General features: G+C 44.8%; 1 protein-coding gene and 1 pseudogene across 2 annotated transcripts; both read right to left on the bottom strand.

The window, feature by feature from the left end:
• Window positions 1-1,360: 1,360 nt before the first annotated feature.
• On the bottom strand, window positions 1,361-3,971 carry LOC308239781 (F-box/LRR-repeat protein 14-like; annotated as a pseudogene). The gene is made up of 2 exons: window positions 2,798-3,971; window positions 1,361-1,424 (listed from the first exon to the last, which is right to left on the bottom strand). The product of its transcript is annotated as an F-box/LRR-repeat protein 14-like (transcript).
• Window positions 3,972-30,528: 26,557 nt separating this feature from the next.
• Window positions 30,529-45,918, bottom strand: DIPK2B (divergent protein kinase domain 2B; the record flags this gene model as incomplete). Its single annotated transcript, XM_080652537.1, has 5 exons — window positions 30,529-31,709; window positions 33,030-33,318; window positions 34,622-34,795; window positions 40,942-41,206; window positions 45,704-45,918. The coding sequence occupies 5 exons, from the start codon at window positions 45,916-45,918 to the stop codon at window positions 31,369-31,371; spliced, it is 1,284 nt and encodes a 427-aa protein (XP_080508663.1). The 3' UTR covers window positions 30,529-31,368.
• Window positions 45,919-71,918: the final 26,000 nt, after the last annotated feature.

Raw genomic sequence — 71,918 nt, 5'->3', positions numbered from 1 at the left:
AATATGTCCATTTCCTAGAGGTTGTCCAGTTTGTTGGAATAGAGTTGTTCATAGTATTTTTTAACAATCCTTTGTATTTCGGTGGGGTCTGTTGTTATTTCACCTCTTTCATTTCTGATTTTGTTTATTTGGGTCCTCTATCTTTGCTTCTTGGTGAGCCTGGCTAGAGGTTCATCAATCTTGTTTATCCTTTCAAAGAACCAACTCTTGGTGTCATTGATCTTTTGTATTTTTTTTTTTGTCTCAATGTCATTTATCTCCACTCTGATCTTTATTATTTCCTTCCTTCTGCTTACACTGGGCTTTTCTTGTTGCTCTCTTTCTAACTCTTTGAGTTGTAGGGTTAGGTAATTTATTACCATTGTTTCTTGTTTTTTGCAGTAGGCTTGTAGAGCTATGAACTTCCCTCTCAAGACTACTTTCACTATGTCCCATAGATTTTGGATTGTTGTGTTTTCATTGTCATTTGTTGCCATGATGTTTTTTATTTCTTCCTTGATCTCTCTGGTAACCCAGTCATTGTTTAATAGCATGCTGTTTAGTCTCCATGTGTTTGATTTTTTTGGATTGTTTTTATTGTAGTTGATTTCCAGTTTTATTCCACTGTGATCTGAGAAGATGCTTGATATAATTTCTATCTTCTTGAATTTGAAGAGACTTTGCCTATGACCCAACATATGGTCTATCTTTGAAAATGACCCATGTGCACTTGAGAAGAATGTATATTCTGTTGCTATGGGGTGAAATGTTCTGAAGGTGTCAATTAATTCCATCTGGTCTAGTGAGTCATTTAGGATTGATGTTTCTTTGCTGATTTTTTGTTTAGAGGATTTGTCCAATGGTGATAGTGGGGTATTAAAGTCTCCTAATATGATTGTATTGCTGTCAATCTCTCCCTTGATATCCTCCAGGAGTTTTTTTTTAATGTATTTGGGTGCGTATATACCAGAGTTATTTCTTCTTGTTGGATTGCTCCATTTAGTATTATGACGTGGCCTTCCTTATCTCTTGTTATGTCCTTCACTTTGAGATCTAATTTGTCAGATATAAGTATTGCTACCCCAGCTTTTTTTTTCATTTCCGTTCGCCTGAAAAACTTTTTTCCATCCCTTCACCCTCAGTCTGTGTGCATCTTTTTTTCTGAGGTGGGTTTCTCATAGACAGCAGATATATGGGTCGTGTTTTCTTATCCAATCCGTTACCCTATGTCTTTTTTTTTTTTTTTTGGTGTTTTTTATTTTCAAAAACATACTTCATATTTCCTCTTTTATTATATAAATATCAGTTTAACCTTTTACTGTAAGAATATAAATGTTTTAAGAGGATCTTTGTTATTTATACAAATTCACAAACAGTACAATTAATTGATAAAGGTCTCTGGGTTTCTTTTAACTCCATGGTCTCGAATGTTGCTGTGGAGAATTCTAAAAAAAAAAAAAAAAAATCCAACAAAAATATACATCCTACTGAAAAGCGATTTTTTTAAAGCCACAAGTCCCAACCCCCAGCAAAATAAAGTCATCTACTCCTCCATTTAGAAACAATTTTTAAAACCCACAAACTCCCATTTTATTAACAGCACAGAGATAAGACATGAATTTCAGTCTCCTCCCCTTCACATTATAGCCCCAGGGGCTCTGTGGGCCAACTGTGCTCCTCTGCTTCCAACAGGAAGCCTCACTGTATGACCTTTTTTGTGAGGAAACCTGGAACAGGGTGAGGGTAGGGCAGAATTTGCATATATAATAATAATTTTCAAGACAATCTGCATCTAAACAAACAAAACAGTCGAACTCTCATTTCTCCCACACATTTGTGCTATAAATTAAGTCAAGATTTAGGAACGTTGTTGGGCTCTCAAATCCCAATGGACAAGGAGAAAAATAATTATAGCCAAAATGTGGAAGTGGGACATACTGGATGGATGGGGTGGGGAAGAAGCCAAAACAAAAAGACACAAATCCAATGGGCATCTTTCCAGTCTAGGCACAAAAAATGTTTTAGTCTCAAAATATCTCTCTTGTAGAATTCCAGGGCTTCAGAGAAAAAAGTAAACTAAAACGAGGTAGCCAGACATATATATAAAATTTATATATATATATACATATATATACATATATATATATATATATATATATATATATGATATATTCAGCAGAAAAAAAGGACCATAACTTCAAATCTCGTTAAAAAAGGAAAAAAAGGACAATAAAAAAATGAAATGAGCATGAATAGCAGAGTACTGTAAAAAGAGAAATGATGAGAAGAGACTGGGATTAGCTACAAAGTGGAAGAAGGGTGAAAAGGCCGTTGTAGTTGGGTTTGATTTCATACATTTCAAAATAAAAACCAGATCACAGTATTCAAATGAAAGCTTAAGTGAAGGCAGACATTTTCTTCAACTCCCCAGGGCCAAAGGACTAGTTACTCCCCACGCCCACCCCCATTTTGAAATGCAACGTAGTGGGGATACAGTAGCTCAGTCGGCCCCTCCATTCCCCAGTAGAGAGAAGTGGATAGGTAAGTAGCTGAGTCTCTTCATCCTCAGGGAAAAAGAGAGGGCAGTACGGTAGGGGTAGCAGAGGAACCCCCAAAAGCAATGAATGGACATGTAAGCGGGCAGGGATGCTGGAGGACGGAGGAGAAAATGAGCCTGAGGCTTCGTGTCACTGTCCCATCTCATCCACTGCAATGATCTACGAATAAGTGTGCATGTGGAGTTGAGAGTGCAGGGAGGGTGGTGGTGACAGGATGATGAAGAGAGCGGGACAAGGGGAGTTGATGCTGCCACCCTCACCTGACCTTCTCACTGTCCGTCATCTGCCAGAGTCCCAGGTTGAGTACCTTGAGGCAGGGCAGCTGTGTGATGCGCTCCAGGCCGCGCTTGGTGGTTCGGGTACAGCCATACAGGTCTATGCCAGTGAGCTGGCTCAGGTGCTCAGCAATCAGCTCCAGGCCCTTGTCGGTGATGCGCACACACTGCCCTATGTTGAGCGTGCGCAGCCCGTGCATCTGCCGCACCATGCAGTTGATGCCATCGTCACTGATATGGCAGGAGCAGAGGGAGAGAGACTTGAGGCCGTCCAGCCCCTGCGCTATGTAAGCCAGACTCTGGTCCCCCACCTTGTCACGGAACGACACATCCAGTCCCGAGAGGCGCAGGCTGCCCATGGCCAGATGCATGATGCCCGTGTCACTGATGTTATCGCAGGAGCGCAGGTTAAGGCTGCGAATGCTGCCCATGTGCGACAGGTGCAGGAGGAAGCTGAGGTTGAGGAGCCTCAGGCCCGTCAGACCCCGGGAGATGTGCTTTAGAGAAAGATCGGTGAGCTTCTGGCAGTCCTGCAGCGTGAGCTGCTCCAGGCCCAGGCAGCCCTCCCCCGCGCTGCGCATCATGCCGGCCAGGTGCCCGATGCCCACATCCGAGAGGTGGCGGCAGCTGCGAAGATTAAGGCTCTTGAGGCGCTGCAGGCCCCAGGCGATGAGCAGCAGGCCGGTGCTGGTGTTGTTGCTGCAGCCCCCCAGCTCCAGCACCTCCAGGCCCTTGAGGTACTGGGCTATGTGGCCCAGGCTGCTGTCGGTGATCTGCTTGCAGAGGCTCAGGTTCAGGGCGCGCAGGGAGCTGCTCTCCTGCACAAACCCGTGGCCCAGTCCGTTGTCGGTGAGGTTGTAGCAGCCACTCAGGTTGAGGCTCTCGATGTTGGCCATGCCCTGGATCACGTAGCTGAGGCTGCGGCGGAGGCTCAGGATCTGCACCCGGCGGATGACCTGGGCCTGCAGGCTGGGGAACAGCGACAGGTTGGCCCAGCGCAGGTGCAGCTTGGCCTCCTCCCCCCGCCACACCTACTTGTGATAGGCGGCTTCCCGCCAGGCCTTGCACACCTGCGCCACGCGCCCCTTGTCCCGGACGTCCAGGTAGCCAAGATCATGGCCAGCAGCTGGGGGAACAAGCATGAGATGTGGGTCTCCATCTCCCTCCTCCCCCCTCCGCGGAGCCGGGGGGAGGAGGCGACGAGAGCGGTCCAACCTACCCTATGTCTTTTGATTGGGGCATTTAATCCATTTACATTTAAAGTTATTATTGATAGGTACTTATTTGTCACCATTTTTATTCTTTATCCCTGTGTTCTTGCTTCGCTTCCTATTTTTTTTTTTTTTTTTTTTTACAGCAGACCCTTTAGCATTTCTTGCATTGCTGGTTTGGTGGTAATAAATTCCCTTAGTCCTTTTTTTGTCTGTGAAGCTCCTGATTTCACCTTCAATTTTGATTGATAGCCTTGCTGGGTACAGTATTCTTGGATTCAGACCCTTCCTTTGCATGACTTTGTATATTTCATTCCATTCCCTTCTGGCCTGATGAGTTTCTGTTGAGAAATCAGTCACTAGTCTGATGGAGATTCCTTTGTAGGTAACTTTCTGTCTCTCTCTGGCCGCTTTTAAGATTCTTACTTTGTCGTTGGTGTTTGCCAAATTAATTATAATGTGCCTTGGCGTTGGTCTTTTGGGGTTCATTTTGCTTGGGACTCTGTGAGCTTCTTGGATTTGTGTGGGGTTTTTCTTCCCTATATCAGGGAAGTTTTCTGTCATTATTTCTTCAAACAGGTTTTCTATTCCTTGCTCAGCTTCCTTTCCTTCTGGAACCCCTATTATGCGGATGTTGTTTTGTTTCATGTCCCAAAGTTCCCTTAGGCTCTCCTCCTGCTTTTTAATTTTTTTTTTTTTAGAAGCTGCTCTACTTGGGTATTTTTTCCCACCTTGTCTTCTAGCTCACTGATGCGGTCCTCTGCTTCTTCTAGTCTACTCTTGATGCTTTCTATTGAGTTCTTTACAGCAGCGATGTCATTTTTCATTTCTTCTTGGTTCTTCTTCATTTCCTCTTGGTTCTTACACATATTGTTGAATTTGTCTTCCATTCTTTCAGCCACCTTATGACCATTTCTCTGAATTCTTTCTCTGGAAGGTTGCTTGCCTCCATTTCGTTTACTTCCTTTTCTGGTGATGCCTGCTTTTCTTTCATATGCGGGCTGTTTCTTTGTCTCCCCATGATCTCTCTTCTCTGGTTGTCTGGTTATGTAGTTCTCTCTCTCCTGCATTGATTTAAAGGCACAAAATACAGCACTACTAGGTACAACACACAAGGCGCTGAACAGAAATGTATTCACGATATTAATAACCTCCAATAAAGGTGACCACCAGAGAAAGGCAAATTAGGGCATAGGAGAGAAAGAAGAAGAGGAAAAAGAAAGAAAGGGAAAAAAAAAAAAGGCGTGTCAAAATGAAATTGGGAAAAGGAAAAAAAAAGTAAGAGAGACAAGAAAGAGACTAAGAGAGAAAGGGGAACAAACTACATGGGGAGAAAACTCCAATAGAACAGCCACTAATCCCAGCAAATGCCAGCAACAAGTACCTGGAGATGAATACAAACTACAAACAACAACTAATTTCAAGTGAGGTGAGGGAAAACAGAAGCAAAAAACAAACAAAAACAAAACAAACAAAAAGAATAAGCAAAACAATATCACAAACAAGCATAAAAAATCAATATAATCAACATTCAAGCAAACAACAACAAAAGGACAGAGAGAAAAACAATTTTTTTTGGTCTAGTGAAGACAGAGAAGAGAGGTGTGTATGGACTTGGAGCAGGGGATTGGAAATTAGATATATAAGTAGGGTGAAATTTTAACAGGTGGTAAAAAGAAAGAATAGGGAAAATCTAAAGCAGGAAAAGGGTAAGAGGAACAGGACAACAAAAGGGGAAAAGTTAGGAAGAGAGTGACGGCATAAAGGTAAAGTTGAGATAGAGTAAAATGATGCTAAAGGAAAGATGAAAATAGAATGTAGAACACTAATCCCAAAGTAAAATAAAGAGAAAATAAAATGACACTTTTTTTTAAAAAAAAAGGTAAAATAGTAGTAGTAATAATACTGACTGAAAATAAAAATGTAATAATTAAAAAGGTAAAATCGAGTGAGGAAAAAAGAAAAATTGGTTTCTTAAGTAAAAGATGAAAAAAATAAAAATAAAAATGTGCAGTAGTGAAGGTCATTCACTTCCTCTACTGTTCTGTTTGACACGCCTGTTTCCCAGTCAGGACAGTATTGCAGTTCCCTGCGTTCCACTGCTCCTCAGTGTTGTAAGCCAGTCCTGATTTTTAAGCAGGCGGTGTGTCTTACTCTCTTGTATTCCTTTATTTGTGATTACACAAGAGTCAATTTTTGATTTATCCCCTGGGTGGCAGTGTTTCTGGATTGACCTCCAGGTCTATAGGTCCTCTCTAGCCTGTGCTTAGATCCTGCTTTCCCTGTGGCACTCAATACCAGTTTGTGGGAGTGGGCTGCCCCAGAGCTGGTTCTCTGATGGTCACTCCCTGCTCTGATCCCCAGGTTCCAGAAACACAACTTTCCCCTGCAGTCTCCTAGGGTGTCTCCAACTGGGTGATCCTATGTATTGGGCTCAGTAATCAGAAGCAAGGATTTAAAGAGGAGAAAGAAAAAAGAAAAAAAGAGCTAGCTTAAGTGTGCAAACTCCGGGGATGCACACAAGTCTGTGCAGTCTTTTTTTCCCCCTTGGGTCTAAGCAGCCGGCACACTTTTAAAATTTTTAGGCTGTCCTTTTGCGTCACATCAAAATGGGTTGCTTTTTAGAGATCCCTTCTGTTAGCAGCTCTGAGGACCCCCTTCCACATTCATGGATCACGCCAGCCCCAACAGCCACGGATTTTTCTAGGCGCAGATTTCCCCTGGTCCTCCAGCTCCCACAGTGCACACGTTTCTCTGTCCTGTTGGGACCAGAGACCTCACCTTATCCCAGGTGAAATCTGACCTTTCCATGGTGGAGTGTAGAGCTCCTCTGAATCTGCGTGTTTGCGCCAATTGGGGACCGGTGCTCTGGGGTTCGCAGCTGTTCAGTGGGTGCCGCAGTTATAGATTTTCAGGCTTCCGATAACATCCACTTTCCCCTTCAAGATGGTGTGGTCTCTGCATCCGAGTTGGTCGCTCTGGGAGGGAACCCAGCAGCAGTGGGGGCTGCCTGGTCAGGGGAGCCCCGTCCAGCAGTCTCCCACCGTCTCCTGGAATATAGCTGTCCCTCAACTCACCAACAAATGCTCCCCATGCAACCCTCAGCTGTTCTTTCTATCTGCTCCGGGACAAGGCTCAGGACACGTCTGTCTATTCCACCGCCATTTTTTTTTGTCCTCTCTTCTAGGATTTTTATAGTTTTATGACTTACATTTAAGTCTGTTATCTATTTTGAGTTTACTCTTGTGTATGGTATAAGTTGGTGGTCTAGTTTCATTTTTTTGCATGTATCTGTCCAATTTCCCCAACACCATTTATTGAAGAGACTGTCTTGACTCCATTGTGTGCTCTTGCCTCCTTTGTCAAATATTAATTGAGCGTAATGGCTTGGGTCAATTTCTGGATCTCTGTTCTTTTCCACTGGTCTATATGTCTGTTCTTGTGCCAGTACCAGGCTGTTTTGAGAACAGGGCTTTGTAATACAGCTTGAAATCTGGTATTGAGATCCCTCCAACTTTGTTCTTTTTTCTCAGGATTGCTGTGGCTATTCAGGGTCTTTTTGGTTCCATATACATTTTTGGAGCGTCTGTTCTAGATCTGTGAAATATGCCATTGGTATTTTATTTTATTTTGTTTTTAATTTTCTTTATTGATTAAGGTATTACATACATATGTGTCCTTATCCCCCATGTGCCATTGGTATTTTAATAGGGATTGCATTCCCATGGTAGCGGGGCAGACGGCCCCTCCCCTAATCCAGTCTCTGAGGGCTCCTTAAAACTGTTCAAACTCTTAAATCAGCCTCTTCTTTTGTTTCCTCTGAAAAGCTCAAAATGCAGGGTGTGACAGGCTGTATCAGCTAGGGTAGGGGGAGTAGGGGATTCCTTTACCTGCCCCTCTGTCTGCTGGGAGTGGCTGTTACTCTCGGGAAAAATGGTCATTTAGGTTTGGGGGCCTACGACCAGATGCTCCTGGCTGCTGCTCCACCCAGTCTCCCTCCCTGCACCACAGCCTCGGGTGAGTAGTTACAAAGGAAAACTCCTGGGCTCTGGGTTTAGAAGGGGAAAACACAGAGAGGAGAAACACACACACACGCACACACACACGAAACTGCCACTTTTGCTCCTAAGGGTCCCCAGGTGTTTCTGTCCTTCCTTGATATAAGTCTCCTCCTCAGCTGGACCTCAGTTGGTAATTCCAGGTGAATTTAGTTGTGTTTCCAGTCTGGCCCTGGGAGGAGGTGCACGACAGGTCTGCCCATTCGGCCCCCATTTTGCTGGCTCCTCTGTGAAGTCTTTCGATCAGGTAGTGTAAGTTTTCCAACTTTGTTATTTATTCTTTTTCAAAGTTGTCTTGACTTTTCTAGGTCCTTTGCATTTCTAGATGAAGTTTACAATTAGCTTGCCAATTTCTGCAAGAAAGATCCTGTTGAAATTTTTCTGTAGCTTCCTTGGGATTGTCTACATAAATAATTATGTTATCTCTGAATAAAAACTATTTTACTGCTTCTTTCCTATCTGGATGCTTTTTCTTTCTTTTTCTTGACTCTTGGCATTGAACCTTCAGTGCAATGTTGAATGGAACAAAGCAGTCAGAACACACATCCTTGCCTGTTTCTATTTTAGGGGAAAGTAAGTATGATGTTAACTGAAGGTTTTTTTCATTGATTCCCTCTCTCAGATTGAGGATGTCCCCGTTCTATTGCTAGTGTCCTGAGGGTTTATGTTTTTTTAGGAATGTATGTTGAATTTTATAAATGATTTTTCTGCATTGATTGAGACAATTATATGGTTTTTCTATTTTAGTCTACTAATAAGATGAATTACATAGATTGATTTTTAAATGTAAAACTAATCATGTACTCCTGGGGAAAAGCCCACTTGCTGATAATATTTTATTATTTTATATATTGTTGCCAAATTTTTGTTGAGAATTTTTGCATCTGTGTTTGTGATGGATATTGGTTTTTGTCTGGTTTTGTTAAAGGATTATTGGCTTCAGAGAATGAGTTGGGAAGTATTCTCTCATCAGTTTTCTAGAAGAGTTTGCATAGAATTTGTATTATTTCTGCTTAAAATGTTTGATAAAATTCATCAGTAAAGTCACCAGGGCCTGGAATTTTCTTTGTGAAAAAGATTTTTTAAAATATTTTTATTGGTTTCAGAGAGGAAGCGAGAGGGAGAGAGAGATGGTAGAAATATCAATGATGAGAGAGCATCATTGATCAGCTGCCTCCTGCACATCCCCTACTGGGGATTGAGCCCACAACCCAGGCATATGCCCCTGACCAGAATCGAACCTGGGACCCCTCAGTCCGCAGGCCGACACTCTATCCACTGAGCCAAACCAGCTAGGGCTGTGAAAAAGATTTTTAACTATAAAATCCATTTCTTCAATATATATAGGCTGCACAAAATCTATTTCTTCTGGAGTGAGCTTTGGTAGTTTGTGTCTTCTAAGTAATTTATCCCTTTGAATATTTGTGGAATCTATAGTTCTCTGTCATTCCTGCTATTAGAAAATTGTGTCTCTCTCCCCACCCCCATCAGCCTGGCTAGAGGTTAACAAATTTTCTTGATCTTCTCAAAGAACCAACTTTTAACTTTATTGATTTTCCCCCTATTGTATTTCTGTTTTCTTTGTCATTGATTTTGTTTCATCTTTATTTTTCTTCCGTTTTCTTCCTTCTTCCTTAAGGTTTCTTTACTTGCTCTTATTCCAGTTTCTTTTCAGTGGTTGGCAAACTCATTAGTCAACAGAGCCAAATATCAACAGTACACGATTGAAATTTCTTTTGAGAGCCAAATTTTTAAACTTAAACTTCTTCTAATGCCACTTCTTCAAAATAGACTCGCCCAGGCCATGGTATTTTGTGGAAGAGCCACACTCAAGGGGCCAAAGAGCCGCATGTGGCTCGCAAGCCGCAGTTCGCCGACCACGGCTTTAGGTGGAAACTGGGGTCATTAATTTAAGACATTTTATGGTACCATTGACCCTTGAACAATGAGGGGGTTAGGAGAAACCGACCCCCTGTGCAGTTGAAAATGCTCATATAACTCTAGTCCAGCCGTGGGCAAACTACGGCCCGCAGGCCAGATCCGGCTGTTCTATCCGGTTCTCTTGCTCTCCCCTCCGCTCCTTTACTTTGAATTTATATTAGTTCACACAAACACTCCATCCATGCTTTTGTTCCGGCCCTCCGGTCCAGTTTAAGAACCCATTGTGGCCCTCGAGTCAAAAAGTTTGCCCACCCCTGCCTAGTCAGTGCTTTGCATATGCGGATTCCCAACCATGGAGTTGACCCTTGAACAATATGGGTTTGAACTGTGCAGGTCACTGAAAAAAACCCCATGTACAAGCGGACCCGTGCACTTCAAACCCCTGTGGTTTGAGGGTCAACTGTATAATCATTCAGTCCTATAAATTTCCATCGAATTAATGCTTTAGCTTGTGTCAGGGTCTCCCGAGACCAATTCCAGGCTTGCTGACTCGCTATGGAGTCCCAGGACTCAGAAGCTGTTTTATGCACATAGTTTATTTACAGTGAAAGCTGCATAATAAATCAGCCAAGGTCAGAGAAGGCAGATGGGGAGAAGCATTAGGGAAACCAGGCAAAATCCCCCAGTAGAGGTGCTCAGTAGATGTGCTTGGATCCTCCAGCAACAACCTGTGAAGTGTTACCACCAGGGAAGCGCCCTGATTTTTATTGGCGGTGGGCACCTGCATGACTGACCTCAGCTACTCAGACTCCAGACCCACAGAACAAATGCAGGTGTTCACTATAAATCACATTAGCGACATAAACTGGTTAAACTGGTAAGGCACAGCCCAAGACCTCAGATATAAAAAACACATTTTAAAAAAATATATTTTTATTGATTTCAGAGAGAGGAAGGGCAAGGGAGAGACAGAAACATCAAGGATGAGAGAGAATCATCTAGTGGCTGCATCCGGCACGCTCCCCACTGGGGATAGAGCCACAACCCGGACATGTGCCCTTGACCGGAATCAAACCTGGGACCCTTCAGTCCGCAGGCCAATGCCCTAGCCACTGAGCCACACCAGCTAGGGCATAAAAAACACTTTTAACCGAGAGAGCGCTCTAGGGTCTCAGGGTTTTAGTTCCCAGGAGCTGCCCAAGAGTTTTTCTTGGGAAAGTGCAGGATTTGAGCAACCTAGGCTAACTGAGTTCATCTTTTCCTGCACAAGTGCCCACCCAAACTTGGGTATAATGTATTTTCATTTCATTCCTTTCAAAAACACTTTATGATTTCTTCTTGCACACATGAATTTAGATAATGTGTGTTATTTCGCTTCCAGCTGTTTGGGGCTTTTCAGGATATTTTTCTTAGTGGTTTCTAATTTAATTTCCATTGTAATCAGAGAATATATTTTGTATGTCTTGAATCCTTTTAAATTTATTGAGACTGTTTAATGACCTGGAATATGGCCCTTGGTAAATATTCCATATGTGCTTGAAAAGGATATACATTCTGCTGTTGAATGGACTTTTCTGTAAGTGACAGTTAAGGCCAGTTGGTTGATAATGTTATTCAAGTCTATTTCTTTTCTTAAAATATATTTTTATTGATTTCAGAGAGGAAGGGAGAGGAAGAGAGACAGAAACATCAATGATGAGAGAGAATCATTGATCAGCTGCCTTCTGCATGCCCCACACTGGGGATGGAGCCCCCAACCCAGGCATGTGCCCTGAAGGGAATCGAACTGTGACCTCCTGGTTCATAGGTCAATGCCCAGCCACTGAGCCACACTGGCCGGGCTCAAGACTATTTCTTTTTTTAAAAATATATTTTATTGATTTTTTTAAAAATATATATTTTATTGATTTTTTTTTTTTTACAGAGAGGAAGGGAGAGAGATAGAGAGGTAGAAACATTGATGAGAGAGAAACATCGATCAGCTGCCTCCTGCACACTCCCTACTGGGTATGTGCCCACAACCAAGGTACATGCCCTTGACTGGAATCGAACCTGGGAACTTTGAGTTCACAGGCCAATGCTCTATCCAGTGAGCCAAACCCGTTTGGGCTATTTTATTGATTTTTTACAGAGAGGAAGGGAGAGGAATAGAGATTAGAAACATAGAGAGAGAAACATCGATCAGCTGCCTCCTGCACTATATTCTATACTGATGTTCTGTTGGTTTGTTCTATCAATTATTGAGAGATTTGTGGATTTCTCTATTTTCCCATAAGTCTCTCAGATTTTACTTCATATGTTTGGAGACTTAATTATTTAGGTGCAAAAGCATTTAGAATTGTTATGTTCTCTTGATGAACAGACCCCTTTATTATTATGAGGTGACCTTCTTTGTTCCTAGTAATATCATTTGCTCAAAAATCTATCTTGCTATTAATATAGCCACTCCAGCTTTTTAAAATTAGTTTTAGCATGCCACATGTTTTTTAAGCTTTAACTTTTAACCTTTAAAAACGTTTTAACTTTATTTAAATAACCTTTACATGTCTTTAAATAAAAAGAGGTTTTAAAATACAGCGCACAGTTAAAAAATCCAATTTGATTATCATTGTCTTTTCGTTAAAGTATTACTTTTCTATGGCAGCTGTAACCAATTACCCCAAACTTAGTGGCTTAAAGCAACATACATTTATTGTCTTATATTTCTTTTTTTTTTTTGGTATTATTGGTGATAAGTTTAATAGAAAGATTAATATTTGAAGAATATTTTACACTGTGTTACTACTAATATTTTGGAAATAATATTAAGTATAATCATATAACACATGAAATAATACTATGAATACATAAATTAATGATAATGCAAATATTCATTCTTCCGCAAAATATAGTTTGTAAAAAATATGTTCTCAATAACTTACAATTTTAAAAAAATCACTTTGGTCTTTATAGCTAGAAAGAGAATTACATGTAAACTATTTTGGTCCTGATTGTAATACCATTCTTTCATGATTCTGATTGTCACTTAATTTTGACAGCAAATAAATAGGCAAGCATTTAAAATGGAAAATACAAAGATTTCTCACAATTCTTTCTAAAAGCATCCTTTGGGTTTTTTAGTAAAATACATTTAACACAACTTTGGCTTTTTTATCATAGCAGAGAGACAAAGCAAAGCACATGGGTCAGTAAATGCCATGAATACCATTCATAAATGCATGAAGATAGAAAAACAAGATGTATGATCAATAGCTCCTGCCAAAAGGGAAATATTGTCTTATATTTCTGTATGTCTGGAGTTTTATCAGGTTAAATCAAGTTGTCAGCAGACTGCATTCCTTTCTGGAGGCTTTAGGAGAAAATTCCTTTCTTTCTCATTTGGGTTGTTAACAAAATTCAGTTCCTTGAGGTTGTAGGACTGAAGCTCCTGTTTCCTTGCTGGCTGTAAACTGAAAGCCATTTTCAGCTTTTAGAGGCTGTTGCATTTCTTGCCTCATGCTCCCCTTCTTCCACCTTCCCAAAGCTAGCAATGGCAGGTTGAATTCTTCTTATGTCACAGTTCTCATCTTTCTTCTTACATATATATATATTTTTTTATTGATTTCAGATACAAAGGGAGAGGAAGAGATAGAAACATCAATGATGAGAGAGAATCAGATCAGCTGCCTCCTGCACACCCCACACTGGGGATCAAGTCTGCAACCCAGACATATGCCCTTGACTGGGAATCGAACCGTGACCTCCTGGTTCATAGGTCAATGCTCAACCACCGAGCCATGCTGGCCAGGTCACACTGCTCATTTTTAAAATTTTTAATTATTTATTTAAAAATGCATTTGAAGAGTGCTGATCAGGTATTTTGTAGCATATCTCCCAATTTGAATTTCTCTGTTTTCTCATGGTTAAACTTGAATTATGGATTTTGAAGAACACTACATAAGTAAAGTGCTCTTCTCATCACATCATCTCAGGGGGTCCATGATATCACATAACATTATCACTGGTGATTTTGACCTTTATCATTTGGTTAAGGTTGTGTCCATATGTTTCTTCTACTATAAAGTTACTAGTCTCCCTTTCCATACTCTATTCTTTCTAGGTGAGTCGATAAATCCAGATCACACTCAGTAAGAGGGACTTAAGCTCCATGTTCCAGAGGGAGTAGTATCAATGTGTATATTACTTGGCATTCTTCTGCAAGGAATATGTTTTCCTTTCCCCCCATGTATTTATTTATTTATTCAATTATTTATTTATATCAGCATTGACTTGGATATTTATCTTCTATTTAGAGTTATAATCCAATACTATTGTTTTTTATTTTGTTGTTCAAACTGTTCCAGCTTTGGCCATTGGGAACTCCTTCAAGTTGGTCCTTGTGTACTTTCGACAAGCTCCCTTGCATTTAAAAAATCACTTCCAGATTTGCTGGTACCACAGAATGCTTTAGGTTCATCTTGTGTTTCCTCTGCCCCGGCCCTAAATTTAGTAATTTCTCTTATTTCCCTGGTTCCTTTTTGTTGAAGAATGGTATTAGAAACTAAGATCTGGATAGTTGGTGTGCTCACTGCTACTGGGATGTCACTGCTTCAGGACCCTCTAAAAGGACAGAACTAGGAAATATATGTCTGTGTACTATCCCATGTGTGAACATATATCCATGAATCTGCTTCTACCGTCATGCTTATGGAAATAAACATGAGTTTACCCACATGAAAAAAAGGTACAAGGGCTGAAACCGGTTTGGCTCAGTGGATAGAGCGTCAGCCTGCGGACTGAAGGGTGCCAGGTTCGATTCCGGTCAAGGGCATGTACCTTGGTTGCGGGCACATCCCCAGTGGGAGGTGTGCAGGAGGCAGCTGATCGATGTTGCTCTCTCATCGATGTTTCTGGCTCTCTATCCCTCTCCCTTCCTCTCTGTAAGATATCAATAAAAAATATATATTTTTAAAAAAAGGTACAAGGAAACTGATGCAAAAACATTAAAGTCATGCCTTGGCTTTTCCGTCTTTCATAATTGTTTCATCTATTAAAAAAATAAGTGATGTAATACATACATAGACATGAGTTCATACTGATAATCTGCGACTTGAATCCAGCACCACAGGGGAGTCGAGCCTTCTGCCTTCCCCTTTGTTTATTTGTAACTACGGACTCTGGTACCATGGCCCCTGGACCAGGGGATCCTCAGCCTCCAGGAACAGTTATGGCTCAGTCTCTCTGAGAAGGCACAATTTTGTAAAAATTTCAGGAGTCCTGCGAAAACCGGTTTGGCTCAGTGGATAGAGCATTGGCCTGCAGACTGAAAGGTCCCAGGTTCGATTCCGGTCAAGGGCATGTACCTTGGTTGCGGGCACATCCCCAGTGGGAGGTGTGCAGGAGGCAGCTGATCGATGTTTCTCTCTCATCGATGTTTCTAACTCTCTATCTCTCTCCCTTTCTCTCTGTAAAATATCAATAAAATATATTTTTTAAAAACATTTCAGGAGTCCTTGCCAACTCCATTCAGCCTCTTAACCTTTAGGCAGCTGCTTCAGAAGCATCACTGAGCCAGTTGAGACAGTTTCAAGCGCAACATTAATCTGGGCATTAATCCACAGATTGGCTGCCAAACAGGAAGAGAAATGGCAACTTTTTAAAAAGGCCCAGGAATAGTAGCTAATGGCCAAGACGCTTGCCTGAAGGGCCAGAGTGCCTCCCAAAGCCACAGCCAAGTTTTGTGCTGGACACAGTTGCCTCTTCTCACAGGGCTGGCTCTTCTGAATTCCCACACTGTAGAGGAGGAAGAAATGGTGGTGAACACAGCTCCCAGTCTTTCTCCCCTCCCCTGCCTCCACCCCGTCCACATTCCTCCCTCCCACCAACATTGTTGTGCCGCATGCTTGTTTCATCTACACTGAGGAGGCTGCATTCTCAACGAGCAGAGGTATTGTCCTCTGTCACTCAGCCTGGAGCAGGGGTGGGCAAACTTTTTGACCCGAGGGCCACAATGGGTTCTTAAACTGGACCGGAGGGCCGGAACAAAAGCATGGATGGAGTGTTTGTGTGAACTAATATAAATTCAAAGTAAAGGAGCGGAGGGGAGAGCAAGAGAACCGGATAGAACAGCCGGATCCGGCCCGCGGGCCGTAGTTTGCCCACGGCTGGCCTAGAGTCAGCCCTGCTTTCGTTTCTTTCCTGTTGTAGTTCCTAACTGTGAGAGCAAGCTGCATTTCTCTCTCTTCCTCCATCTTCCCCTCCTTCTCTCTCATTTTGTGCATTCAATGTATAATTTTCATGCATCGATGCATGAAAAGTTCTATTATGGACACTTGGGTAGACAGCTCTTTATATAACAGTAGCCAAAAATTATTTATGTATAAGTATTACTCTCCTTTCCTGTGAGTAAATGAAGGAGATATAAACTATGACTCACAGCTCATTACCCTAAGAAGCTGCGCACAACTCAAATGGAAACGGAGAGAAGGCAGGCCGCAGGTCTCGGACCGAAGCAAATAAAACAAAAGGAATGATAAATGTGAAAATTACCTGTTCTCTCACAGTTACCCAGTTTCTGAAACTCTGTTGGCTTGTTTTTAGTTCCTGGCACATAACTTGAAAATAAACATCAAAACTGGTTCAGATTTTTAAAAATAGGGTTTTAGCTCAGTTAAAAAAGAAAAAAAGCAATCTTGGTAACCCAGATGAAGTCTATCTCAAAGTCAAGGCCAAGACTCAGAAGCCTTGGTCAAGTCCCATTCAGGAAGACCATACTGTCGTGGGCATGGCTGTTCCCAGGCCCCTGGGCACACACAAGGGAGAAATCCTTGCTCTTTAAATATTCTGCATATTTCATATGCATTCTCATAATGAAAGCAATACATTCAATGGCCTATTTTCTTCTTGGTTCATGTTCATGTTTTCCATTTTTATAACAAAAACGTATTTAATATTATTATTACAATATTTTTACAAGTTCCCCCCAAACATTTCTTAAATACAAAAAAGTAGAAAAGCTTTGAAGAATTTAAAGTCCCTTATCTGAAGCCAACCACTGTTAACATTTTGTTATCTTTACTTCCAGTCTTATTTCTATGTAAAACTTTATGTGTGAAAAAAAAGCCAAGAAACAGAACCACAAAAACAGGAAAAGCGTAGCATGGATAGAACATTTTGTGGCATTTAGTGTTGGGTCAATAGGCATTTTCTCATGGCATTATAACTTCTCTGTAAATAGTATTTTAATTTAGTTCCATTTATAATTGTGTGGGTGTAAACCAAATTACTTAGCCATTTCTCCACTCTAGGGAATTTAAATTATATACAATGCTCTGCTATCTATACTAATAAAAGGGTAATATGCTAATTAGACTGGGAGACCTTCTGGACATTTTTCTGGACAAAGCCATGGTGGCGGGGCTGAGGCAGAGGCGGTTAGGGGAGATCAGGCCAGGAAGGGAGGGCAGTTTGAGGTGATCAGGCCAGTGGGAGGAGCAGTTTGGGGTGAGCAGGCTGGCAGGGGGGGCCAGTTGGGACAGCAGGCTGGCAGTGGGGGGCAGTTGGGGGCAATCAGGCTGTTGGGGGGGCTGTTGGGGGTGAGCAGGCTGGCAGGGGGGCAGTTGGGGGCGAGCAAGCCAGTGGGGGGGTAGTTGGGGGCAAGCAGGCCAGCAGGCAGAGTGGTAAGGGGTGATCAGGCAGGCAGGCAGGTGAGTGGTTAGGAGCCAGCAGTCCCAGATTGCGAGAGGAATGTCCGACTGCCAGTTTAGGCCCGATCCTGAAGTTGGACATCCCCTGAGGGGTCCTAGATTGGAGAGGGTGCAGGCTGGGCTGAGTGACACTCCCCCCCACCTGTGCACGAATTTTGTGCACCGGGCCACTAGTTTAAAATAATGGTGTGATTATAATTTCAATGCATAGATATTCTGTTTCTTTTATTTAAATATTTTGGCAAAGTTTTATATAGAGTTTGGAAAATCATCTAGTGGTGCTGGGTTTGTACAAAGCCCAGCTGTCCCCCACATCTTCCCCTCCATTTGCCTTGCCACGTGGCCAACCACATCCTTTAGGTAATCCTTTTGTCTATTGACTACCACTTCGCTAAATAGTAGGTTTGAATGGAGACTATTTTTTTTCCATATTTTTATTGACTTCGAAGAGGAAGGGAGAGAGAGAGAGACAGAAACATCAATGATGAGAGAGAATCATCAACTGGCTGCCTCCTGCATGCCCCAACACTGGGGATCAAGCCTGCAACCCAGACATGTGCCCTGACCAGGAATCAAACTGTGACCTCCTGGTTCATAGGTCAATGTTCAACCACTGAGCCACACTGGTTGGGCTGGGTCAGAAATTTTTTGATATGAAGGATCTTATTGGAGAAATTGGCAAAATTTGAATAAGTGCTGTAGTTAGATAGTAGCATATCAATGTTAACCTCCTGAATTTTGAGAATTGTATTGTGGTTATGTAAGCCTTTATTTTTTAGGAATGAACACTGAAGTCTTTGGGCACATCTGCAACTTCCTCTACAAGGTTCAGAAAAAATGGGTTGGGGGAGAGGGGAGAGGAAGAAAGAGGAGAAGAGACAGGGAGGGAGACAGATGAAGAGAGAGAATATAAAGCAAACATGAGGAAAAGGAAATAATTATGAATATGGATACAGGCTATATAGAAGTTATTTGTACTTTTCTTTAAACTTTTCTGAAAGTATGAAATTATTTCAAAATAACATTAGAAAAAAGAAAAAGAGTGGGTAACTAAAAAGATGACTGGGTGTTGTGGGCAGCCAGGGGGCTTTCCAGCTGCGACCTTCACTGTGGAGACCTGACTGGGTGAGATGGTTGAGGAGTTCCTGGTGTGGGAACTTTTGGTTTCTTTCCTGGAGGCTCATTGGTCAGTTCTATTGCGGGGAGGGCCAGGCACTAATGTGGGGGAGTGACAGCCACTATGCTTACATGCCCTTGATTGCCCAGTTTTTTTTGGTGACCTGCTGACCTAATTTCCATGCTGTTTCTGAAGACCCTTTGATTCTCTCCAGAGCCTCCAATTTTGTTGTTGAGTCTTAGAGGGCCATCACCCGGCCTTTACCTGGCTGTGAAGGGCGGCAGCTGGGATACAATTGCTTCTTAAAAGGACCTTTTAAGACTCAGCCTATAGCCCTAGCCAGGTTGGCTCAGTGGATAGAGTGTTGGCCTGCTGACTGAAGGGTCCTGGGATAGATTCTAGTCAAGGGCATGCACCTCGGTGGCAGGCTCGATCCCTGGCTCCAGTCCTAGTGTGTGTGGGAGGCAACCAATCGATGTGTTTCTCTCACATTCATGTTTTTCTGTCTTTCCCCTTCCACTCTCTCTGAAAATCAATGGAAAAAAATATCCCCCAGTGAGGATTAACAACAACAACAACAACAAAAAAGACTCATCCTTTGTTTGTTTATTTAAATTTAGTAAATCTTTATTGTTCAGATTATTATAATTGTTCCTCTTTTTTCTCTCCATAGCTTCCCTCAACCCGGTTCCCACCCCACCCTCTGCCCTTACCTCCCCCGCACTGTCCTCATCCATAGGTGTATGCTTTTTGTCCAGTCTCTTCCCACACCCCGCACACCCCTTTCCCCCAAAGAATTGTCAGTCCACTCCCTTTCTATGCCCCTGATTCTATTATATTCACCAGTTTATTCTGTCCATCAGATTTTTTATTCACTTGATTTTTAGATTCACTTGTTGATAGACATGTATTTGTTGTTCATAATTTTTATCTTTACCTTTTTCTTCTTCTTCCTCTTCTTAAACAATACCTTTCAGCATTTCATATAATACTGGTTTGGCGGTGATGAACTCCTTTAGCTTTTTCTTATCTGTGAAGCTCTTTATCTGACCTTCCATTCTGAATGATAGCTTTGCTGGGTAGAGTAATCTTGGTTGTAGGTTCTTGCTATTCATCACTTTGAATATTTCTTGCCACTCCCATCTGGCCTGCATAGTTTCTGTTGAGAAATCAGCTGACAATCGTATGGGTGCTCCCTTGTAGGTAATTAACTGTTTTTCTCTTGCTGCTTTTAATATTCTCTCTTTGTCTTTTGCTCTTGGCATTTTAATTATGATGTGTCTTGGTGTGGTTCTCTTTGGATTCCTTTTGTTTGGGGTTCTGTGCGCTTCCTGGACTTGTAAGTCTATTTCTTTCACCAGGTGGGGGAAGTTTTTGGTCATTATTTCTTCAAATAGGTTTTCAGTATCTTGCTCTCTCTCTTCTTCTGGCACCCCCATAATTCGGATGTTGGTACCCTTGAGGTTGTCCCAGAGGCTCCTTACACTATCTTCAAGTTTTTGGATTCTTTTTTCTTTTTGCTTTCCCGGCTGAGTATTTTTTGCTTCTTTGTATTTCAAATCTTTGACTTGATTCTTGTGGTCCTCTAGTCTGCTGTTAGGTCTCTGTATATTATTTTTTATTTCAGTCAGTGTATGTTTAATTTCTAGTTGGTCCTTTTTCATATCCTTGAGGGTCTTGCTAAATTTATCGGCCTTTTCTAGAAAATTCTTGAAAAGCCTTATAAGCGTGGTTTTGAACTCTATATCCAGTCGTTTGTTTTCCTCCATTTCTTTCATTTGTGATCTGTTTCTTTGTCTCTGCATTTTGGCTGCTTCCCTGAGTTGGTAGAGTAGCTTTGTGTTGTAGGTGTCCTCTAGGGCACAGAGGCTCAGCCTCCCCAGTTACCTGAGGTGGACACTCTTGGTGCACCCCTTTGTGGGCTGTGTGCACAGCCTTGTTGTAGTTAAGTCTTGATTGTTGTTGGTATCACTGGGAGGAATTGACCTCCAGGCCAATTGGCTGTGAGGATCAGCTGTGTCTATGCTGGGAGAACTTCTGTGCTGGAGACACTCTTATGAGATAAGACTTGCAAAATTGCAAAAGCCTCTGTGCTCAACTTGGATGGGGCAGAGTGTCAGGATGGAGCAGACAGCCTTGGTTTCCCATCAGCTCTGCCCTATGAGGCCCCTGGGTCTCAGTGTCCCTCGGTAATCACTGCAAGCACCTCTGAGAGAAAGCCGCCCTCGAGTTTTGCCCGCTGCCAGACAGTCCAGTTTCTCCCCGAATGACTCTGGGTTCCCAGAGTCTCTCCCGGGACTGGAATTCAGCATAGTCGGGAGCTTCCGTCTCCCTCCCGCTTGGGAAAGCCAGCCACGCACTCAGCCGCCCGTGCACTCAGCCGCCCGTGCACTCAGCCATCCGTCCTCTCCACGTGCACGTCTCTGTACCTCAGCCTTTTGCAGCTCCTCTGAGTCTCAATGTGCTTTCCTCTTTCCTTCTAGTTGTAGAATTTCCACTCAGCCAGCTTTCCTGTGGTTCCGGATGGTGTCCGTTTTGTCTTTTAGTTGTAGTTTTGATATTGTTGTGCAAGGCAGCAGTTTAGGTGTTTACCTATGCCGCCATCTTGGTTTCTCCCAAGAGTCATCCTTTGGGTATGTGCACTACATAGGCACTTAAAGAGTTGTGTGACTAATAGTACAACCACTCTGGCAGATAAGGTTAAACTAAGGATTTTTGTTATGGAAAAAATTGCTAGTAAACTGTAGATTTATAAATGTTTGTAATAATCTTGCAAATAAATGTCTTTCTATATTCAAGAAGACCCTCATCTATCCAAGGTGCCCATCACCCAAGGGACCTGCCAGAAGCCAATCTGCATTCTTTAACCCAGTCAACCTTAAGTTTCATTCCCCCCTCAGCTTATATTTTTGCTCTGGAATCTCCATTTTACCCCTTGAAATACTCTGAGCCAATTCATTCTGTTGAGCAGAACACCATGCACTGTTTCCCAACACCAGGAGAGAACTCCAACTACATGGAGGATAGCAAAGACCATAACAATACTAATTAGCAGGAATAGAAATCCAAAGACTTCTGCCCTCTGCATCGTGGTATCACAGTCACCAAGGAAAACGCATCACAGTCAAATAGTGGATAGACAATGAATGCTTTTATTCCCATAGAAAGGAGACAGAGCCCGGCCAGTGTGGCTCAGTGGTTGAGCATTGACCTATGACCTAGGAGGTCATGGTTAAATTCCCGGTCAGGGCACAGGCCTGGGTTGCGGGCTCCATCCTCAGTCGGGGGCGTGCAGGAGGCAGCCCATCAATGATTCTCTCTCATCATTGATGTTTCTCTCTCTCTCCTTCTCCCTTCCTCTCTGAAATCAATAAAAATCTATTTAAAAAGAAAAAGAAAAAAGACAGAGCAAGTTCAGCTCCAGTGATGGGCGTCTGTCCCCCATGCCTAGTGAGTGCAATTGGCCTGCATGCCCTCCTCTTGTGCCACAGCAGAAGGACCCTGATCCCTTCCTCCTGGAGTCTGAAATGCTCAGATCTGGGGTTTTGCCTCAGGGCTGTGGACACACACACGTAGCAGAACAAAGGCGTACCTGTTGATCCTGGAGCCGGGAAAGAGGTTCCCACTCAAGGCAATAAGCCCTGCACAGGCTGTGTGGGCTTTTATCTCTTGGTAAGAGTGTTTCAGGCCCATTCTTAAGTGGCAAGCAGAGATTGAACAACTGTACACGTGAGATTGCTTTTCCCTACACATGCCATGAAGAATTTCCTGCCTCCCGGGTTGTGTAGTGGTTGCTGTCTTTCTTTCTGCTCCTAGGTCTTTGACTATGTTTAAATACAGTTGTTTTTTTAAATAAATATATTTTCTTCATTTAAAAAACTATTTTTTTATTGATTTCAGAGAAGAAGGGGAGAGAGAGAGAGATAGAAACATCAATGATGAGAGAGAATCATTGTTTGACTGCCTCCTACAGGCCCCACACTGGGGATCAACCTGGGCATGTGCCCTGACCAGGAACTGAACCATGATCTCCTGGTTCATAGGTCGACCCTCAACCACTGATCCACGCCGGCTGGGCAATACAGTTGTATTTTTTATTTTTTTAAAGGACTCATCCTTATTTCAGCCACCTTTTCTGTCACTTCCTGAGGGACCAAGTGCCATGAACTCCTCAAATTTTTGAGACACTTTGTGGTGTAAATTAGGATGGTTTCTAGCATCCTTTGCTGTCAGCTCAGGATTCAATTCTTTTGGTCCTGGAGTTACTTGCTTTCCAGCTTTCAAAATTTTGTTTCTATTTTTCTCCTCTCTCATTTCCCCCTGGGTGGTAGTTTAAGCCTATTAAAAATTCCTCTGACTCTCTCTTTAGTAGGGGTTACAAGTGTTCAATCCGTGGTTTGTAACAGTCAGACTGTGAATAAATCTCTCTGCATTCTTGATTACTTCCTTTGGATAGCATCCCAGAAGTGAAATTATTGGGTAGAGTGTGCAGTCCTTTTTGAGGCTCTTGATAAACCTTGCCAATTTTTTTTCAGTGGGATTATAGTCTCACCAAGTTTCCATGACTTGTCTCTCTTCCTTTTTTCTTTTTCTTTCTTTTTTCTTTTCTTTTCTTTTTTTTTTTTTTTTGCTTGCCTGCCTTGGGGAGAATCATTAAAAAAAAAAAAACCACACACACACACACACACTAAAATATGTGTTATTTTGACAAGGGGAAATATTCACTTTTGGCACAATTCCCCCTAAATAATGATTTTTCAGAGAGAAGCCCCAGGTAAGGGCCTGAGGCAGAAAGTAGGTCCCATACCTACTCCCCTTGGTTGTCGAAGTCCAGGGAGACCTCAGTAAACCCCAAGAACACTCTATGCTGAGGTTAAGGGACTCAGTATTCTCAGGCACCAGGGGCCAGCTTTGTGGTCATGCAACGCATGCCTGTGCTTAGTTTAATGTAATTCTTAATAACAGGAGGCCCTGCATTTTCATATTGTATTGAACCCACAAATTATGTAGCCAGTCCTGGAGGCAAAAAGGCAGTGGCTGGCAAAACTCAAAAACAAAACAACCAAAAAACATAGGGTGGGGCAAAAGTAGGTTTACAGTTGTTTGCGGATTTTTTTCACTAGATGGAGTTTCACATATGTTGATGTATATGCAATTTGATATGTGTATGCTATTTTGTTGTATTGACAGCAAGCTTCAAAACTTCATATGTCAAATTTCCTGAAGGTGTTATATTTGTATTCTTAAAAATGTCGAATTTCCAGAAAAAGAGCATTTGCAAGAAGTTTTAATTCATTACTTTATTTTGAAGAAAAGTGCTGCTGAGAGGAGAAACCAAGATGGCGGCATAGGTAAACACCTAAACTGCTGCCTCGCACAACAATATCAAAACTACAACTAAAAGACAAAACGGACACAATCCAGAACCACAGGAAAGCTGGCTGAGTGGAAATTCTACAACTAGAAGAAAAGAGGAAAGCACATTGAGACTCAGAGGAGCTGCAAATGGCTGAGGTACGGAGACTTGCATGTGGAGAGGACAGGCAGCGGTGTGCATGGGTGGCTGAGTGCACGGCTGGCTTTCTAAAGCGGGAGGGAGAAGGAAGCTCCTGACTACACTGAACTCCAGTCCCGAGCGAGACACTGGGAAACCAGACTCATTCGGGGGGAATCTGCACTGTCAGGAAAAGAGAAAGCACACTGAGACTCAGGGGAGCTGCGGAAGGCAGAGGTCCGGGGGCGTGCGTGCACAGGGAGGACTGACTGCTGAATGCACGGGCTGCTGAGTGCGCGGCTGGCTTTCTAAAGCAGGAGGGAGACGGAAGCTCCCAACTGTGCTGAACTCCAGTTCTGGGCAAGTTTCTGGGAACCCCGACTCATTCGGGGAGAAACTGGACTGTCTGGCAGCGGGCAAAACTCGAGGGCGGCTTTCTCTCAGAGGTGCTTGCAGCGATAACCGAGGGACACTGAGACCCAGGGGTCTCATAGGGCAGGGCTGACGGGAAACCAAGGCTGTCTGCTCCTCCCCGAGACTCTGCCCCATCCAAGTTGAGCACAGAGGCTTTTGCAATTTTGCAAGTCTTATAAGAGTGTCTCCAGCACAGAAGTTCTCCCAGCATAGACACAGCTGATCCTCACAGCCAATTGGCCTGGAGGTCAATTCCTCCCAGTGATACCAACAACAATCAAGACTTAACTACAACAAGGCTGTGCACACAGCCCACAAAGGGGTGCACCAAGAGTGTCCACCTCAGGTAACTGGGGAGGCTGAGCCTCTGTGCCCTAGAGGACACCTACAACACAAAGCTACTCTACCAACTCAGGGAAGCAGCCAAAATGCAGAGACAAAGAAACAGATCACAAATGAAAGAAATGGAGGAAAACAAATGACTGGATATAGAGTTCAAAACCACGGTTATAAGGTTTTTCAAGAATTTTCTAGAAAAGGCCAATAAATTTAGCGAGACCCTCGAGGATATGAAAAAAGGACCAACTAGAAATTAAACATACACTGACCGAAATAAAAAATATTATAGAGAGACCCAACAGCAGACTAGAGGACCACAAGAATCAAGTCAAAGATTTGAAATACAAAGAAGCAAAAAACACTCAGCCGGGAAAGCAAAAAGAAAAAAGAATCCAATAACTTGAAGATAGTGTAAGGAGCCTCTGGGACAACTTCAAGGGTACCAACATCCGAATTATGGGGGTGCCAGAAGAAGAGAGAGAGCAAGATACTGAAAACCTATTTGAAGAAATAATGACCAAAAACTTCCCCCACCTAGTGAAAGAAATAGACTTACAAGTCCAGGAAGCGCACAGAACCCCAAACAAAAGGAATCCAAAGAGGACCACACCAAGACACATCATAATTAAAATGCCAAGAGCAAAAGACAAAGAGAGAATATTAAAAGCAGCAAGAGAAAAACAGTTAATTACCTACAAGGGAGCACCCATACGATTGTCAGCTGATTTCTCAACAGAAACTATGCAGGCCAGATGGGAGTGGCAAGAAATATTCAAAGTGATGAATAGCAAGAACCTACAACCAAGATTACTCTACCCAGCAAAGCTATCATTCAGAATGGAAGGTCAGATAAAGAGCTTCACAGATAAGAAAAAGCTAAAGGAGTTCATCACCGCCAAACCAGTATTATATGAAATGCTGAAAGGTATTGTTTAAGAAGAGGAAGAAGAAGAAAAAGGTAAAGATAAAAATTATGAAAACAAATACATGTTTATCAACAAGTGAATCTAAAAATCAAGTGAATAAAAAATCTGATGAACAGAATAAACTGGTGAATATAATAGAATCAGGGGCATAGAAAGGGAGTGGACTGACAATTCTCGGGGGGAAAGCGGTATGGGGGGTGCGGGAAGAGCCTGGACAAAAAGCGTACACCTATGGATGAGGACAGCGGGGGGGGGAGGGGAGGTAAGGGCAGAGGGTGCGGTGGGAACCGGGCGGAGGGGAGCTATGGGGGGAAAAAAGAGGAACAATTGTAATAATCTGAACAATAAATATTTTTAAATTAAAAAAAAGTGCTGCTGAAAGATATCATATACTTTGAGAAGCTTATGGTGAACACGCTCCATCTCAAGATACTTGTGAACGCTGGTTTAAACACTTTAAACGTGATGATTTTGATGTGAAAGACAAAGATTGTCCAAGTCAACTGAAAAAGTTTGAAGACCAACAATTGCAAGCATTATTGGGTGAAGATGCATGTCAAACTCAAAAACAACTTGCAGAAAGAATAAATGTTGCTCAGCAAACAATTTTGGATCGTTTATAAGCAATGGGAAAGATTTTAAAGGAAGGAAAATAGGTGCCACATCAACTGAAAGAAAGACAAATGGAAAAGCAAAAAGTCACCAGTAAAATGTTGCTTCAATGGCATGAAAGAAAGTCTTTTTTGCATCGAAATTGTGATTGGTGATGGAAAGTGGATTTATTTTGAGACTCCCAAATGCACAAAATCATGGGTTGATCCAGGTCAACCACCAACATCAACTGCAAGGCCAAATCACTTCAGAAAGAAGACAATGCTCTGCGTTTGGTGGGATCAGGAAGGTGTGGTGTATTATGAGCTTCTAAAACCAGGTGAAACCATTAATACTGATCGCTACAGACAACAAATAATCAATTTGAACCACGCTTTGATTATGAAATGACCAGAAGGGGCTAGAAGACACGGCAAAGTAATTTTGCTTCATGGTGACACACCATCACATACTTCAAAACCAGTTAAAGACACGTTAAAAGATCTTGCCTGGGAAGTATTAACCTGCCTGCCGTGTTCACCAGACCTTGCTCCTTCAGATGACCAATTGTTCCAATCGATGGCACATGCACTTTCTCAGCAGCTCTTCAACATGTACGAAGAAGTGGAACATTGGGTCTCTGAATGGTTTGCCTCAAAACAAGAGAAGTTCTATTGGGACAGTATCCACAAATTACCTGAAAGATGGGGAAATGTGTAGCTAGTGATGGGCATTACTTTGAATAAAGCACTTTTGAGGTTTCTCTTGGAATTATTGTGTTTTCTTGGATTACAAAATCCACATTATTAACTGGTACACCTGGTAATACAATCAATAATAATAATAATAATAATAATAATAATAATACAAGTATAAACTGTGTGTCACGTACTCACAACTGTAAACCTACTTTGCCCCACCTTGTATATGGTGTCTTAGTCCATTGGGGCTGCTATAACATAATACCATAGACTGGATGGCTTATAAGCAACACACATTTCTTTCTCACAGTTATGGAGGCTGAAAGTCCAAGGTCAAGGCATTGGCAGATTCAGAGCCTTGTGAGGACCCACTTCCTGGTTCATAGCCTGTACCTTCTCAATGTGTCCGCATAGGGAAGAAGGGGCCAGGGAGCTTTCTGAGGTTTCTTTTATTTATTTTTAAAATATGTCTTTATATTGATTTTATGGAAAGGAAAGGAGAGGGAGAGAGAGAAACATGGATGAGAGAGACTCATGGATCGGCTGCCTCCCACACACTCCCTACTGGGGATTGAGCCCACAACCCGGGCATGTGCCCTGACCAGGAATTGAACTGGGGACCTCCTGGTTCATGGGTCGATGCTCAACTACCTCCCAAAGGCTCCACCTCCTAATACCTTCACCTTAAGGGTTAGGATTTCAATATATGACAATTGGGGAGTCATAAACATTCAGTCTATAGGCGATGGTGTGTGAAAAACAGCAAGCAAGAGCGCCTGAGGAACACAGACATTGTCCTCAGAAAGAACACTTTCCCAGCACCTGCTCTGTGGCCAGCCCTGTGCCGGTTGCTATGGGAACTCAGAGGCACCCCCTATGCCACTGCCATCCTCAGGGATCCCCCAGCTCGTTGGGAAGTCGGGACACAGATGTCTCTGGAATACCCCACGGGATTAGCCTCAAATGGGGCACGGACCTGTGGCTCAGTGGGATTCTGAAAGGGCTCATGGGAGCTTGAGCTGTCAGGAAGAGCTTCTGGTCAGGGTAGGACCTCAGATGGAGTCTTAAATGATGCACAGGAAGAATGGAAGCAGCCCTAGCTGGTGTGGCTCAGTGGATAGACCGTTGGCCTGCCGACCAAAGGGTCCCTGGGATCGATTCCGGTCAAGGGCAAGTACTGTGGTTGCAGGCTCCTCCCTGGCCCAGGCCCTGGTCGGGGCACGTGCAGGAGGCAACCAATCGATGTGTTTCTCTCACATCAGTGTTTCTCTGTCTTTCCCTCTCCCTTCCACTCTTTCTAAAAATCAATGGAAAATATCCTCATGTGAGGATTTAAAAAGAATTGAACCATTCAGGCCTCAGCGCTGGATACAGACACTAGCAAACTCCTTCATGTCGGGTCTGGCTTTTGAATCCATTGCCACAGACTGCAGTAGGGGGTATGGCGGGTTGGGCTCTCTGGGAGCAGACACTAAGATGGAGTTCAGGGTGTGTTTCCTGACGCTGCTATCACAAATGGCTACAGAGTGGGTGGCCTGAAGCAATAGGCATTCATCCTCTCACAGTTCGGAAGGCCAGAATCTAGGATCAGTTTCACTGGACTGAAAGCGAGGTGTTGGGAAGGGTGGTGACTCCTTATCCTCCAGACCAGGCCAGAAGGCAACTGTCTCAGACTCTCAGGCAGCCCGAGCCGGCCCTCCCAGGGGATCCTCCTGTCATCCTCACCGTCGGGGCTGCCCCTGAGACAGAGCCTGGAGCAGTAGAAAAGTGAGCCCCACAGGCAACTTAGCGGGCCATAAAATAGGACTTTTCTTGGCCCTGTTTTTTAAAAATATTTTTTTATTGATGTCAGAGAGGAAGGGAGAGGGAGAGAGAGAAGCATCAATGATGAGAGGGAATCATGGATCGGCTACCTCCTGCACTTCCCACACTGGGATGGAGCCCGCAACCTGGGCATGTACCCTTGACCGGAATGGAACCTGGGACCCTTCAGTTCACAGGCCGATGCTCTATCCACTGAGCCAAACTGGCTAGGGCAGCCTAGTTTTAAACGTGAGTGAAGGGACCAGAATTGGGTAGGCCATGGCGAGAGTCAGAGAAGAGCATGGACTGGTAGCCAGGGTTCTGGAACTATCCCAGCAAGTCACTCACTCTTCCTCCCTGGGCCTCGGTTGCGCTGTCTGCACCATGACGCCCGTGAAGCCAGGCATCTAACCCCAAGGTGGTGATTTAGAAAAGAGGCCGAGGAGGCCCCAGGGGTGGAGCGCTGTCAGGGAGGCTGGGCAAAGGTCCAAAGAGCTCCCCGCTAATGGTTGAGGAGATGTGGCAAGAATATACATGGGGACCCATGTACCATGTAGATATTTAAAAGCTATAAAGCAAACTAACAAATATTTGATAAAATAATCCTTCGTTGGCTGACCTTGAAAAAACATTTTTTAGGTCAAGTTTGAATGAAAATTCTCCGACTTCTTTGAGTCCTGCGTTGGAGGCCACAGTGTGGAGAGAGCTGGCCTGGGTCCAGCTGTGGCTACAGCGAGAATGTTCTACTCACAGACCTCTTGTTCCAGAGGGTGGAACTGGCTAGGTGCCCCGCTTTGAGCTTGAAAATGCATCTTCGTGGTTGGGCCGAGGCCACGCCCCCCCGTGGGCTGTTCCCTGCTGCAGGGTTATAAGGGCCGCTCATTATTGGAGACGTGGGACTCAGGTGATGGCTAACTTTGGCTCAGGGCCACCCTGAAAGCCTTGCTGAAGCATCCTTCCACGTGTAAAGGACAGTCAGGGTACTCCCGCCCAACCTTCGGGCTCAGACTTGCAGCCCGGCCTGCTAGCTGTCCTCCCTTCCTCCCGCACAGGCATCTTTCTTAATAGGACCCTTGACTGTTCCATTGTGTCTTGGCACTTGCTTCTCAGAGGATCTGCATGAACACATCAGTCTCCAGCCCATGGCCCACTTCTTACCTCTGGATCCTTCCCACGCTCTGAGGTGCTTCACTTGCACCTGTTTGGGGCCCCAGGCACCCAGGCGTGGTCTTATCCATGTGTGCCTTGGGACTGCAGTCTTCTTTTTTTAAAAAATTCTTTATTGTTGAAAGTGTTACATGTTTCCTTTTTCTCCCATTGACCTCTCCCCGCCTGCTCCCCGCCCCCCCCCCCCCAGCACATGCCCTCACCCCCGCGGTGTCTGTGCCCATTGGTTATGCTTATATGCATGCATACAAGTCCTTCAGTTGATCTTTTACTCCCCTCACCCCCTGCCACCCTCCCCTGCCTCCCCTCTGAGGTTTGTCGGTCTGTTCGATGCTTCTGTGTCTCTGGATCAATTTTTGTTCATCAGTTTATGTTGTTCATTATATTCTGCCTGTAGTCTTCTTACCCTGAGGTGGTGTGTGTGTGTGTGTGTGGGGGGGGGGGGGGTGACAGAAGGGCTAGCTCAGGGCCATGGGGAGCAGGAACGGGCCCCTTTTGTCTGAGTGTAACCTAACATGCTCCTGGCCAGGGGCCTCTCTCTCCACACCAGCCTCTGGACCTCACTGTCTGTGTCATTCTCCCGTCTGTGTGGCTTCTGAACACGCTTTATAGCCACCTGGGCCGAGGGAGGGAGCGCAGAGGAAACAGGTTCAGAGGTTGAATGGGTGGCCACCCCTGGATCTTTTGCTTTTTTGTTACTCCTCACCCGAGGATATTTTCCCATTGCCTTTTAGGGAGCGTGGAAGAGAGAGGGAGAGGCAGAGAGAAACATCGATGTGAGAGAAACACATCCACTGGTTGCCTCCTGCACGTGCCCTGACCAGGCCCGGGCTGGGGAGGAGGCTGCAACCAAGGTACATGCCTTGGACCGGAATCGAACCCAGGACCCTTCGGTCCACAGGCCGACGCTCTATCCAACGAGCCAAACTGGCGAGGGCCACACCTGCATCTTCTGATGCCCAACCCTGGCTCTTCTGTGATGTTCCAGCCAACGAGGCCAGTGCCGCACAACTGCCCTCCGGTTGTCGGAATGTCCCTCAGTGCCTGGGAACTGAATGTGCATTTCTCTTCATGTCTCAAACAGCTTTTCCTTTCAAACTTGCAACAATCCAACCGGGGACTGGAGAGCGGAGGATGTGGTCCCTGGAGGCCAGCCAGGCTCCAGCCCCTCAGAACTTGTCATTGTACCTGCAGTCTGGGTAGCGGTAGGCAAATCTGGGGTCACATGTTCTCAGGGGCCTCAAGATGCTCTTCAGCTGCCTAGCGGCCTCCAGGACTTCAGGGTCTGGGCGGGCGCCCTCCCCACACTTAGCCAGGAGGACATCTATCTGCTCCTGCACAGGAGAGGGAAACTTCCCCTGGAGAAGCTGAGGCAGGACCTGCCGACACACCAGCACCACGCTCTGCTTCTCAGAGACCGAGTCACAGGGGGGCAGCTCGGCCTGGCAGCCGGTCACCAGGCAGCTGAAGATGTCTTTATTCTCTGCTGCCCTGGCGGCTGCTGGGCTGCCTGGAAGAGAAGCAGGAAATGTTACACCTCCTACAACCTGTTCTCCTTGGGGGAGATGCCGCTAATTAGGATTGCTGGGCGAAGTGGTTTAGTCGCCCAGCATCTCCTGTCACCAGGAGATTTAGGGCTCAGGGACACAAAGGCCCCACAGGGAACAACATGGAAGGAGCTCTCTTTGCTACAATCGGTCGAGGCCAGGGCATGGGCACACACTTATCCCTACCAGCAGTTGGGCTTACAACGCTAGGGCTCACCCCCACCTTGCGATTCTCCCATTCTTCCTATCGGATTAGGGAACTCAGGAAATACAAAGTCAGCAGAAAGAACAGGTAAACCAGAACATGTATTCCATGGGGCTGACATCAGTCGTTTACGTATCCCGAATATTCTGGAAGCAGCCTCATTTCTTCTCATAAAAGCAAACGAGGAAATGAGTTAGTGTGGCTTAATTGGTCTGTCTTTGTAGGCCTTCTCATTAAAAAGTCCTCTGTCGCCCGGCCCATGTGGCTCAGTGATTGAGCATCAACCTATGAACCAGGAGGCCACGGTTCGATTCCCGGTCAGGGTTGTGGGCTCGATCCCCAGTGTGGGGCATGTAGGAGGCAGCCGGTCCATGATTCCTTCTCATCATGGATGTTTCTCTCTCTCTCTCCATCTCCCTTCCTCTCTGAAATCAATACAAATGTATTAAGAAATTAAAATAAAAAGTCCTCTGTCCTATCATTGGGCTCACAAACACTCGGTTACCGTTAGAGACTGGGATGCTCCAAGGCCTGCAGGACCCTGACGAGCCTGGGCACACGGTGGAAAACATGAGTCACTCACAGACCTCATGCGGTGCCATGCTATTTAATTGGAAACTTTATAAAAAGCAAAGGCGCCAAAATGGATTGCAACATGCACAAGTGGATCAGCCAGATAATTACGTTTCAGATAAAGGCTGAAAGCATCAGATGAGAAAGGTACTGAGAGGGGGATGGATCCAGGGGTGGTGTGTGTGAGGAAGGGCAGGGCAGGGCAGATCCCCGACCACACACACTGAATTGGACCACAGCATTGCCCCTGGGGCCGTGCCATGATGCAAAGCGCCCCCACCGCCCCGCCCCCTTGGACAAGGTCAAGGCCAGTTCCCCTTTGGAGCTGGACTTGGAGCAGGGATTCTAAAGGGGGAGAGGGACATCTGACATGAACTTGGGGTGTTCTCACTGTGACATACGGAGACTGGAAAGGCCCAATGGCACCACCCCCGGGCACCCCTCCAAGCTCCTGTCACTCTGACTTCCCCTCTGACAGCTGCTCAGCCGGGCCCCTGCTGAGTACCTTCCTGCCTGTCGATGACGCCCAGGGCACTGGCATCCCGGATGAACAGATGCCCGTTGTTAAAGATGCCAAACATGGAGGCATCCACACGGGTGAAGTAGAGGAAGTAGTTCAGATCGTTGTTCCGCAGGGACTCCAGGATCCTGAGGAGCTGATGGGCCAGGTCGGCTGCCTGGTCTGGGGGCGCAGTGTAGAATTCCTGCAGCGGGCTGGTGCTGGTGCTGACCAGGAATCGGCCGCAGGAGCCCAGGTACTTGGGCAGCGGCCATCCCTCAGCTCCAGGGAAGATCTGCCAAGGCAGGAGGAGGAGGGAGCATTAGAGGGTTGGAGAGAGAACATTCACAGACACAGCATGTCCTCTCTCTCTCTCTCTCTCTCTCTCTCTCTCTCTTCCTCTCTCCAGAGTCTCTTAGAACAACCCAACACCCCCACCCCATCCCTGCCCCCCCTTTTTTTTCTTGTTTCAGATGAATAGATTTGGAAGAAGAAGCTCTATTGCCATGCGGTAGATTGCATCTTAACAGTGTCCCCAAGTAAGATACGAGAATGCTGAGGCACTTGCCAGGATTTTAGATGGGTTTCAGATTCAGGGGACTATATTTATTTTAAGAGTTATACAGTTGAAAAAATATGACTACTATTTGAGATTTCACAAATAGCACTGCTTAGGAAGAGGCCGTGGGGGGAGGGAAGAGGGTCAACTTAGGATGATTTAAAGAAAAATATTTTTAAAAAATTACAATGCAGCACTCGGCCAGCATGGCTCAGGGGTTGAGTGTTGACCTATGAACCAGGAGGTCACGGTTTGATTCCTGGTCAGGGTACATGCCTGGGTTTCAGGCTCGGTCCCCAGTGTGGGGCGTGCAGGTGGTAGCCAATCCATGGTTCTCTCTCATCATGGATGTTTCTCTCTCCCTCTCTGAAATCAATAACAATATATTTAAAAAATAAAAATGCTAGTGCAGGCACCAGAGTCTGTGATAGACCAAAAATCCTGAAGGCTCTCCTGGGTGACACAAGTTTGGGGAACCCCTGCTCTAGAACCTTATTGATGTCATCAGCCCCATATTAGCAGACATTTAGATTACTTCCTTTTTCTTGGTCCTTTTCAACTGTAGCTGCAGGGCACTTTGGGGTCATTTTTTGGCTATTTCCCCACCTCCTAGGCTTGCCCAGATCTTACTGATTTCTGGCCTAGCCAGTGTGGCTCAGTGGTTGAGCATCGACCTATGAACCAGGAGGTCATGGTTCAATGCCTGGTCAAGGCACATGCCTGGGTTGTGGGCTTGATCCCCAGTGTGGGGCGTGCAGAAGGCAGCCGATCCATGATTCTCTCTCATCACTGATGTTTCTGTCTCTCTCCCTCTTCCTTCCTCTCTGAAATCAATACAAATATATTTTAAAAAATCTTCCTGATTTTGGAGGCACTGTCAGAGCTGCCTCCTTCACAGAGCCTTCGGGGCAACCTCTCCCCACCCATCCAGCTCCCACAGACACTAACATGGCTTGGTTGCCCCAAGGCAGACTGTAAAGGGGGAGCGAGCTCAACCCAGGGTGGCCCTCCTCAGAGTCCCTGGGGGGTGCCTGCGTACCTGTAGGAGGATGGGGTGCGCGTTGACAGCCAGTGTGTAGAGCAGGCGCAGCTTGTCGCGGTCCGTGAAGTGGTCCATGAAGATGCTGCCCGCGTCGGCCACCTCGGCGTAGCGCCGGACCACGCGGTCCAGGAGGCGCTGTGATGGGCAGCGCAGGAGAGGGCTGGGCAGGCCCTGCGGGGCGGGGGGTGAGCGGGTCAGGGCATTGGCAGGCCCTGCTGGTAGGGGACATCCTGGGGTTGGGGGGGCCAAGTGGGCCCTGGGAGGAGACAGACTCAGGAAGGGGGACCGTGTCCTTGTTCAACACATGCTTCTGCCCCCAGATGAGGAGCAGAATAGACTGGCAGAGGCCGGGGGGGATGCTTGCTGATCTACCACAACCGGGCACTTAGCAGGGCCTTCTGTACAGGGTGGGACTGAGAGTGATGGGCACACTTCTTTTTTTTTTTTAAAATATATTTTATTGATTTTTTACAGAGAGGAAGGAAGAGGGATAGAGAGTTAGAAACATCGATGAGAGAGAAACATCGATCAGCTGCCTCTTGCACACCTCCCACTGGGGATGTGCCCGCAACCAAGTTAAGTGCCCTTGACCGGAATCGAACCTGGGACCTTTCAGTCCGCAGGCCGACGCTCTATCCACTGAGCCAAACCGGTTTTGGCTGGGCACACTTCTTCACCACAATCTATAAAGACACTCACTCAGAAGAATTAATGATACAACTAATAGCTATACTGATTATGTTCTAAAAACTGTTTATTAGATCACAAAACCTCTCAAATTTAAAATTTTTAAAAAATGCTGAGGTCATAAAGTCTCAGTGCTTTTAACCCTAAACAAATCCCATGAGTCAAAGTTTAGTTGTTTTCAACTCTCTACGATTCCATGATTAGAAGTGGGCTGTGGGGGGGGGGAGGGGGGGCTGGCATCCAGGCCATAATCTTTCTCTGGTTGGCACCGAAAATGCCCATCCATGGGCAGCAAAAAAAGTAATCGCCATGACTACTTCCCAAGGGTCACGGGGAGCAAAATCTCATGATCTCATGGTCACAATGCATCTGTGAAGGGGCTGTACTTTCTAGAAGACTGTTCAGCCAGAGGGTGTGTGTTGATGTCCTGCGCATATCGCCCTGTGTGAGAGGGGCAAGACATTTTACTTGTTTAAATTTCCATTCATAGTCATTTCATCTTTAACTTCCATGTTAGATGAGTATGAAATGCTACAGCCATCAGTCAGCTATTTTTCTTCCCCCCCCCATCAATATAATCATGCTATTTTTATTATTTAAAAAATACTTTTTATTGATTACAGAGAGGAAGGGAGAGGGAGAGATAGAAACATCCATGATGAGAGAGAATCATGGATGGGCTGCCTTCTGCACACTCCCCACTGGGGATAGAGTCCACAACCCCGAGCATGTGCCTGACTGGGAATGGAACCGCGACCTCCTGGTTCATAGGTCGGTGCTCAAGCATTGAGCCATGCTGGCTGGGATATAGCCATGTTATTTTTAAAGAATAAATGCATGCCCTCACCGGTGTTGCTCAGTGGGTAGAGCGTCGGCCTGCGGACTGAAAGGTCCCAGGTTCGATTCCGGTCAAGGGCATGTACCTTGGTTGCGGGCACATCCCCAGTAGCGGGTGTGCAGGAGGCAGCTGATCGATGTTTCTCTCTCATCGATGTTTCTAACTCTCTCTCCCTCTCCCTTCCTCTCTGTAAAAAATAAATAAAATATATTTTTTAAAAAAAGAATAAATGCAATATTTAGTCCTTGACCTGGTAGCCTGTGATAGATGAAAATATTTATAGTCTGAAAACTAACTGTGGCTCCAGTATGAAATGTCCATTGTCATTTGAACACTTTATCCTAACCTGCCTTGTAGCTGAACCAGTTGAATATGGCCTCTCTCTCCCATTAGGGAGTCACTTCTCATGGAGCAGGGGACCTGTCTTGACACTTACATGCCTTCCTGGGCCTGTAAAGACCCCTTAAGTATTTTTTAATTAAATTTAAACAAAAGCAAATTTTATTTGTTTCCTATTTACCTCTAAACCCGTATTCTGATTAAACTGTTAATGTGCATTTTGGTTAATATGCTTATTTCCCTTATTCTATTTAAACCAATAATTGAGATCAAGGAAATAAAATTGTCAGTCATTCTTGTTTAAACAAAGCTTCCTGAACACTCTATACCACCATCTAGTGGGAGCAAAGCCTTCACGTCAATCAAGTCCCTTCCCACTTGAGGAAGAAGCAGGGTTTGTGTTTGGAACAATGTGGGAAGTAGCTGGTAGTTGAGGGATGGGAAGGGGACACAATGGAGGGTCTGTGTTTTCCCCTGATTAGCCGCGTGCTGCTGAGGGTAGTTGGAAGGTAGTTGCCTCTGCGCCTGGCTTAATAGCAGAGGAAGCCTTCTTTGTGGTGGTTTTTTGAACAAGCACATCATGATAACCTGGGCGGGGTTCTTGGCTGAGTTTCTGTTTGTGGACTAGGAATTTAGGCCGTGAAACACTCCCATCTGAACAATGCAGCTTTTAGAGGATAAAAGTCACAGTTTTATTAGCATAAGTGCCACACACACACACACACACACACACACACACACACAGGGACACACACACACATACATTGTGTTGCTTCACCCTCTTGCTAATTCCTGATCCTGGTTCCTTGGCAGCCCCTGGCTGCAGCGCACTGCCTGCAGCTCAGGAGAATGCACGTGGCCCTGTGGGAGGGGAACCCCAGGCTCCCTGGCTCAGTCTCTGATGGTGGCAACTGGGGCTTTTTATCCAAGTTGATTTTATTTATAAGGAGAACTGACAGTCAAAGTTCTGAGGTTCCTGCATCCGTCAGATCCATCCTGCCTTCAATGTTCTTTTCCTTTTTTAAAAATAGATTTTTATTGATTTCAGAGAGAAAGGGAGAGGGAGAGAGATAGAAACATCAATGATGAGAGAGAATCATGGATTGGCTGCCTCCTGCACGCCCCCTGCTGGGGATAAAGCCCACAACCCAGGCATGTGCCCTTGATCAGAATTGAACCTGGGACCCTTCAGTCTGAAGGCCAACGCTCTATCCACTGAGCCAAATCAGCCAGGGCTTCGATTTTCTTTTGTTTCTCTCCTCCTTCTCTTCCTATCTACTTCTATGAGCAAACCCTGAGTTTCTTCTCTCAAACACACACCGACACACATGCAGGTATGCTCATTTGAGGGCTCTAGCCTAGATCAGTGGCCGGCAAACTCATTAGTCAACAGAGCCAAATATCAACAGTACCACGATTGAAATTTCTTTGGAGAGCCGAAAACCGACTTCTGCGCATGGGCCACGAAGTTTCAATCGCACTGTCCGTGCGCGCCCGCACGTGGTGTTTTGTGGAAGAGCCACACTTAAGGGCCCAAAGAGCCGCATGTGGCTCGCGAGCCCCAGTTTGCTGACCACTGGCCTAGATACCTGTTGGAAAGTGGCTTTTGAGGAAATCAGGGGAAACCCACTTATGTCATATTCTGAGAGAGTCCCTGAGGCTGGCTCCACAAATAGGCACTGGGTCATTTGGTATGAGCTGAAAGATGAAGCAAGTCTCCCTACTGTCCATCCTACAGTCTCTCTCCGGTTGGCTCCTGCAACCCCCGTATAAATAGAGCAATTTCATGATTTTCAAACCAGGAATTAGGATTCATGTTTAGCCACATCTGAAATGAATGGTAACTTGGAAATTGCTTTAGTCACATATTCCATCCGAGATCATGGCAGAGGCTGCTTGTATGGATCATTATTAGGAGGATTCGGGGGCCGAATCTGGATTTGGTGGGAGGAAAAATGCAAGGACATATTAGGAAGGTCGGAGATAGCAATGGGACAGCCTAGTGGGAGCTTTGTAAGATTGGGTTTACAGGCAAAGGGTCCTTGGAGGGCTAACGGTGAAATGCTGTTAGCTGTTAACATCCTGACATGAATGAGATGATTAGATTTAGCTGCCCAACACCTCTCAAGGCTCTAAGAAAGGGGTGGGCAAACTTTTTGACTCGAGGGCCACAATGGGTTCTTAAACTGGACCGGAGGGCCGGAACAAAAGCATGGATGGAGTGTTTGTGTGAACTAATATAAATTCAAAGTAAAGGAGTGGAGGGGAGAGCAAGAGAACCCTCCGCTCTTTCAGCTCCGTGGGCCGGATAGAACAGCCGAACGGGCCCCGGATCCGGCCTGCGGGCCGTAGTTTGCCCACGGCTGCTAAGAGAATAGGATTAGAGCAGTAGTCGGCAAACTGCGGCTCACGAGTTTGCTGCTCTGTTGACTAATGAGTTTGCAGACCACTGACCTAGACTCTCGATTCCAGTAATTACAGGCTGTTGTTGTTCCTTGTGATTAAGCCCCTATCCCAGTGGTCGGCAAACTCATGAGTCAACAGAGCGGCAAACCGCGGCTCATGAGCCGCATGTGGCTCAAGAGCTGCAGTTTGCCCACCACTGGATTAGAGGATTGGTGAAATTTTTAAAATGGCTTCTTCTTTTTTTTTTTTAAATTGAGGTACAATTCACATATTATAAAATTCACCACTGTAACTATTTTATTTTATTTGTAAAAATATATTTCTTTATTGATTTCAGAGAGGAAGGGAGAGGGAGAGAGAGAGAGAAACATCAATGATGAGAGAATCATCAATCGGCTGCCTCCAGCACGTCCCCCACTGGGAATCAAGCCTGCAACCCAGGCATGAGCCCTTAGCCGGAATCGAACCTGGGACCCCTCAGTCCACTGGCCAATGCTCTATCCACTGAGCCAAACCAGCTAGGACTTATTTTATTTTTAAAAAATTTTTATTGATGTCAGAGAGGAAGGGAGAGAAAGCAAGAGAGAAACATCAATGATGAGAGAGAATCATTGATCAACTGCCTTCTGCACGCCCCCTACTGGGGATCGAGCCTGCAACCTGGGCATGTGCCCTGACCAGGAATCAAACCATGACCTCCTAGTTCAGTGGTCGGCAAACTCATTAGTCAACAGAGCGGCAAACCATGGCTTGCGAGCCGCATGTGGCTCGCGAGCCGCAGTTTGCCGACGACTGTCCTAGTTCATAGGTCGATATTCAACCACTGAGCAACACCGGCTAGGCCACTTTAACTATTTTAAAGTGTACAATTCAGTGGCTTTTAGTACACTCACAGGGCTGTGTAAATATCATCACTCTCCAACTCCAGAATTTTTTCATCCTCCCCCAAAGAAACCCTGTACCCATTAAGCAGTCACTCCTAATTCTTTCTTCCCCTCAGCCCCTGGCAACCACTAACCTGATTGTTGTCTCTATGGATTTGCCTATTTTGGACATTTCTTAAAAATGGAATTGTACAATATTTGTGCTTTTGTGTCTGGCTTCTTTTATTGGCATGATTTTTCCAGGGTTCATCCATCTTGTAGCATGCATCAGTACTTCATTCCTTTCTATGACGGGATAATATTCCATTGTACGGATAGAACATATTTTGTGTATCCATTCATTAGTTGATGGACATTTGGGTTGTTTCCACCTTTTGGCTACTGTGAACAGTGCTGATATACATATTCATGCACAAGTGTTTGCTTAAACACCCGTGTTCAATTCTCTTGGGTGGATAAGTGAGTTTGCCCTCTCCCACTTTGTTGATGATGGATCTACTCAAAACAGTCTGTTAGGTGAGTTTTATTAAGAAGGGAAGAGCAGGAATTTGGATGTTACCCACATGGGAGGGAAAGGGTGTAGAGCTTGTTGGTCATGCTGTGGAACCCTACGGCCAAGGGTCTCTGGAAAGGAGGACAGGAGATGGTGCCAAAATGGGACAGCAATGACCTTGATCCTGGTGGATGGAGCAGGAATGGACTTTGTCCACAGTTTATAAAACAGCTGTTGATATTTTTCTGTCTTTTATAAGGAATGGAAAAAATCTCTGGCGGGGATGAAAAGATGGGCTAGGAGAGGGTCAAAGTGAAGTGAAAATGGTTACAGCTTTGACTGTGTTTTAACAAGGTGGTGTTAATGGATGCATTTTTGGCAGAAACAAGAAAATCTTGTTTATGGGACCCCCATATTACAAAACGCTGTGCCATGCATTTCCATGCTGATAGACTTTTTGCAAAGTGTTTTCATAGCTATAAGCTCATTAGGATGAATGGATAAATCTTGTTTAGATTTATTTCTTGTCACAAGCCCCTGTTTCATGGCATTGTTTGGTCCCACTTTAGACAGAACACAACTCCTTTTCCCCAGACAGAGATGTGGGATGGGAGTACACACCTCCTCCATCTCGCCCCCCAGTCTCCAGCCACAGGACCAGCGCGCTTACCTGCACCAGGTCCGGCGTGAGGCGCTTGGCCTGTAGCCATTTCTGGAACCTTCCTGTTTTCCTCAGGACACGCTCAATGCTGCAGGTCTTTGGGGCTGCCGCAGAGGCGCAGATTCTCCTGTCTGAGATTTCATGCTGCTGTTTGCTGACCAGCCTCGATATCTCCACGGGGCGCCAGGTTTTGGAATCATCTGAGTAATTTGCAGGGTAAGAAGGCAAGTAGCCCAGAGGCAGTTCGACGTGGGTGGCCAGCCAGCTGTCAAACCTGGAAGAAGAGCCCTTTTAGGATCCACCTGGGAGACGAAGCAGGGGCCAAGCAGGGACTAGTCACAACTCCGCCAGAGCCAGAGGCCAGCAGAGCCCCGGGGGGACAGCGAGACAGGGGACCACAGCTGGTCTGATCCATTCCTCAACTTTAGGCTGGGGTGCTCCAAACTCTTTCTATGAGAGGACTGCTTTTGATTCCTCAAACTTAGGGAAGTGTATAGATGGCAGAAGAGTCGAGGGAGGGGCATGCCAGACACAAACTTTATCCTCTTCGTGCAACCAGCACAGAAGGACTAGCCATGGGTCTCTGAACTTCTACTCCATGTAAAGATGGCAACTTTACACAGGCTTGTACCTTTGATTCTTCTAACACTTCCTCCCCACTCTACAGATGTGGAGACTGATGCTTATAGGCCCTAAGGACCTTGCCCAAGGTCAGACAATATGTTGCCAAACAGGGGTGCAAACCCAGGGCCCTCTGTCAGCAAATCCCGCAATCTTTCCCTTTCCCTACACAGGTTGCAGAAAAAGCCCACCCTCTGACCAATAGCCAGGTCTTGGAACCACAGTTCTTTCTTTAAAATACTAGTGGCCTGGTGCACGAAATTCGTGCACATTAAAAGGGGATTAATTAGAGGAAATAATTTAATATTGGTATTTTCCCTTTCTCTATAATAGAAGTGTCAGAGATGAAAGAAAATCAGTAAAATGTATATGAAAACCTTCCTCCTGTCAGAGTCTGGGGCTGACCACGGGACCCAGAGTCAAGTCCCCGCCCACCCACATGCACCTCAAAATCGCGTGAGACCCAGACCCGGAAGGCCCGCCCACCCCCCCTCATTGTGCTAGATCCAGACCCGGCCAGTCCCACCCTTGTCAAGCCCTGCCGGGCAGGGGGCATAGCCTCAGGTCCCCTGGCCCGGTGCTGGGCGGGGGGGGGGGGGGGTGTGAGGCCTGAGGTCCCCTGTCAAGCCCCACTGGGTGGGGGGCGCGGTCTGAGGTCCCCTGGCCTGGCACTGGGGTGGGGGGAGCAGCCTGAGGTCCCCTAGCCCAGCACCAGGATGGGAAACAAGTGCGCCTTGAGGTCCCCCGTTAAGCCCTGTCAGGCGGGGGTTGTGGCCTCAGGTCCCCTGGCCTGGCACTGGGGCGGGGGGTGTGGTCGGAGGTCCCCCAGCCTGACGCCAGGGCTGGGGGCGCAGCCTGAGGTCCCCCGTCAAGCCCTGCTGGGTCGGGGTTGCAGCCTGAGGTCCCCTGTCAAACCCTATGGGGGCAGGAGAGGGCGTAGCCTCAGGTCCCTGCTGATTGCTCGTTAAGGCTCCTTATGGGAACTTGGCCTCAGCTGTGGATGCAGCCATCTTTGCGATGGAGTGATGGTCAATTAGCATATTCCCTCTTTATTATATAGGATATTTTTATTGATTTCAGAGAGGAAGGGAGAGGGAGAGATAGAAAAGTCAATGATGAGAGAGAATCCTTGATCGGCTGCCTCCTGCATGCCCCACACTGGGGATCGAGCCCACAACCTGGGCATGTGCCCTGAGCCGGGAATCCAACCTGGTTCCTAGGTTGATGCTCAACCACTGAGCAACACTGGCCAGGCAGTAATATCCTGAACTTGAATGGCCCACAAACCTATTTGGGGAAATACTTCCTGAATCTGGCCAATACCTGCCTGATGAGGAAAATAACTATTTATTACCACTTGGTGAAGAGTCCTCAATTTCCTTGCCTCCTTTCTTTTTTAAAAAAATATTTGTATTGATGTCTGAAAGGAAGGGAGAGGGAGAGATAGAAACATCAATGATGAGAGAGAATCACTGATCGGCTGCCTCCTGCACACCTCCTACTGGGGATGGAGCCCACAACCCGGGCATGTGCCCTTGACCAGAATCAAACCTGGGACCCTTCAATCCGCAGGCTGATGCTCTAACCACTGAGCAACACCAGCCAGGGCCCTTGCCTCCTATCATAAAATTGGTCCATATTTTCACTGCCTCCATTCTCCAAGGAATCAGTCCCACTATCTGTGTGCTTGCTCCTCTCCATCCTATTTCTCAGGTGGGAAATCTTGACCACTTTCGACAGCTCCATCTTGACTTCCTCTCCCATTGATATAGTTGGTCAACAAAATGGCTCTGTAGCTGAACCTACACATCCTCCTGCCCTGCTTTGTTACCAGGGACTTTTCTCCTGCCCTAAAAGAAGTCGTCTGCCAGCCCCTGCCAGCACCACTGGTCTCCCCACACACTTCTTTTCGTAAAGTTTTTTCTAAGCACAGGTGTCATCTTGTCCCTACCCAACTTAAGTCCCTCACCATTGCCTGCAATAGAGCTTCCCCAATTGTGTTTGTGTCTGGGGGTGGGGGAGATGAGGGCATTCAACTTTCAAAATGCCTTAAAAAAAGCCCTAATAGGGTAAGTCCACATAAACTTCGGGCAATAACTACCATCTTGCAAAAGTTCAACACTTCTGGCCCGGCTGGTGTGGCTCAGTGGTTTAGCATCCACCTATGAACCAGGAGGCCACAGTTCAGTTCCCAGTCAGGGCACATGCCTGGGTTGTGGGCTCGATCCCCAGTAGAGGGTGTGCAGGAGGCAGCCGATCAATGACTCTCATCATTGATCTTTCTATCCTTCTCTCCCTCTCCCTTCCTCTCTGAAATCAATAAAAATATATATTTAAAGTCCAACACTTCTGATTATTTTCTATTTGTTTTTTGTTTTGTTTAGTAACTTAGTTGAATAATCAAATATACCTTTGGTTAATACTGACTGGAAATAAAATTATTGTAAATTAATACCTTCTGTTTAGTCACCAAATCTTATACACCTGAGGCAGGTCCTTAGGGTCGGGCAGAGAAGAGACCTATACAAAGGGCCTTTGGTATTGAAAAGGCTGGGGAACCACTGGTCTACGGGTTAAGGTCCCAATTCCTGGCACAGCATTCAAGGCTCCCTGCACCATCTGACTCTTCCAAACCTCCTCCCTCTCTCACGCTTCCACGTTACACCCCATGCTCCAGTCACTAAGCACTTTTTTTAAAAAAATATATTTTATTGGTATTTCACAGAGAGGAAGGGAGAGGGATAGAGAGCTAGAAACATCGATGAGAGAGAAACATCGATCAGCTGCCTCCTGCACACCTCCCACTGGGGATGTGCCCGCAACCAAGGTAAGGTACATGCCCTTGACCGGAATCGAACCCGGGACCCTTCAGTCTGCAGGCCGACACTCTATCCACTGAGCCAAACCGGTCAGGGCTCACTAAGCACTTTTCACTTCTTCCCACACCTCTGGGTCTTAATGCTTAAGTTGGTCCTTCTACCTGAAGCCCTTCCCTTCCCACTAAATTTCAGCTCAGAATGCTTTTCCCTGGAGAAGCCATTCCCCAGACCCCATTTGGAATTCATATCCCCTTCTTCTAGTTCCCAGAGGTCCTTTCCACTCCGCTTTTAGCCTGCATCAGGCCAGGCCTTATCATTGTTATTTGTAACACAGCTCCCTCCTCCTAAACCCCTGGAGGGCAGTGACCAGAGTGATAGCCATGTTGCTACAACACCTGCCGGGTCTTGGCCTTGGCCGTGATAAAGGCTCATTGACTGCGTGTTGACAGGCTTGGCTTCCAGAGTGTGATCCCTTCTTTGGTGAGAGCCATGTGCATTGCAATTTACTAAACTTGGCTTTTCCTCTGATCAAGGCAACATCTCACAACAGAAAATGGTTCAGAAACTTGGGAGCAAACCAGCCTGGCTTGAATCCCAGATCTGCCACTTACTAGGTGGTGACCTTGAACAAGTCCCTTAATCTTGATATGTCTCAGTTTGCTATCTGAATAATGAGTGAAAAACACTAACTCCCAGGATGAAGTGAGTATATAAAAATAGCTTTAAAATTTCTGTTATGCCCTAGCTGGTTTGGCTCAGTGGATAGGGCATCAGCCCTCAGACTGAAGCGTCCCGGGTTTGATTTTGGTCAAGGGCACGTACCTTGGTTGCAGGTTCCCTGGCCCTGGTCGGGGTGTGTGCAGGAGGCAACCAATCGATGTGTCTCTCTTGCATCAGTGTTTCTCTCTGTCTCTCCCCCTCCCTTCCAATTTCTCTAAAAATCAATGGAAAAATATCCTCGGGTGAAGATTAACACACACACATAAAAAGTCTGTCACATAGTAGGTTTTCTATAAATTTTATTTTCCCCCCTCTTTGAGAAATGAACTTGGTCAATGCCATAGTCCCAGATTACTCCCTTCATAGAAAAGAAAACTTTAAGCTCTCACTTCAAAAGGACACTTTGAATTTAGCAATTAGGGCTGGAACTTGGCTTCACATCTTACCCCCCTCTCCACCCCAACATCAACCCATCGCTACTTTGATTAAATGGCTTTGCTTTAGCTCCCACCCATAAATTACATCCTGGCTCATTTTCAACAAACTCCTGGACATCTTTAATTACAGGAACAGCATTTTGCCCCTCAGAATGATCTGATTGAGATTCTGACCTTATTTCTTCTTTAAAAAACTTCTTGCAAATAGATGTTCCAATGCAGGCATTGCATTTATCAAGGCCGAGGACAGATCTTCCCAAACTGTAGCTGGTTCTAGGAGAAGGAGGAGCCGGCAGGGAGACAGCAGAGCTCAGGGCTGAGACCCAGAGCAGCTGAGTCAGCCAGCCCAGGCGGAGGGCAGCAGCCCCAGGCCCCAGCCAGGGCTCCATCGGGGCCCAGGCCTCCAGCTGCAGTCTCCAGCTGTCCACTCAGAGCTGTGCAGAGGCAGGTCTTGGCAAAAGCAAGGGGGCTGACTTCAGAGCGTTGACCCCATCCCAGCCTCCCGGATTTCTGGTTGAGGATGCTAAGGAGCTTGGAGCTAACGAGGTTTGGGAGGAGGCGAGGAAGTCCATGGAGGATGCTGATAACACGGTTTCCAGAGTTACTCTTCCTCTGCCTGTGGTGGCTGTCGTAGGCTGGGAGGGGCTGACTGGCAGATTTGGGGAAGGACAATGGTCAGGGCTTCCCTGTGCAGTCCTTTTGACAAACACAGGATATCCTGGCTGGGCAGGAAAGGTCCATGCAGGATGTGCATCCGACCTGGATTCCACCTGGGAGTTTCAAAGGATCCTGAGGGCCTCCACCCTCCACTGTATTAATTCTGAGTCTATGTGTCCCTATGGATCACACACACACTCACCAGTTCCCCCACTCTGCAGTGAGTAATTTGGCCTGCCCCTTAACCAGACATTCCTCTTCCATGCTGACCATATTTTGGATGTGAAATAACCAGAGGTCAGCTTGCTGGCCATTAAGTGGTACATTTAAGACTGATTTGAATAGCAAAGGCTTTGCTGCTTAGGGAATAGGAAATCTCAAGTCCACGCCTGCAGATCTGAGATGAAGAGAGGAGAAATAATTTGGTGGCTTCTGGTTTGATGCTGGGGAACACCAAAAAGACTCCTCTGCCTCAACTCAGTTGTGTTCAATCTCTTCTCCTCCTCCCCATGCCTGAAAGTCCCTCTTCCCTTTACCACCCTGCCTCCCTTTTCAGTGGCTGGTCTGATGTGGCGTGATTTAACTGCCCCAGGATTGCCTTCCTCCTGACACTAAGATAAGGTCCCCAGCATGGAGGAGACGGGAGGGCTAATTTAGGAACAGAGCCTATGAGGACCAAATAAGGGAAGGCAGGTTTAGGCTGGAAGAAGGAAAAAGGGAGGTAAGAGCGGGCCAAGGACGGCCTCCGGAGAATTGGGGAGTTTTGCTAAGATTCGTGGGAAGGGCAGGGTAATGACTCTTCTCTGATGGTTAAGCAGGTGCTTATCGGCCAACTGCATATCCTCCTCAGTCCAAGGTCTGGTGGCATTTGTCTTTATTGTTGAATTGTGAGAATTCTTTGTACATTCCAGATACTAGTCCTTTGTTGGCTATGTATGTGGTTTGCAAATATTTTCTCCCAGGTGGTAACTTGTCTTTCAGGGTCTTTCTCAGAGTAAAAGCTTTTTTATTTTGATGAAGTCCAATTTGTCAATTTTTCCTTTTATGGATTACTAGAGGCCCAGTGCACAAATTTGTGCACAGGTGGGATCCAGCCAGCCCTCCCCTCCCCCCTGATTGGGGGCCGGGCTGGCTGGGGGGAGGGGCCACGGGAGGTTGGCCAGCTGGCCCCACCCCCAATTGGGGTGGGTGGCGTTGATTGGGGGCTGGGGCAGCCAGGGGTAGGGGCTATGGGCAGTTGGCCAGCTGGCCCTGACCCTGATTGGGGTGGGAGGGGCCAATCAAGGGCTGGGACAGCCAGCGGGAGGGGCCATGGGAGATTGTGAGCCAGTTGGCCACCCGCCGCAGTGCGTGTCATAGTGACTGGTCATTCTGGTCATTCTGTTGTTCTGGTTGCTTGGCTTTTATATATATAGATGCTTTAGTATCAAGTATAAGAACTCTTTGCCTAACTCTAGGTCCCAAAGACTCTCTCCTATGGTTTCTTATGTTGTAAACATTTTATAGTTTTATATTTTACTTTTAAGTCTACATGCCATTAATTTTGGATTAATTAATTTTGAATTAATTTTTTATAAGATGTCACTAGGTCAAGGTTCATATTTTTGCCAATGGAAGTCCAATTGCTCTAGCACCATTTGTTGAAAAGACTACCTTCCATTGAACTGATTTTGCACTTTTGTCAAAAACCAGCTGTCTGTATTTGTATGTGGCTATGCTTGGGTTCTCTATGCTGTTCCACTGATTTATGTGCCTGTTCCTCTGTCAGTAACACACAGGCTTAATTATTATAGCCATAGAATAAGGTAGAGTGATTTCTGCCATGTTCTCCTTTTTCAAAATTATTTTAGTGATTCTAGTTCATTTGCCTCTCCATAAAAATTTTTAGAATACTCTTGTCTACATCTATAAAAAATCTCGCTGGAATTTTGATAGGAATGGAGTTTAAATTTGTATATCAATTTGGATAAATTTATTCCTAAGTATGTTATGTTTTTAAAAAACATATTTTATTGATTTTTTACAGAGAGGAAGGGAGAGGGAGAAGGAGAGGGATAGACAGCTAGAAACATCGATGAGAGAGAAACATCCATCAGCTGCCTCCTGCACACTCCCTACTGGGGATGTGCCCACAACCAAGGTACATGCCCTTGACCAGAATCGAACCTGGGACACTTCAGTTTGCAGGTCAACGCTCTGGCCACTGAGCCAAACCGGTTAGGGCAGTATGTTATGTTTTTGATGCTACTGTGAATGGGATTCTTTTTTTTCCAGATATTTTGTTGTTAATGTACAGAAATGCAATTGATTATCCTGCAACTCTACCAAATTTGTTGGTTGGTTATAACAGTTTTTTGGTGGAATCTTTAAGATTTTCTATATATACGATCATATCTGCAAAGACATTTTTACTTCTTCCTTTCTGATTAGAATGTCTTACATTTATTTTTTCTTGTCTGATTGCTCTGGTTAGTACTTTCAGTACTATGTTGAATAGGACTGTGAGAGTAGGCATCCTTGTCTTGGTCCTGATCTTAGAGAAAAAGCTTTTAGACTTGCACAGTTGAGCATGATGTTATCTGTAAGGTTGTCATATGTGGTCTTTATTGTATTGAGGTACACGTCTTCTATCCCAATTTGTTGATACTTTTTTTTTTATCATGAAAGATTACTATACTTCATCAAATGCTTTTGCTGCATCTGTCAAGATGATAACACAGTTTTTTTTTAAACTTTCACGTTTATTAATTTTCCTATGTTGAATCATCCTTGCATGCCAAGGATAAATATCACTTGATGATGGTGCTGTTGAATTCCATTTGCTAATATTTGCACCTAAATTTATCATGGGTATTGGCCTTTTCTTGTAGTTCCTTTACCGACTTTGGTATCAGGGTAATGATAGCTTCATAAAATAAGTTTGGGTGTGTTCCCTCCCTTTCAATTCTTGAGAATATTTTGAGTAGGAATGGCATTTGTTCTTTAAATGTTTAGTAGAATTCACCAGAGAAACATCTGGCCCTGTGCTTTTCTTTGTTGGCAGGTTTTGACTACTGATTCAATCTCCTTATTCACTATTGGCCTGTTCAGATTTTTCCTTTCTTCATGATTCAGACTTGGAGGGTTGTATGTGTCTACGAGTGTTATTCATTTTGTTGGCATATAATTGCTCAAAGTAGTCTCTTATGATCCTTTGCATTTGTGTGGTATCAGTTTAACATCTCATTTCTGATTTTATTTATTTGGCTCCTTTTTTCTTAGTCTAGCTAAAGATTTGATCATTTTATTTATATTTTCAAAAGTCAGCTATGATTTTTGTTGACCTTTCCTGTGGTTTCTACAGCATTTATTTCTGCTCTAATTTTATTTCCTCTCTTCTGTTTACTTTGAGCTTAGTTCTTCATTTTCTAGTTTCATTGTTGAAAGTGAGGTATTTAATCCCCTGGTATTACTGTATTATTGTCTATTTCTCCCTTCAGAGCTATTAATGTTTGCTTAATATATTTAGGTGCTATGACACTGGGTGCATATACATTTACAATTATAATATCTTCTTGATGAGTGGACTTCTTACATTGTCTAATGACCTTTGTCTTTTGTCGACATTTTTGGCTAAAAGTCTGTTTTGTCTAATTAAATAAGTACAGCTACCCATGTTCTCCTTTCGTTTCTACTTGCATGGACTTTCTTTTTCCATCCCTTCACTTTGAGCTTATTTGTGTCTGTAAAGCTGAAAGGAATCTTGTAGGCATCATATAATTGTTATTATTTTTCACATCCATCCACTCCGTCTTTTGATTGAAGAATTCAGTCAGTTTACATTTGGAGTAATTATCGATAGGGGAGGACTGTCATTGTTTCCTGGTTCCTTTGTCCCTTTCTTCCTTTTCTTGCTGTGTTCTTTTGTGAATTGATGATTTTGCATAGTGGTATGCTTTCATTCCCTTTGATCTTTAGTCATCTGCTATAGGTTTCTGCTCTGTGGTAACCAAGAGGCCTATATGAAACATCCTCTCGATATGACAGTCTATTTTGTGGTGATAACACTAAACTTCAATTGCACCAAAAACAACTCATTTACTCCTCCCTTTAATGTTGTTCATGTCACAATTTACCAGTTTTATGTATGTATTCATTAAAAATTATGATAGCTATAGTTATTTTTAATACTCTTGTCTTTTAACCTTTATACTAAAGTTAAGTGGATAACACATCACCATTTTATAGTATTAGAGTATTCTGTCTTTGACTGCATACTTGCCTTTATCAGTATGTTGTACATTTTCATAGCTGAGAAATCCACTAAGAGCCTTATGGGAGTTTCTTTTTAAGTTACAAGTTTATTTTCTCTTTCTGGTTTTAAGATTCCTTTTCTTTGATTTTTGACAATTTATTATAATGTGTGTTGGAGAGGACCTCTGAGTTTCTTTGGTGACTTATGAGCTTTGTGAACATGGATATTCAAAATCTCTTCCCAGATCTGGGAAGTTTTCTGTCGCTTTATTCCTCTCTTCCTCTGGACTTCAATAGTCTGCCATTCATTCTCTTGATGGTATCCCACAGATCATGTAAGCTTTCTTCGGTTTTATCTTTTTTTTGTTCTTCTCTGACTACATAATTCCAAGGTTCTTGTTTTCTAACTCAGACGATTTCTTCTGCTTGATTCATTCTGCTGTTCATGTTCTCTATTGCATTTCATTCATTTTATTCTCAGCTCTAGACTTTCTGGCTGATTCTTTTTTATGATTTTTTATCTCGTTGTTAAACTTTTATTTTGTTCATGTATTGTTAGCTGATTTTTTTGAAATTGTCATTCTGTGTTTTCTTGTAACTAATTAAGTTTCCTTAAAACAATTATTTTGAATTATTTATTGGGTAAGTTGCAGATCTCCCTGTCTTTGGGATGGTTACTGGATGATTATGATGACCCTTTAGTGGTGTCTGTCATGTTCTCTTGATTTTTTTCCCTTGAAGTTTTGCATTGTTGTCTTTGCATTTAAAGTAACAATCTCTCCTCCAGTCTTTACTAACTGCCTTCTGGAGAGAAATACCTTCCATCAACCCTACTAGAGATTCTGAGGTTTTCTCAGACCTTCTATGGATACACCTGCTTCATGCTTCTTGCTCCCTCTTGTGGCAGAGATCTTAAGCTTGTATACTAGCATCCTCTCTCTCTCTCTCCCTCTCTCTCTCTCTCTCTCTCTTTTATTGATTAAGATATTACATATGTGTCCTTATCCCCCCATTCCTCCCACCACTCCCGTTCATGCCCTCACCCGCCTGGTGTCTGTGTCCATTGGTTATGCTTATATGATCCCACTTCTAGGAATATATCCTAAGAAAACAGAAACACCAATCAGAAAGGATATATGCACCCCTATGTTCATAGCAGCACAATTTACAATAGCTAAGATTTGGAAACAGCCTAAGTGCCCATCAGCAGATGAGTGGATTAAAAAAACTGTGGTATATCTACACAATGGAATACTATGTTGTATATCTTCTCTTGATCTTGAAACACACCAGGTCAAGTGCCGACAGTCTACCCACTTCTTTTTTCTCCAAATACTGCACTAAAGCTTAAGTTCTGTGGTCTCTCTCTTGCCCACAGATTTGGGCCAACTTTCTGCCCATGCTCACTAGCCATCTGCCAAATGTTGCTATTGCTGCTGCCATTGGGAAGATGCACAGGGAGCCAGCCATAGTATGTGTGTATATGTGGGTAAGGCCCGAGGAGTACTGGGGGTGCCTGTGGGCCAATGGGGAGAGGCTTGCAGGTGAAGCATCTCTAGGGGCTCATAGGCAGGCTTCATGATGCAGTCTGTAATGTAGTTAGTAGGATCCACATCACTTCAACGCCTTCTGAGAGTTCAATGTACTGTTCTCTCTGCTTCTTCCTGCCCCCTGGTCATGCAGTCACCATTCAGTACTCCAGATGGGGCAAGAGAGAAAAGAGCCTCTTTGGCAGAGTCTGGTACAGGCAGGGAGTCCAGATGCTCACTCACATACTCTCACTTTCCTCTGTGCGAGAAATCACGAGCAGAAAAGACCTCTCTTGGCCCTAGTATGTGCCACCTTGGGAGAGGGATAATGCGAGTAAAGTCAGACTGTTCTTCTGACCCTCTTCAAACTAGGATTTATTTATTTATTATTTTAAAAAATATATATTTTTATTGACTTCAGAGAGGAAAGGAGAGGGAGCAAGAGATAGAAACATCGATGATGAGAGAGAATCATTGATCGGCTGCCTCCTGCACACCCCCCACTGGGGATCGAGCCTGCAACCCAGGCATGTGCCCTGACGGGAAACAAACCCAGGACCCTTCAGTCTGTAGGCCGACACTCTATCCTGAGCCAAACCAGGTAGGGCCCAAATTAGTATGTATGTATGTATGTATGTATGTATCATCTATATCTATCTATCTATCTATCTATCTATCTATCTATCTATCTATCTATCTATCTATCTATGCATGCTCCAATGGTGTGCTGAAACTTCTCTGCCAGAAACCTGGACTTCCGCAAGGGTAAAGTGACTCATTAATTGTGTGCTGTGAAATCAATTTAGGTTATGCTCAGCTTAAAAAAACAAGTGTCGCCCTAACTGGTTTGGCTCAGTGGATAGAGCGTCGGCCTGTGGACTGAAAGGTCTCAGGTTCGATTCTGGTCAAGAGCATGTACCTTGGTTGCAGGCACATCCCCAGTAGGAGGTGTGCAAGAAGCAGCTGATCGATGTTTCTCTCTCATTGATGTTTCTAACTCTCTATCCCTCTCCCTTCCTCTCTGTAAAAAATCAATAAAATATATTTTTTATAAAAAGAACTGTCTAGGAACAGGTTCAACATTGCTCCGAATGTACATGTATCCTTGTCCTTTTATGATCTGGGCTGTCAGTGTCATCAAATGTATTTTTCCCATGTTTAGTTTTTTTTAAATATTATTTACTAGATGCCCAGTGCACAGATTCATGCACTGGTGGGGTCCTTCAGCCTGGCCTGCGCCCTCTTGCAATCTGGGACCCCTCAGGGGATATCAGACTGCCGGTTTCGGCCCGATACCCACAGGTCAGGCCACTTGCCTCTCTCGCTCATCCTGGCCCTGCTGTGCCTGCTGCAGGCTCACACCTAGTCAGTCCCAACTGGGAGAGGCTTGCGCCACGGCAGCGGTGCTCGCCAGGCATGAGTCCTGTGTCTGGCACCCGTTGGTCAGCTGAGCAGCGCTCCTGCTGTGGGAGTGCACTGACCATCAGGGAGCAGCTCCTGTGTTGAGTGTCTGCCCCCTGGTGGTCAGTGTGTACCATAGTGACCAGTCGATTGGTCATTTGGTCGCTTAGGCTTTTATTTATATAGATTGGGGATTTTTAAATTTGTACTTAAATTTTCATAAAATAATATGTGGTATTAACTTTGCTATGTTTTCACTTTATCATATACCAGTGACCCGGTGCACGAAATTTGTGCACATTAAAAGGGGATTAATTAGAGGAAATAATTTAATATTGCTATTTGCACTTTATAATAGAAGTGTCAGAGATGAAAGAAAATTAGTAAAATGTATATGAAAACCTTCCTCCTGTCAGAGTCTGGGGCTCACCACGGGACCCAGAGTCAAGTTCCCGCCCACTGACATGCACCTCAAAATCGTGTGAGACCCAGACCCGGCCAGCCCCGGCCCCCATTGGGCTAGATCCAGAACCTGCTAGTCCCATCCTTGTCAAGCCCTGCCAGGCAGGGGGCGTAGCATCAGGTCCCCTGGCCCAGTGCCAGGACGGGGGGCATGGCCTGAGGCCCCCTAGCCCAGACCGGGGTGGGAGGCATGCATTGAGGTCCTCTATGAAGCCCCACCAGGTGGGGGACATGGCCTGAGATCCTCTGTCAGACCTGCTGGGTGAGGAGCATGGCCTGAGGTCCCTGTCAAGCCCTGCTGGTTGGGGGACGCAGCCTGAGGTCCCCTGTCAAGCCCCACCTGCTGGGGGGCATGGCCTGAGGTCCCCCAGCCTGGCACTGGGGCGGGGGAAGCAGCCTGAGGTCCCCTAGCCCAGCACCAGGAAGGGAAGCACACCTCGAGGTCCCCTGTCAAGTCCTGCCGGGTGTGGGGCATGGCCTGAGGTTCCCCGTCAAGCCCCGCCAGGCGGGGGGCATAGCCTCAGGTCCCCTGGCCTGGCACTGAGGCGGGGGGTGTGGCCTGAGGTCTCCCAGCCTGACGCCAGGGCAGGGGACATGGCCTGAGGTCCCCTGTCAAGCCCCACAGGGGTGGGGGAGGGCGTAGCCTCAGGTCCCTGCTGATTGCTAGTTAAGGCTCCTTATGGGAACTTGGGTGCAGCTGTCTTTGTGACGGAGTGATGGTCAATTTGCATATTACTCTTTTATTAGATAGGATAGTAACAGTAGGTATTGTATAGTGAAGTACTTAATTCATTGATTTGTATGGGTCATGGTATAAAATACCCAGTCACGGTTGAAAAGTTGAAAAAGGCAGTTCTAGGATATTAGTCCAAAAGCATGGGGGCCACTGTGAGGATGAAAGATGATTCAGCACATTCAGCTAATGTCAGGACCACCCACAAAATGAAAATGTGAGGTGTCTTGTTCAAAAAACAGGAAAAGGGTGCTATTAAAGGAACCAGAAAGGTTTTTCTTTTTCTTCATAGTCTAGTCTCTCTCCACCTGTCTTTTCTTTCTTTCTTTTTTCCTTTTGCTATTTAAAGTCGTGCTCCCATGGGCATAAATCTTGTGGGTTAAAGGCAAACCTTTATAGGCACTCTGGGGCTTGCCAGAAACTAGGTGCATGTGGCTCATGGGCTACAGGGTCTCCCCTTCCTCCAGCTACTGGACTGACATGCAGTGTGGTGGGAAGTCCATCTATGCAGGTCCCCCTTCTAATGGGCCAGCCATTGCTGCAACTCACAGCAGATGGAAAGAAACGATTCCTGCCTGGCCAGTGTGGCTCGGTGGTTGAGCATCGACCTATGAACCAGGAGGTCACTGTTCAATTCCAGGTCAAGGGCACATGCCCAGGTTGCGGGCTCGATCCCCAGTAGGGGGCGTGCAGGGGTCAGCCGATCAATGATTCTTTCTCCCTTCCTTTCTGAAATCAATAAAAATAAAAAAGTATATTATTTATCTTAATTGCTGAGATTTTTGGTGCTGCCTTAAATTTTGTGACCAAAATTAGTGCCTCACTTGCCTCACCCTAGTCTCCCCTAAGGCCCGCCACACGTTTTCATGTTTAACAAGTAGCTTCTGTTATGGAAATGTAACTTCTATTCTATTCGCTGAGCCAAGCCAGCCAGCTTCTTCTGGGAGCACCTTTCATAAGAATCACTTCTGCCCGAGTCCAAGCACCCCGCCACTCAATACAACTTCGGAGCCCTTAGCACTCCTTTTTCTTCTTCAGGTTTTGCCTATAAAATTAGTTCCTTAGCAACTGGACTCATAACCATGGCAACTCTTGAGTCATGGTTACCAAGGCAAACTGGACTATCTGAAAAGAGGGATAGGCGCTCATCACGGATCATGGTGGTTTGCTTCCTCCTCATTTCTACTTTTCCTCTCTATGGCAGTTGTGTGTGGGCTGTTGGGTTGTTTGATTCTCTCCCAATGGTTCCTTTCAATGAAACTAGCATAAAGTGCATCAGGCATGTGGCTGGAGGCTGCTGCTTGGCTACCCCTTGGGTTGCCTAGGAGGTAGCTCCATGTGCCCAGCTAGATGCCAGGGGGTAGAGCGCCCACAGATACGGTTGGACTCTGGTGTGAGCCCAAGGCATGAAACAGAACCCAGAGCCTCATACCAGTCTGCTCTGCTAGAATCTCCCCTAAAGTGCCCAGGAAGGGGGGTGTCAGCGGGTACAATTGTAGCACCTCAATATTTGAAGCTTTACCATAATTTCAAAACAATATTTTAATGGGGGGGTCTTGTTTTTTCTCTAAGGCACATACATAAGATTTTTCCAGTGGAAAGGATCTATGAAAAGCAGCTAGCTGCTTGCATAAGGCTTTGTTCTCTTGGATGGTAGGTAACTTTTTGTTTTTTGCCTGAACATCTCTCCCTCTCCAGGGCTGACATTGTATGTTCTCTTGCTAACTCAGGCTGCCTTGGCTGTTTGGAGGCCTGGTGGGCAGGCAGGTGCCCTCTTGCCATTTTGTCCTGCTGTCTGCTGGCTTCTCCAGAGCGCAGTGCAGGGGTCAGGGCTGAGAGAGTGGAAGCACCCTGCTGGCTTTATTTTTAAAAAGCGACTTACAACACAAAGTCCTCTATTATTCTCAAAAGCCTTTCTTTTTCCTGTCCGGCTCTCTGTTTCCATGGAAATGGAGCTAGTCACCAGTGGTAAGTCAATGGCTGTAATGGTTGTATATTATTCTTTGTTCTCTTCTCCATGGAAAGAAAACACCTTGATTTCTCTCTGTCCTCTTTGTCAATGGGCAAGGTACTGTCATTCTAAAGCCGCTGATTAGACTCTGAGTCTTGAATGGGCCAAGTAGAGGGGAATGCACCCTCTTCTTTCCCATTGCCACCAGGCTCTGGAATAAATGCACCGTGGGGGTGGGCAGCTAGGGGATGGGGGCAGAATTGATCCAGTCACCCTAACCTCCAAGTTTTGCATGGAGACTCACTACTGGAGGGGCTCCCTGGCTTGACCTTGAGCCTTAGGCTGGGCCCATATTGAGGCAGAGTAGATTTGTGCTGGTGGAGTGAACACCGCTGGCACCTCACTTAGACCCTCTCTGTTCCTTGAACAAATGATGTGTGTCTGTTCCCTAGCATCTGCAGGCTTTGCTGCTAATGACGGGCACCTGTGACCTTCAGAAGCTCATCCCCGGGGCACAAGAGTCATTTCATCTGTACAGAGTTGGTAAATGTTTAGCAACTGGCTCTGTAAAAAACAAAACAAAACCAAAACCAAAAAGCAAACAAACCAAACAACCTCGCCTCCCGCCCCCAACCAAAGTCTTGGTTTGTAGCATTTACCATTTTTTCCATGTAAATTTAGCATTTAGCATTTACTCCCATTATGGCCTGATTTCAAACTACCAGTCTGACAGTACTAAATTCCAAGTTGGGAATAATTGCCTCTCAGGAAGAACTGCAAACTGGCTTTAGCACACCATTAGTTGCAAGGGCCTGTGATTTCCATTCCCACCCCATCCGCTGCCAGGCTGCCGGTGAAAAACTAGTGTGAGAAAACGAAACGAGCTCCCTTGTCTCCATGCAGAACAAACTCGGAGGTGCAAGTGGTACTCCTGAACTCCTTCTGGGTCTCAGGCTGAGGCTGGGACTTCACATGAAAGTATACCTTTGCCTGGTTTCCTCCCTTACTGGCTTCTTCTGGGAGCATTTCATTAATGAGTCCTTTGCACACAAATCCTCATCTCAGGGTCTGCTTCTAGGAAAAACTGATCTAAGATAGCAAGTTACACGTTGTACTGCCAGGGGCAGAGAGAAAACTCTCTTTAAGAAAAGTTTCACTTAAAAGGTGGACAGTGACAAAAAGGAATATTATGGTTACTTTGGGGTCATGTATTTATTAAATTTTAGGGTCTGGTGGACTAGAAATTGGAGGATATAAGGTTAAAAAGTAAATAATTGCGGGAACTTTCAAGATGGCGGCAGAATAGTGGATCTTGTACTCACCTCCTCCCAGGCCCAAATGGGAAACACTATCTCATAGGTTAGTTGCGAAGATTGAATGAGTTATTATATACAAATAATAGAACAGAGCCTTGCTCAGTGTCAATGTCATTATGCAAAAGCTTTTATTATTATTTACCTTACAGAACAGAGTTCCTCTGCGAAAGGTTTTGACCAGAGAAGGCAGAGTTGAGGACAAAGTTGAAAGAATGACCCCAGATGGACATCTTCTGAGAGGGAGTCTGGGGACACCTCAAGGATAGGTTGTCCTTCCTAGGGCCTGTAGATGCATCTGAACCCTCAGAAACAAAACACAGTAGGGCCCTTGCTCTCTTGTGGAGGTGTTAACCTCCAGGGGGTGTTTCTACCAGAACTTGCCCCTGGAGGGTGACCCAAAGATGTGCCTCAAGCCCCACGAACATAGGCCTCCCTCTGGCGGGGGATGCTTCCCTCTAACAGCAATCCAAGTTCTAAAAGGTTCTGCCTACACCAAATCCCATTCCATGGGAAATAGTCCTGTATGTGTTCCAGCATATTGGGGAGAGCAAAACTCCATCTTTGCTTGCACGCTTCTTTGGCAGCCTTCTGTTCTAAAGCAGTGACGATAGCAGAGAGTTGACTCCTCTTCACAAAACAACACCCCGAGACCCTGCTACTCTAGGTGTGGTCTGTGGACTAGAAGCAGGAGCATTTCACAAGATCTCAAGGTGATGCTTCCACATATTAGAGACTGAGAAAGACAGACCTAAATTACCAGTTGACCCTTACTTCCCCTACTCAAGCCAACTCCTGACACTTCATGCCCTGTTACTATTATCAGCATCACTTATTTCAAAGAAGGTGCAGGGGTAATAGCATGCGCACACCTATGCCCCCCATCGGAAATGAAGGACCTCCAGGGTGATGACCTGCTTTGCAGCCCTGCAGGTAAGTGTAAACCAAGGCCTGTTTTTAGGGTTTCTGTAACTCTGTGGTCCTTTGCCTACCTGCTGGCTGTTTTCCCACCTCTCCCCACCCAACCCCTTGACTGTGGAGCAGCTAGAAGGTTTAGTAATCTCCCTGACACACGGGTGTCTGTCTGCAATTTGCCCCGGGGTTCCTGCTCTCTGCATCCAGCAGCTCTTTGCCCTAGGTGGTGAGCCAATTATGTTGTCAGCTGGACAATGCTCTGAGTTCATCCAGGGCTTGCTTCAGAAGCTCAGGGTCCTGCTGGCATATTTGCATGAGAAAGGGCTGCTGAGATCCCCGAGCTGCGGTTTGAGCAGGAATAGTAGGCGGTAACATTGTAGAGAGCGTCCTTAACATCCAGGCTTTGCAAAATCCAGTGGCCATTGGTTATGACTTCCATTTTAATATAAATGTTTTCCGAAAGAGCTATTTTTATAGTTCTTCACCTCTTCTCTTTTTGGCGAGGTGACTCACAGGGAATGAAATGACCGTGTGTGTGTGTGTGTGTGTGCATGTATGTTAGTAAATGCTTTCTTCATCAATCTGTGATTGTGTATGACTCTGTTTGGGAGATAGGGAAGTTCTGGTGACATGTTTAATCAATCATAAATTTAGCCTCAGCCAGCAGTTTGTTCTGAAGTAGGCTATCCCAGTTATATCTCTGAGGAAGGCTCCTTTTCTCACAAGTACACGAGCTGGGGGTGCTACAGCAGGGTTCTGCACAGTCTGTTCTGGAAGAAAGGACATTGGGAGATTTGATAAAACTAGACATTTTTCTTTGTTTTTAATTTTTCTCTTACTAGATAATGTGTACATTTTTACTCACCAAGTTACTCATTTTTACTTACCAATCAAGTTCTGTGGGAAATAATAACCATTTTCTAGCCCCTCCAAAATTAAGAGGACCTATAAATTTGCATTCATTGTCTTTGCTACTTGCTCAACCTAAATTGTTCATCTTCAAGGACAAGTGAGCAAGAAATCCCTGGAAAGGTGAATGGTTCATGGTGCAGGCCGAGGGTTTTGAGAAGTGGAGGTTCTGAGTATGTCTCTCTGGAACCATTTTTGACACATGTTGATTAAGGAATCATTGTTTTCTAAGCCTCTGGGTGATGGGAAAGTCATAGTGGACTTTCTAATTAGAGATCTTAGTAGAAGAAAATACTAAATCATTGGAATCAAACTTGCAGTCACTCAATAAACATTTATTGAGCACCTGCTATGTACCAGGCACTGTTAATGACATTAGATGTTTGGGATTGAATAAGATTGGTAATGCCTCTGCCCTTTATAGTGATAGTTAACATTTGCATAGCATTTATAACATGCCAAAGACTTGTATAAATGGCTTATGCATATAAGCTTACTTAATCTTCACCAGAAACCTATATGGAAAGTGCTATTATTATCCCCATTCTGCAGATAAGGAAACTGAGGCACAGGGATTAAATAACTTCCCTCAAGGTCACAGAGTTAGAGTTGGGCTGGTACTCAACCCAGTCTTGCTTCTGAGGCTGGGCTACGACGAATTGCTGGCCATGCTCTCTCGCAGGGAGCTTATTCTTGAGAAGTAGGGAAAGAGACCTTAGAGTCACACATAAACAGGTAAAGGACTAAAAATCCATGGGAGTGCACAGAAGTAAATAGAAGAAGAAAGCATTCTTCAGAATAACAACCAAGATGTTCTGACCAATAGCAATCCCTTACGACAAACTCCTGGGTATATTTGGGAATGAAAGGAACTGGATAAGTTTGGTAGGGCTGTCGTCACCAAGTGCCAAAATCAGAAATATATTGTCTCACAGTTCTGGAGGCTGGAGGTCTGAGTGTCAGCAGGGTTGGTTCCTCCTGAGGACTGTGAGGGAGAATCTGTTCCATGCCTCTCCCCTAGTTTCTGGTACTTTCCTGGCAGTCTTTGGGTTCCTTGGCTTATAGAAGCATCACCCCGGTCTCTATCTTCATCTTCACATGGCATTCTCCCTGTGGGCTCTGTCTCCAAATCCCCCCCCCTTTTTTTTTTTATAAAAACATGAGTCCTGTTGAATTAGGGGCTCACTCTACTCCAGTATGACCTCATCTTGACTAATTATATCTGCCACAACCCTATTTCTAAATAAGGTCACATTATGGCCCTAGCTGATTTGGCTCAGTGGATAGAGCATTGGCCTGCAGACTGAAGGGTCCCGAGTTTGATTCTGGTCAAGGGCACATGCCTGAGTTTCGGGCTTGATCTCCAGTGTGGGGTGTGCAGGAGGCAGCCAATCAATGGTTCTCTCTCATCAATGATGTTTCTGTCTCTCTCTCCCTCTCCCATCCTCTCTGAAATCAATAAAATAATGATAAAAATAAATAAAATTATAAAAAATATAAGGTCACATTATGAAGTACTGGGGGTTAGGACTTCAACATTAATTTGGGGGGCACATAATTCAATCTATAATAGGAACCCAAAGAAAGCAAAGTGATGGTACCTCAGAAGCAGTTAAGTCTTACGGTTGGTAGGAAGCTCCTAAGGGAAATGAGCCAGAAGGAAGAGCTATCTTAGAACAGAAAGGACACAGCTGGATGAATGAATGAACAAGTTAGCCTTGTCTTTGAAGTTGATATGATGGGTTTACCAGGGCCTGTACTTGGGATGTTGTTTCAGGTGGCCTCTAATTATGCTGGTTCAGCTACATTTCCTTCCTTCATTTTCTTTGTGAGCAATAGTCACCATTCATGAGAGCAGCGACCAGAGTGCGAGGGATAGTCTGAGGGAAACTTGCCTACCCAGGCATCAGATGCTCAGCTTGGCGCTGTGAGCTCCTGGCCATGGGCTTAAGCAGATGGGAGGGAAGAAAGCAGTCCCAACCTAGAAGTTTGTAGATAAAGTTGTGGTTGGAGCACTCACATTTTTTACAGAAACAATGTCTCACATTGTCATGAGTGCACTGTGAGCCCAGCAGCACTATGAGCACACCTGTTAACCAAACTATGGCACCAGAGTAAACCCAGTAAATCCGAGCCTGAATCAAGTACTACAGGGAGTGAGCAGGAACCAAAGGCAGAATATGAAGTTCCTCCTATGTTGCCAGATATGGAGATGACCCCAGGCATTAAAGATATTGACCTGGCATTTGTGACAATATGGATAGACTTAGCGGGTATTACGCTAAGTGAAATAAGTCAGAGAAAGACTAATACTACATGATTTCACTTATATGTAGAATCTAACACAAAGAACAATAAAGACAAAACAGACTCATAGATACAGAGAGCAAACTGGTGGTTAACAGAGGAAAGGGGGGAGGGGGTGTGGAGGGACAGGCAAAATAGGTGAAGGGGAATAAGAAGTATAAATTTCCAGTTCTAAAATCAATGTCATGGGCTGTAATGTACAGCACAGGAAATATAGTCAATGATATTGTAATAACTATGTATGGTGACATAGTAACTAGATTTATTGTGGGGGTAATTTTGTAATGCATAAAAATAATGGATCACTATGTTGTACACATGAAACTAATGTAATATTGTATGTCAGCTACAATTCAATAAAAAGTAATATTGGCCTGCAATACCTTAGTACAGTGGTTGGCAAACTCATTAGTCAACACAGCCAAATATCAACAGTACAACGATTGAAATTTCTTTTGAGAGCCGAAAACCGACTTCTGCGCATGGGCCACGAAATTTCAATTGCACTGTACGTGCACGCCCCCACATGGTATTTTGTGGAAGAGCCACACTCAAGGGGCCAAAGAGCCACATGTGGCTCGCGAACCGCAGTTTGCCGACCACTGCCTTAGTACCTTCGCTGCAACCACTGACACCTCCTGGTTCCCTTCCCCTTTTATGCCAGCCCAGAATGTGTTCCCTTTCTCCTAAGAATGCTCCTTAGCCCAGACTGGTGTGGCTCAGTGGTTGAGTGTCGACCTATGAACCAGGAGGTCACAGTTCAATTCCCGGTCAGGGCACATGCCCAGGTTGCGGGCTCCACCATACAGGAGTTGGCCAATCAATGATTCTCTTTCATCACTGATGTTTCTCTCTCTCTCTCTCTCTCTCTCTCTCTCTCTCTCTCTCTCTCTCTCTCCCTCTCTCTCCCCCCCCCTCTTCCTTCCTCTCTGAAATCAATAAAAATATATTTCAAAAAATGTCCTTAAATAAAAATTTTTCTTTACCCCAATTAAATCTTCCCATCCCTCAGAGAACAGCATTGCCTCAAACAGGGGTTAGGATTAATACAGTTGGGCATATCTGCTCGTGTGCAGTAATTCTTAACATTGGCTGCACATTACAGTTATCTGGGGCATTTACAAAATACTGATGCCTGGATTTCATTCAAGGAGCTTTGGATTTAATTGGTGTGGAATGTGGCCTGGGCCTCAGGATTTGTAAAGCTCCCTGCATAATTCTAAATGAGCATCCAGAATGGAGACCTCTGCTCTAATGTAAGAGCCTTAAAATGAGGTTGTTATTATTATTTTTAAAATATATTTTATTGATTTTAGAGAGGAAGGGAGAGGGAGAGAGAGAGAGAGAGAAAAACATCAATGATGAGAGAATCATTGATTGGCTGCCTCCTGCACGCCCCCTACTGGGAATCGAGCCCGCAGCCCAGGCATGTGCCCTTGGCCGGAATCGAACCTGGGACCCTTCAGTCCGCAGGCTCTATCCACTGAGCCACACCAGCGAGGGCAAATGAGGTTATTATTAATTTGGCATGAATCTGAACAGGATGAAATGCTAAACTTGTGTGATAAAGTGAGTTTGTGGAAATCTCATGGGGATGAGTCTGGGGGGCCTCTGGGGTCACGGATTCCTGGAGCAGTGCTCTGTCCCGACCTTGCAGGGCTTTCATTCTGCCTGTATTAGAACCCGATAATTTCCTGGACCAGCTTTTAGGTGATTCTGGGGCTCTGGAGGTTTTGATGGCAAGTGTGAGTATGTGTGGTTGGGGAGCAGGTTTCTGTGGCTGGCTCGTTCAATAGCCAGATGGTTACCTCAGGGGCTTTTTGAGTAGTCTAAATAAACAGTGGAGAATAATCAGCTTGCATACCTTGTGAATAAACCGGGGTGGAAACCTCAACTTCAAACTAGAGTCTATCAAACGGTAGGTGTCCAGCTGATGTAAAGAATGAAAATCCCATTCTCTACAGATGGAATTCAAATGGGATGGGAGCTGGAGTCTACTAACAACCACTAGGATACTAAGGATGGGGGCTACTGACGGCAGGTAGGAGCCGGAGGAGCAGGGGTGGGAGGTGGGGGGAAGGGAGGTTATGTTTGCCTCTGCTTTAATTAGCATCTTCTTCCGTGCTGTGCAGAAGGGTTACCTGGGACATTAATTAAATTTGCAGCTGATGTCAAACTGGGATGCATTCCAAGGGCTAATGAGACCTAGGATCAACACAAGAGCTGAGGGAGGAAGACAACAAGACTTTTCGGAAGAAAGGCATCTTTCCCAGCTGGAAGCAGTGTAACCAGTGAACACAGGTCCCCACCAAGAGGATAAGTGAGGAAGGAACCAGGAGACGATGCTGGACAAAGTCTGAAATAAATGCTTGCGTCTAGGGTTCTTTATTTTCTTTATTTTAAAAAATCTTTATTGTTGAAAGTATTACTTATGTCCCCCTTCTTCCCCAATTGACCCCTTCTAGCCTGCTCCCAACCCCTCTGTAGGCCTTCACCACCCTACTGTCTGTGTCCATGTGTTATGCATATATGCATACAATTCTTTGGTTGATCTCGTCCCACCCACCCACTGTCACCTGCCTTCCCTCTGAAGTTTGACAATCTGTTCATGCTTCTATGTCTCTGGATCTATTTTGCTCTTTATTTTAAATATCTGTGTTTGTTTTTATTTTAAAGAATTTCTTTGTTTTCTCTTAAAACTTAGCTTTGATGGCTACCATGTAATAAGATAGTGTGAGTTACAGCGTTTATTTATTTCATGGTTTGGTTGAGGCTCACTCCCCAGTTGGCCTGTGTTCATGGCTTCAGAAAGAAAAGAACCGGGTCTACGTTACTGAGCTGTGCTCTGTGCAGCACACATCTAAGAACTGGATTGATGTCTCTCCATCCCAGCACTGAAGAGCTTTCCCGGGTGCTGAAGTGTTGGACAAATGAGCTGAACCAAGGGCTCATTTATCATCTGCTCCTTCAGGAAGAGGAAATAAGGGCTATTTTTGTTTAGTGATTTTTTTTCCCTCGTAAGTTGTGTTGCCACCTTGGTTTGAAAAGGTTTTCTGTGGGTGTATTTTTTTCAGAAAGGATTCTTATTTTGATGGATGTATCTTTTGATAAAGAGATAGGAAGTAAGCCCAGCCAGTGTGGCTCAGAGGTTGAGCATTGACCTATGAACCAGGAGGTCATGGTTCAATTCCTAGTAAGGGCACATGCCCGGGCTGCAGGCTCAGTCCTCAATAGTGGGCATGCAGGAGGCAGCCAATCAATGTTTCCATCACCCTATCCTCACACTCTCTTCACTTTTCTCCATTCTTAACAGTTGCTCCTTTTCAGGGTCCTTCCCTGGTTTCTTCTCTACCCCCAGAAGTCTCAACATTGGAATACCCTGGTCCTTAGTTCTCTTCTCTTCCATGTCTTTCTTCACGCCCTTGGTGACTTCATCCAGTCAGAAGGGTTTAAATACCATGTTGTCTTCCAAGCTCTTTTCTGAATACTAGGTTCTAATCTATAATCAACCGTATATGTACTATAAATTGCCACTTAAATGAAGTTTAACATGCTCAAACATGGACTCTGCTCTTTCTCATAGACTCTTCATTCAATCCACTGGGAAATCCTGAAAGTGTGCTTTACCTTTAGAATGTCTCCAGAATCTGAACACTTCTCCCTACCTTTATGGCCACCTCCCTGGACCAAGCCACCATCATCACTCAGCTCTGGGTTACTTTAATAGCCTTCTTCCTTGCCTCTTGTTTCCATGGTGCCCTCTGCAGTGTCTTCTCCACACAGCAGTCACCAGCTGCGGTGATTTTTTTTTTTAAGTTTAAGTCAGGCCCTAGCTAGTTTGGTTCAGTAGATAGAGCATCGGCCTGCAGACCAAAGGAGCCTGGGTTCAATTCCAGTCAAGGGCATGTACCTCGGTTGTAGGCTCCTCCCCGGCTTGGGTCCTGGTCAGCGCTTGTGCGTGAGGCAACCAATCGATGTGTTTCTCTCACATCGATGTTTCTCTCTGTCTCTCCCTTCCACTCCCTCTAAAAAATCAATGGAAAAAAATATCCTCGGGTGAGGATTAAAAAACAACCACAACAAATCAAAGTGTAACTCAGATCATGTCACACCTCTGGTCAAAACCCTCCTATGAGATTTTCCATCTCATGTTGAGTAAAAGCCAAAGACTTATTTCCTACTCATTTCTTTGAACTCACTCCACTTCAACCTCACTGGCCTTCTTACTGTCCTTTGGCCACTCCAGGCCTGATCCTGCAGTAGGGCCTCTGTCTGCAAGCCTCTTCTTCCTGAAATATATATGGCTCACTCCACTCTTTCATCTTCAAGCATTAGCTCCAATGCCACTGTTGTGGGTTGGTTCTGTGGGAAGCAGACTCTAATGATGTTTGGCATGCAGTACATATAATAGGCAGTGCTCCTGGTATCAACATGTATGGAAGGGTGGGGAAGAAAGCAGGAACGGGCACGGAGAAGCTGAGCGGTGGAACAGATCTAACAACAGCCTCCACCTGTCCTACAGTGAGCTCCAGAGCTAAAATGGCCTGTCCGAGTTGTCCTCCATCGGGCCAAAGGGACCAACCTTTATGTCCCCCTCTTTGATCAGAATTGAGTGGGCAAGGAGGTTTTCTGCAGCTGAGGCAATCCCTGAAGGGCTTGTCAGCATTCTTCCAACTCCTTCCTTGAAGGGGCATCTGGATAGCCCATAGTCACCTTCTCAATAAGTCTTATCCTCTACTTCTACTTGCAAATGTTGCCCCACCTTCCACGCTTCTAAATCTCCTTTACCTCACTCTATTTTTCCATAGCACTAATTCCAATCGAATGGACCATATCATTTATTCCCTCCGTTTTTTGTTTATAGTCTGTCTCCCTCTGCTAGAACGTAGGTCCATGAAGGCAGAGATTTGTTTTGTTCTCTAATGTATCCCCAGTGCCTAGAACTGTGTCTGACACTAGTGGACACTCAATAAATATTTGTGAATGAGTGATGCTTGGTAAATTCCAGCTAATTGTCGATAGGATTAAACATGGCCAGGAATCAGTGCTGAAAATAGGAGATGAATTCTGTGTTGAGTTCCCGGTATTCACCAATATGCAAAATATGAGAGACACTGTGAGGTGTTTATTATTCTGAATTTTTTACTACTGCTCACAAGCCTCTGATGTTGAGGGACCTGTTTCTGACCTATACTTGATTAACTCAGCTTTGGGGCCCCAAGGGGAAAAAATGAGTAATGACATGTAGAAGGCTGCTGACCCATACAAAGCTTGCTTCTTCTAATATTTATGAAGACTGACATTTCATTTGTATGAACTTACTATTTACAATATATGTATTTTTCATAATGTGCTAATGTTAATAGGCCTGGCATATTAAGACCAATAGATATCTTAACAGTTGGCCCATTAGCCCCTGATGGTCAGCATAATTTGCTAATGTGGACAGCAGTTCAACAATAGCAGGGATTGTGGCAGGAAGGAAAGGGAGCATTTAGCAGACCAAAGATATACATTCCTTTTGTTACCACTGCCTGAACTTTCAGATCAGGTCAGGTCAGCTTTGATTGCTCTTGGCTAAAAGCCAGTGCAAGGTTTCCAGAGTGAGGAAGAGGCTCCGGGTGAGATCAGAGTGAATTGCAGAGTTGGCTGGAGAAAGGCATTATAGTTACCATGTCAGAGGTGATTTTTGCAAAAGAAATCAGCCGACCACTGCGTCACTGTCAATCTTATTATAAAGTTTTAAAGCATTTAAAAATATGTGTTTTATGCCCTAGCTGGTTTGGCTCAGTGGATAGAGCGTCAGCCTGCAGACTAAAGGGTCCCAGGTTCAATTCTGCTCAAGGGCACATGCCCGGCTTACGGGCTCGATCCCCAGTAGGGGGTGTACAAGGGGCAGCCGATCAATGATTCTCTCTCATCACTGATGTTTCTCTCTCTCTCTCCCTTTCCCTTCCTCTCTGAAATCAATACAAATATATTAAAATATATTACAAATAAAATACAAATATATTAAAAATAAAAATGTGTTTATTTCTAATGGGTTCATCGAAGAGAATTTGAAATGTAGAAAAGCACAAAAATGAAAATAAAAATCACCCAATTAAAAGTCCTGTTAATATTCCTTTATATTGGCTTCTAGACTTTTTTCTACATACATATTCACTTACACGCATACACATACATTCTTTTAATTTTTTTTCAAACCTGCAATAAAATTGGGGTATTTTTGCATGTCCTGCTTTATTTACTTAATATCGTATCTCTAGCATTTTCTCAATTACTCAATGTTTGTGAAATGACTTCTAATTTAAATAGCTCAATATGCCATAGCTTGTGTATGTGTGTGTGTGTATTTTTCTTTTTACCAGTCCTCTATTTGTATATTTATGCTGTTGTCAAATATTTGGTATTGAAAATATTTCCATTACCATTCATTTTTAAAAATACATTTTTATTGATTTCAGAGAGGAAGGGAGAGGGAGAGAGAGAGAGAAACATGAACGATGAGAGAAAATCATGGGTCGGCTGCCTCCTGCACGCCCCCTACTGGAGATCGAGCCTGAAACCTGGGCATGTGCCCTGACCAGGAATCGAACTGTGACCTCCTAGTTCATAGGTTGATGCTCAGCCACTGAGCCACACTGGCCAGGTAAAAAATGCTTAACTTTCTTTTCAGAGAATTTCTTTATTTTTATTTTTGACACTATTACAGATGTCCCTATTTTCCCCCACACACACCTTTGCCCACCTCCACCCAGCCCCCACCCTCTCTTCCCTCTGGCCATCACTACACTTGTCTGTGCCTATGGATTCTGCATACATGTTCTTTGGCTAATTCCTTCACCTTCTTTCATCCAGTCCCCCGCCCCTCCACAGAGAATTTCTTCAAAATAGTGAAAATGTAAAACTTCAGGCAACTTTGAATTACTAAAATCACGCATTACTGGGCCCAAATGAATAAAATCTAAAAAACAATATTTTCAAAATAAACATGCAAATAAGTTGATTTTCTAGATTCAAGTGCATGCATTTCTTCTTCTTTAATTTATCATCCATCTGCATTTTTGGCTTTCAAAGATTCAACTGATTCTCACTCTATTTTATTCTAGGCTCCGTGAATGGCTTACCCACTGTTCCAGGAGCAGGTTATTTTTCCTATATTATTCTCTGTGGGAGCAGAGTTTCCCGCAGTCTGCTGAGAATTGCTGTTTAGTTGGTGGTATTTTCACTTCTGCCTGGCTCTTGCTTCGTAGTACCAAGCTGAAAATTGCCCCTCAGCATGAAGTCATTGGTTTAAGAATTTGATATTTTCAGAAAAATCATTTCCATTACCACTCTCTCCCTCCTCTTTGCACCCCAGGCCCCCTTCCTGCATTTCCACTTTGTAGATTGGAGCCTGTCAGTTGCAACAAACTTTGGTGTTCAAACTTTATGTCCCAAGGCAGTGCCCTTTTGCTTACATGTTACAGGTCCTTCCTCCTCTCCATGAATCTAGCATTTTACGCTCTCTCTACAGCATGTACTTTTACATAGATTTCAATCTTTGTTCAGTGAGAGTTATCACATGTTATGTGCTTAATATAGATGCTCTTCAATCTATATGCATTTCATGTAGAATTCTAAATGGAAGAAAAAAGCTTCAGTAATTATGTCAGTCAGAGAAAAGTCAGGAAAAAGAAATTACACCAGGTAGTTTAATTAAAGGAATTGAACAGCGGAGATAATTTAATCCAAAGAGCAAACTGGAGAAGCATCCCCAGGGCTAAAGGGACAATGGAAAAGACAGTGTTATCAGAGCCTAGGAGCCAGGGTTGCCTTAGGGGCTGCAATCATGACAGGGGCTGCACAGCAACAGCTGGGGCCGTGGCCATGGAGGGACACAGCCACTGCTGGAGATGCCCCTCAAAGGAGAGAGAGAGATGAACATGTGAGAAATACATTGCTTTCCTCCTCCTCAACGCAGGAGCTGCCGTGACGCGCACTGTCCATTTACAGAGAAATGGCACCATGGACCTGGTGCCCACAAAGCAACACTTGGCTTCCCTTAAGTGGGACACAGGCCCCACCACCACCCAGGAGCGACAGCCCACCAAATCGCAGCCGACACTGCCAAGACCCCATGGCACAAAATGTGGCCACAGCCTAGCCCAGCCTGGAAACGGTTGCTGTGGGCGCCGGGTAATGATGTCACATAGGAATGTCCGGCTTCCTCTCCCTAGCAACTAGCCTCCTTGGAGTTTCTTCAGCCAAGGAACATGGCTTGCTTTATAGCCAAACATTTCACACTTTAACCAAATGTCTGTGAAGCGTTTTCCCGTGCCTCATCACATTTGATCCTCACAGAAGTCCTGGAGTAGGTAGATAGGAGACTCGGTGGAATCCTATTTTCTTTTCATTCACTGGAAAACGGAGATTTAGAAAGTTTAGAAACTTGACCCGACTGAAAAGAAGTAAGAAACGGTGGACCTTGAAAATGACTTCAGGTTTTCTCACTGCGCAGAATATAGTCAAACACTGCTGCAGTTAAATATTTTGCCCTTTGTTCTCCCTGCATGATCTACAATAATAATCTGCTTTGCGTTGATATTTACTGCTGTGTTGCTGACAATGACCTGAAAGAGAAGTTGGGTGCTTCACTGGGCTGGAGAAAATTTAGCTACATCAGAAAGCAGGTCTGAATAAGCAAGTTTATTCTATATCTATAAAAGGCTAAGTTGATTCCCGCCTGTGTAATACGTATAAAACTCTCGCTGGTGCCTATTGCACACTTGTGTTTCAATCTGTCATTGTCGATTGTGAATTTGGTTGACACTTCTATTATAGAGAAAGGGCGAATAGCGATACTAAAATATTTCTCATTAATTTCCTTTCAATGTGTATGAATTCATGCACTGGGTCTCTAGTAGATAAAGAAATGGGTATGGCCATGTTCAAACAAAACTTTATTTATGAAAACAGACAGGGGCCTGAAATCAATACAAATATATTCAGATTAGGCCTTAGAGTCATAGTTTGCCACCCACTTTCCAGTTAAGAGATGAGTTTCATATTTGGACATTTTGTATTCAAGAGGCTAGAAGACATGCAGATGGAGGGGTTGAGTAGGCACCAGGGGTGGAAGGAAAGCCTCCTATTTCTCTTTTTACCTTGTCTCCCACCCTGTTCAAAGAAATATGTAGCTACCAAAGTTCAGAACCAGGCTATTTTTCTGTGGGATAACTCTTTGGAGTTCAGAAAGGGGTAGGAGAAAGAAAAGGTTGACTCCTAAGGAAACCCAGTACCTTATTTTGTATTTTGACCTTCCTTTTCCATCTTTCTGTTTTTCCTTCCATCTCATACTAGATGCTTTAATTATGCAGGCCATTTAGTAATTGTGTAAATAGTATTTCCCTTACTGATAAGACAGCATTGTCTCCCAACTTTTATTGTATGTCCATTGTCTACAGAACATGAGACAGTCTCTGGTGATTCCAAAATGAATAACAGGGTATCTGAGGGTGCCCACACTCCAGTAGGGAGGTTTCTTGAACAATATGCCTTGAAAGATTGGGTGGGAATTCAACAAGCAAACTGTAATGTTGATGGCAATAGGAAGGGGATAGGTAGAGTGGTGACAGTCATACAGAAGAAAAAACATGGAGAAAGGCAGGGAAGTGTGAAGGCTCATGATCTATTCAAGGGTCTGCTGAAACCCTGGCACAACTGGGAAGGCTCAGAATATTTGTCTGGTGGAAATGTTTTTAGTAGTGGATTTATACTCCTCTGCCTTGAATTCCAGGGAGGGTGCTTGCCTCCTAACAGTGAGCAGGATTAGGAATTTGTTAGTAGGTTTTAGGATCTGGGGGGTAACTGGTACACTTAGTTGGCCCAGGGGCTGTATAAAACCTGCCCACTTGTATTTGGAGGCTGAATCATGGCCTGAGTGTTTGATCGCTTAGAGAAAGGAATTTTTTTTAATTAAAAAACATATTTTTAT

This window comes from Plecotus auritus, assembly GCF_963455305.1.
Source record: "Plecotus auritus genome assembly, chromosome: X".
NCBI lineage: Eukaryota > Metazoa > Chordata > Mammalia > Chiroptera > Vespertilionidae > Plecotus > Plecotus auritus.
The sequence above is the reverse complement of the archived record's forward strand: the minus strand, read 5'-3'. Positions and strand labels throughout refer to the sequence as shown.